We start from the raw sequence: 68,448 nt of genomic DNA, 5'->3' as shown, positions 1-68,448 counted from the left end.
GGGTTTTTGGGTTTTTTTTGGTTTTGTTTTTTTTTTTGCTATTGAAGTGTTAGTTTTTATTGAAAATTGTGTTTTGTGTAGCGGGGGTTTGCAGGGTGGGAGTTTTAACCCTCGGGGGAATGGAAGTGGTCCGAGACCTCTCATCCATCCCCTGGAGAAGGGCTTTCATCCGTCTCGGCTTTCCAGCTGCTGATTTTTCAATCTGGTTGTCCCGAGCTGAGAACTGGCTGCGCAGAGGCGGGTTGGGCTGCTGCCCGCCCAGGGCGGTCCAGGAGGATTTCCAGAGGATAATGGGGTAATGCAAACTGGCAGAGAGCAGCTAATGGGATATCGGAGTGGAAGCAACCAGGGTAAAGACAGAGGAATGGAGCTGGCACTGGCTGTCATGGGGAAGGACTGGTAAAAAGCAGTGGGGAGCAGAGTGGATAAAACCTTTGGAGGATTCAGCTGAGGACCAGGGCTCCAGGGGAGGATTATTTGCTCATGGAGATCGCAGAGGCTAAGGACCATCAGCTGGGGAAGGGCTCAGTACTTCTCCAGGTGGGGTGCTGAGGGGATGGATGCTGCTTTATCTCAGTGTGACTATCAAAGGGTTAAGAAACCTCTGGATGCAAGAGGAGGAGGGGGCTGGGTTTAAGCCAGGCCAGGGGTGGGTGTGCAGTGGTGGTGGGGGGTGAGAGATAGGGACACCCCCAGGATCCTCACAAGAGGCAGCAGGGTCTGAGATGTAAGAGCAGCTGCCATCGCTGCTGGTTGCAGGTGCTCGCTGCTGGGGAGGGACCGTCTCCAGAGGGAAGTCCCTGAAAGGAAGGTGATTTGTAACTGTTTAAAGCGCTGTCTTCTGGCATTTTCTGGTTCTCCTTTCACCCTGGCACCTGACCTTTTGTACACAGAAACACAGGAGATGAGGGGAAAAGCTATGCGTTACCAGGTTACCCAGGTTTCTGCAGCTTCTCTGTCCATTTCTCTGACTCTTCATCATCTTTGCTTCTTCTTCTTGTGTTTTTTGATCAAAGAGTTTTACTCCCCTCAGGACAATCTTCACATCCTACCAACTGGAGGAACTGGAAAAGGCCTTCAACGAGGCCCACTATCCTGACGTATACGCTAGAGAGATGTTGGCCATGAAAACAGAGTTGCCAGAAGACAGGATACAGGTAATCATATCTCTTGGACCCCCTTATCCTGCCCCCTCTCAGTCACGTTCATCCTCCCTGAAGAAAAGGTAGCGGCATGAGAAGGCTGACATTGCTCTGAATAAACCTCCCCAGGCTGCCCACTCCCCTACTCTGGATGGGTAGGCAGCCAGGTCAGCTGTTCTTGGCAGATTTGTATTCAGCGTTTGTATGTTGACATGTGCTGTACGTGGCATGTTGTACCGGTGATTCAAGGTGTGTGTAACAGAGGGAATCCAAAATCACTGAAGGGGCACTGGTGTGCAAGGAAAGACCGCAGGATTTCGAGGATTTGTTGGTACAGGCAAGAAGGGAGCCTCCCAGAGACCGTGTCCCTCCCCACACTGGGAGCGAAAGAGCTCATCCCTGCTCCTTTGGGCGCAGGAGGATGCGCAGGGATGTTGCAGGCAACTGGTACCGCTGTGGGTAGGACCGCAGTGTGGGGATGATGGGTGGGTTCCAGTGAGGCGTTTGCACCATCTCTGCACTTTCACTGCATTTTCATCCTCAAGTGAAGCTTCCCTGAAAGTTTCTGGAGATAATTTTTTTTTTTTAATGCTTTTTAATGCTTGGTGTTTAATTGCATGCCAGTCCTGTTGTGCCACTGTGAGGAGGTAGAAGGAGGTGGTGTGGAGTATCACCACTGTGTGGTCAATCCTCCGGTGGTAAGGAGCAGCCTGAGCCGCAGGATTGTGCCAGCACCAGCCTTTAATGTTCACGGCAGCCAGTATGCAAGCAGTCATTACAGCCCAAAAAGCTGCAGAAGACTTATCCCTGCTGTGTACAACATGGAAGGCGCAATGCACTTGGACAGACCAAACGTGATGTTCACAAGGGTGGGCTCCAGCAGCTTCTGCTGCCTCCCTTCTTCCCATGCCCTGCTCCCATCAGGTTGCTGCACAAGGCACAGGGCTGTAATGGTCAAGCCTTGAACCCATTTTTGCTGGTGCAGGTGATGTTTCTTGGCTGGCTGGGAGATAAACTGGCGTGGTCCCCCATGCAGCGGCAGTGGCTGCCTCTGTGGCTGGTGCGTACCAGTTTCTACACAAGGCATTAGCCTGAGTCCCACATGGTGTTGGGAGGGTCCTGGCTTCCCTGGGTCCTCCTTCTGCTCAGTCCCTCATGCATGCCCAGCACCTGCCGATCTGTTCCTTCAGCCCGTGCTCTTTCTTTGTTAAAGAGATGGCCCATGAGGCTGTTCCCCCATGGGTTTGGAAGGTAGTTCAGAGGGCACTTAGCAAGATAACGCTGATGCTGGAAAGATGCTGAGAATGACCCTGTGCAGGGACAGGGAGATCCTCCCAAACAAAAGTGCAGCCCTTTTTCCCTCAGTCCTGAGCCCCCTCACTGCCCTCATTCTTGTGCTCAATCAAGAGTGATGATTTTATAAAAGCAAGTTTTGCTTCTTATCCTGTTGTGCTGGCAGGACTCCTACTGACCTAACAGCTTGTAGATAACCTGCATGCTAACAGGGTTTCCACCGGTCTTCAAAAATAATGGCCCATCATCTGAAGTCCTACCTGACGCATTAGGATTTTGCTCTGAGCAACAGGCCATGATGCTTCGCCTCTAGAGAGAGTGAGCTGGATGGAGGGTCACTTCTCCACTTGCGACACTGTAGGACATCAAGACGGGAGAGACCTGCTGGGAGTTTAGTGCTGCCTACACCCAACATCTGATGCTGGGCTGGAAAGAAAATCCTTCGATTTTCCATAAAGGGCCTCTTCAAGGAAGAGGTTCATCTAGTGGCACAGTATATGTTGAACTGCAGAGGCACCGTTTCTCTCGCCAGAGCTGAGGGCCTCCCCTATGGGTGAGGCAGAGGGAGATGTTGTGGCAGACAGTGCAGAGCTGGACACTGCGTGTACTGCTTCAGCAACTGGAGCATCCTGCTAGTGCTTTACTCAGTGTTTTATCTGATTTGGAGGTGAAATCTCCAAATGGTGGCTAACATATCTTGGCTGTCACTGACTTGCTGCCAGCATGTCATTCTGCAGCTCGCTAATGAATAACTGCCTACTCTTCCTGTATTGCAGAGTTTTTAAACCTAGGAGTGCTCCTTACCACGACCTCTCTTCCCTAGAGATCAGGTTAGACTTGGACAGCAGAAGCACCGCGTGGTGTGGCTGTTCTGAACATCAAGTGTTGCTAATGGCCCACGTATTCCAGGAGAAAGTGCTTGTGAGTAACGCTTTTGCTCATCGTGAGAGGGGAAATCATGAGAAGCAGCAGAATTTCTGTGGCATCTGTTGCGTGAGAGGATGAGCACTCTGCCAGAGGGAGCATCGGGGTCACGTAGGAGTCCCAAGCACCACTGATCTTTCCAATGGGTCAGCACCCAGTTGTCCTTTATCACATATTCTATCCTTGTCCATACTTCTTTGTGTGTCACAAGCCATGACAAGATGATTCTCAACCCTGGTCATGCTTCTTGGTATTTCACTTCATGTTCCTTTTCAACTTTAGCCCCTTTTGTATGAGCCTAATTCTTTCCCCCGTGTTACAATGTTCACACTCTTTAAATAAATCTAAGCTATTTCTTCTCCTGGCTGTCACTTTTGGTTTTCATCATTGCTTAAGCAAGCTGTGAAGATCTTTTCTTAAATCATTCTTCATAAATCACACGCTAGTCTCTTAATCATGTGGTTGTTCTTCTGTGAAGCCCATGCTGCCTGTCAGCCTTCCTGGAGATAGGGGACCACATGCCTACAGCTGCACACCGGGTGTGTTCACACCAGTTCAGCTGGACTTCCGAGTCCTTGCAGAAACAGCCTCGGATTAGCACTGGTCTACTTGTTTCCACATTTCTTTCTTTCTATTTGTCTAATTCAGTCACTTCAAGCTTTTTTTAGACAGATTTTTTCTTTTTTATCCTCAGGATTTTCCCTTCAGTGTTCTGGGTTTCGTGTGGCATTTTATTAACTTTGTCTAACAAACATAATAATGGCCCTACCAGCTTTGACGCTGGCAGGAGGTGGATGTTAGAGAAGAGTATGAGAGCAGGGCAGCTATCTAGTGATACTTAACAGAGTACTTCAACAGCCTCCTGGGATTTTGAGCATATGTAAATATCTTAATGTCCCCCAGCAAGAAGTTCTGCAGCAGAACTGCATGAGTGAAGTAAATCTTGCTTTGAATCTATTAGCATCATTTAATGCCCCTTGGAAGGAACAGCTGACAATGAAGCTTTATTCCCTTCTTCATAATATTTATAATTTCATGTCATCATATTTTTTTCCCCCTGCATGTGTTTCTGACTGCTCAGGGGAGCTCTATATTTTTGCATTTTCATTGTAGCTTGCAGTTCCTCCCGTCTTTCAACATTGTTCTCTCCCTCTTGTAGGTTTTTAATGAAAGTGTTTTCTAAGATTGTTGTGAGCATCACATGCTGTGGACTTTCACAGCATTTCATGTGGGTTCCCACTGGATCCACACCTAAGAGTGATATCTACCCCTTATTTTCATTCATGGAATTATTTCTCAGGAGGTAGTAGTCAAAGAGAAAGTAAATCACCTATGAAATTCAATATGAAGGTGAAATTCAAAGAGTGCAATTGAGAAAATGATATATAGGAACTGCTTGCATGTAAAGCCTTCAGCAGAACACTACAAATAGCCATCAGAGGCCAAGAAAATTATTGGTTTGAGAGGACATTGAATTCAGGAAAAAATATTCAAATCCTCCAGTTAAAGAAAAGATGAACAAGTATTTTTTTTTTCAAGGCAGCGCTCATTCCCATTGCATGCATCTTCCTCCCGTATTGAGCTGGCTGCTCCTGGAGGGAACGTGAGCATCCTCCCATTGGGCAACGTGGGAAAAGAATTTAATTTTCCTAAGTGAGACACTTTGCACAAGTCAGACGAGATGTCGCTGTGGCCATTTTGCAAGATACTTGAGAAAGACTAGGTTAATCAATGTATTTGAAAGAACATTCAGAAGAGTTGAAGTGCCGCTATTAGAATAAACCCAGAGCATTCTGTAAAATCCAGGTGAGGTAAGTAGATTCCTGTGGGCAAGTATATCCTTAATAGACAACTTGAAGTATTCAAAATGGCCTCAAGCTGATAAATATTCTGACCCCTGACTTAAATCAGTGTGTTTCTCACAACAGATACTCTTAAGAGTAATGTGTAGATTTTAGATAAGCTACCCCTATTGAATTTATTAATATGTGACAGTTCCAAACTTTAAACACTAGTAACAACAATATTAAAGTTCAGTAACAGTTTGATTTGGGATTATTGAAATGACTGTGTATGTTTGTCCTTACAGTATGCCTCCTACTAATCGAACAAATCGATTAATCGGTTCAGTATTTCCAAAAAATAAGATCCTGACTGCCATTGTGGGGACACTAGGTTTGCCTTTTAAGGGAACTGATCAATTAAAAAAGAGAATAAATGTGCTAAAAATTGTCAATTCTTGTTGTTAAATGATTGTATGGTATTTATGTGGACGAAGAATTTGAGGACAAATAGAATTGCTCATGTAAGCAAGAGGAACCCCAAGGGGATGCTGGTGCCATGTGTGAGGAGTTGGGACTGTCTGTGTGTCCAGCAAGGTTTGTGAGGCAGCTAAGAGGTCAATTTTGGCTAAAAGCAAAACAAAGCCAACTAAACCTCTAATTGAAAATGTATTGGTTTAGTTGCTATTAGATTAACACATTTCAGTATCACTGTGTAGCCCTTTAGGAGCTGAATGGGGATGGAGGGAACAGGAGGGTGGTCATTTGGAGGGAAGCATTCCTACCGAGAGTATTTTTCCAGAACAAGAGACTTACCTTGCTTCAGTTTTGCAAAAACGTTCTGTATTTAGGGGTGAACATAATTTGGAAAGGCCTGAGGAACCTGTGTTGCACTTAGCAGGAGCTCAGGAGTGAGCCCACGGAGTCCCCTCAAGAAACATGATAGAAAGTGGGAAGGAAGAATTGGCTTTATGCAGCTTTAGAAGCCCTGGCTTCTACCCCGCCCACCAGCTTTTCCTGCTCGCTGCAGAGAGCTGAATTGTAGTCCTAACCCCATGGTGTAAGTGTGGAATGGGGATGATTGCTCCATGCAGTTGCTGACCTTTCCTGAATCCATGCTTGGATCTTAGTGCTGCAGAAAGTAGTGGCAGTGTTGTTTTTTCTAAGCTTATGCTTGTCACTGTTGCTCTCAATAAGTGAGGACCTGTCTATTCTTGCTAAAACTTTGGGTGATTCTCACACTTAGAAGAGAGGAAGGCCAGCATGAGGCACAGTGCCAGCAGGTTCCCACCTGTATCTCCATACAGCACATTCCTGGAGATCATGTTGCTGGAGGGAAATTACCAGAACGATTATTGTGACTGGAGGTAGATTACCAAGGTGATGGAGAATCTGAAAGTATCGCTGCTGTGTGAGCCAACCATTTCAGTATCTCAATATTTTTTAAGAACCCTGCAAACCCTGCGAGAAGTTAATAGCAAAATAGAGCTGAACTGTTTCAGTGCTGGCTACCTTTGCCAATAATTCCTGAGCACGGCAGAGTGATACCAGATAAGTGTCATTAACTTCCCCTATGCTTTTAGAAATGCAGGAAGTGTACAAGCGAGAGTAATAAAACTAATCAAACTTACTGGCTTGGTGAGAATATTATTATGAGTGTTTCTCGTGGCGTATGGTGCATCTCTGCCTCCATGTCTTTAATTGGTATGTGAGGAGTTCATCCACTTTGCTGCCTCTTCAATAACATGCTTGTTTAGTTGATCTAAATTCATATTCATTTCCATTTTTCAATTAAGAGTTGTTTAATTTGGCCCTTTCTGTAATGGAGTGTTTTCATTACCCTTTATCTATGGCCCATTTTCAGTCCATGTGCTAGAACTTCGTTTACAAGTTAATTACCAGAGCTGCAAACAGAGGGGCTGGGTGATGGGCAAGAGCAAGGGCCCAAGCAAGCCTTCCGAAAGGGCTTACTCTCTGAAAAATCTTATACCGTGTGCCTTTGGACAGAGGAAGAAAATGTGGCAGGAGACAGGAAGGGAAATGGAGAGCCGGGAACATCTCTTCAGCTTTCTGTGAAGTGGGGACCCTCCTGCAGGTTGCTAGACCATGCAGGTTACCTGCCCAGCTTGTGAGATTTACCCTGCTACAGCTGGGGCGGTAGGTGCAGTTTAAAAGGTGTTTTTTTTAGTGCAGAGATGAAGGTATAGAGCTATGAATATTTTGTATACCCAGGTTATGTTCAGTCCCTGAGTTGCTTCAGCCACTGATCCATTTTCTAAACGGGACAGAAAAACAAATAAAACCAAACTTGCTTGTCCTTACCTTCTGCTCTGTGCCTTGCAAGATGTTTATGGCTGTCACAGCATAAGGGACAGTGTGATTTTTGTGTGCTCCGCCACAGTACCAGGAGGGAAATGGGGCTTTGCAGTGACAGCTCCTTCCTCATTCTCTCCATGGTTTGGAGACACCACCACTGAGAGTCAGATACCTTCAAGTGTTGGGGCACTTCAGCTGCCTGCGAGAGAAAAGACAGGCAGGCAACAAAATAGGCCGTAGCCCGTTGCTGTGGAGTGCCTTGGCAAAGACTTTCCCCATCATGGCCAGCAGAATGAGGAATGGCTTTGCAGGTTTAATGCCAGGCTGTGACAACTCTTCCCTGCATTTATCCCCCTATTATATTAACAACAGCAGGTTAAGGGTAACACTTCTCAGAGTTAGCTTAGGCACTGCAGTTCCTCGATCACTGAAGCTCTTCTGGAAATGCTGCCCTAAATCCCTGTGCTGGTAACACTTGCATTCACTCCTTCTTTTAATGATGAACTTTCTTTTATCTCTTCTAATACCACTGTACTTTTTCACAACTGATTTTTTAAAAAATAATTGGTTAGCCCACCAAGTTCAATAGTTAATTCCCCTCCAGCCCTAGGATGCCTGGCAGAGGGATCAGCTGACGGTTGTATGTTCAGGTTTTCCTTTAATGACCCTTTATTATAAAGTTTTCCTCCTTTCCTGACTTTGAATAGAGATTTTTTTAACAGTTCAATAACACAAGCACTTTAGAGACGTGGTTAATTTACTCTCCCTTTTATTTCTTAATGGATCTATTTTTCTCTGTAGTGTTTATCTTTTACCCTGATAGATCTCAACAAGTTCTTCTGATTCTTCTCTGGCAGCACAAACCTCCTCTGCCTGCCTTTTCACTGCCCTTCTTTGTGGGTGTTCTGCGAGCCAGGTTTTGCACAGTCCTGCGCAGTGTTGAGAAGTCTAGTGCTCAACAGACATACAGATGACCCCGATCTCTGCATGCATGAAGGTGGCAGGTCCTTCTGTGGAGAAGAAAAGAGGAACTGAGTTGGAGAACAAACTATCACTACAATATCCTACAGCAAAGGTGGGTCCCAGAGACCACCTTCATCAGAGGCTGTGAGAAAGCATTAGGTGCTCTCCTGTCTACTCTGAGTGGCGTTGCTCTGGGAGCAGCAAGAGGTGTTCAGTTTAGGGCCTGCCTGGTGTGAGAAGCACAGTTTGCTCCCTGCTTTCTGTTTCAGTGGGTTTCTGCCCAAAGGCAGAGCTGAAACTTTGGCTGGTAGTTATTAGAGCTTTCAGCTACGGTTTTCTCTCCAAATTCACAGCAAGGGAACGCAAGCGAAACATTGCTTATATCTGGTCACCATCCTGTGACTTATATAAAGGCCCATGTTGCCCATTCATAAACATGGGTATTATGTCCCCTCCATGGTCTAGAAGTAACCTACTGACTGACTCCTGCCTGGCTGTTGGAGCTGTGGGTAGCAGCAGCACTTTGCCAGGCTGGGTTAGCCCATACCTGTGTTGTTCAGCCAGGCCAGTGCAGCCAGGCTGCCCAGCCACGTCTCTGGGAAGCTCTGTCTCACCTGCAGCTGCGGGGTCTGCCACTGGGGGAAATAATACCTTCTCATCCATGCCACCCTTTCCTCTCTAAAGGCACTGCTTGGCTTACCCAGAGGGAGGCAGAGCTGTGAGTGTTGTTGGGAAACAACCCCTTGGAAGAATCTAGCCAAGCCATCCATGTAAATGCATGTGATGAGTATTTGTGCTGGCCACTGCTCTTAGCCAGACGTGCCAGTGATGTCCGTTCCAAGACAACTTGTTTTATGTTCATCAGGTGTTTCTGATATCTCTAGGTCCCTTCATATCTTTGGCTTCACCATCCTTCCAACTCAGAGTCCCTCATGACTCACTACAGCACCCACCATTTGTTAGTTGATTGGATCAGCTTGAGTTTATATGATGACCATAACTGAGATCAAAGCTTCAGTGGCTAAGTGACAACTGAGGAAGGGTCCCTGCCTGGGAGATCTTGGCTTGGGTGGACTAGGCATGAAGGATATCTGGGAATATCCTGGTGAGCTCGTATGTGCTGCCCTGGTGCAAGCAGCATCCATGAGCAGGTTGTGTGTTGCCAGCTCTGCGGGTCACACCGTTAGCTGTGCTGTGCACTAGTTTGAGCTGACAACGTCAGCTGCAGGTGTCAGTGGCACAGCAGCAGCAAGTGCCTGGAGCATGAGTCTTCTGCAGTGGTAAGGTGTCACGTGAAAACTCCTGGAATTGTGAATTACCTAAAGAAGGTTAAGGGTACACAGAGCTGAGGAACACGTAGGGCCAATAGCAGGCACGTGGTAGGAGTAGAGCACTGAAGGGCCACCCCAGTGCAGCCAACGTAACTGCCAGCCCTGACCTCTTGAGTGGTGGTCAGCAGACAGACCACTGTTCTGGCCTGCTCTTTGGCTCTAGTGGTCCTTCTTCCCCAGATTCAAGAGAGCCTGGTGAAGGATTTACTGAGGTTGGGAGATTAGATATCTCTTATTACATGAGGCAAAGAATTGCAAACATCATCCTTAGTATGAGTCTTCCTAAGGGAAGATTGTAAAGGACTGCAACTTTCTGCTTTTGGTGCTAAGTCCAAGCTGCTGCATGGAAACTTATTACAACGTGTTACAGCGTTTTACAATACATGACATGTTTCTGTAGATATCTTCCAGCTAATGCTTTAACGCACCAAGAGTTCCCATGCATTGGTGAGCCCATGCTGTAGCCCTCAGGGGGGGGACTTTGCGGGCTGTCCCCATGCACGCGGGGATGGGCTTGAGCCTTATGTCAGGAAATGGTGGATACCAGGTCGTGGTGCAGACACCATCTCCTGCTGGTGCACAGCCTCTGGCTCCTACGTTTTTTCCTGGAGAAGGCCAGATCTCACTTTTGCCCTTTGCTCCGTGTCTACTGATAAAGGAAAGGACAACATGCAGCTGCTTCTGGCATGCAAGGAGCAGCCCCAGAGCAGCTCCACAGCCTCTGAGGAAGGCTGTCATCCCGAGCTCTGATTTTTGTGCCCACTGAAAGGCATTATGAAGGGGATGTGACATTTCCCCTCTGACTGCCCTGGCTCGCCTTGCTCTAACATGAAGGTGATCATACTGTGTTTCCCTGCATGTTCACAGAGTGCACTGCATATGGATGTTTACGAAGACCAATGCTAAGGTTTCCTCTGTGCCAGAGGACCTGCGGGGCAGTGTTAGTGGGGCAAAAGGAGGCAAAATGAAATTATACAGGCAGGATAGAAGCTTGGTTAACGGAGACAGGCATTGTAAGCACCCAAAGGATGGATGTCCAGTATCACCCTTTGTGACAATGACAAATGTCTCCCTGGGTTTGTGTGGACTGGGATGATGGGCGCACTCTTGCCAGCTTTCCCGTGACTATCATGCAGCCACGACCCTGATGCTTTTGCTGTTTTTCAATCAGCGGGTTAGAATTTGGGTGTTTATCTGCTGTGTCCCAGCATCTGGCGGCCTGTATGGAGCTGTAGCTCCAGCTAAGCTGCTGGTCAGCTGGCATCATGGCCTGGCCATGATGAAGTCAATGTTTCAGGGATGCATTTGCTGTGCAGATGTGTTGCACAGATTGAGTGTTTGCTGAGCCACTGATCTCACTATTCCTACCACGCACATCATGTACACTCTTGTTTTTCTTTGGGGAAGATGGGAGCCCTGCACCTTATGAAGTTCTCCACTTTTTGAAGGTTACGAGAAGTGAGAAAACATGTCGCCACCGCATGAGGTGGCAAGGCCAGATGAAAACCCCAGATTTGCCAAGGGGACACAGTTTGAGACGCTCCCTGGCCAACAGGGATTTTACAGCTTTGGCTGCATAAGTCAGATAAATTGCAACAAGTAGCTATACTCGGCCCACTTAGTGCTTTTTAAGAGCAGGATTCAGAGGCAGGTGTGGACAGCAGGACTGGTGGCATGGTTGTAATAGGATGTACATTTTTGCTGGGTGCCATATTGAGCCTGTATTTGATGTTTGCCCTGTGCTAGTTTAGCTTAAAGGAGACCCAAGCTTGGATGAAACACCATGTCTTTGCTCGAGGGGGATGAGTATTGTCTCACAGCCCGTCTCAGTATGTCTGGTTGGACTTGTTAGCCGAGTGGGTCAGACACGACTCCAGCTATTAGCAGGAAGGGCTTTTGCCATGTTGTGTATGGGAATTGCTCTTTCTAATGTGAGCTCAGAAAGCTCCTTCCCAGTGTTTAGTAAGAGGAGGGATGATGAGTCCTGTGATCAGCCATGCAGCCCATGTGCAACCTTTACTGCTCCCATTTAACTTCATACCCAGTTTATACCTGCCGTAGAAAGTGATATCACCATAAACAGTGCCAATAATTTTGACATTACATTTGAAAAGACAGCAATAAACCGTTTCCAGGCTTACACAAGCAGTGCAGTCTCCACCAGCAGCCTGAGGACAGGAAGCTTTCCTGGGGTGATGACTACAGGGGAGTGATTTGGAGAAGCCCCAGGACCCAGACAGACCTTACACTCTTGTGACAATTCATTATAAAGCCCCGGCGCCCATGAGTGTGGATGGCAACATGCTCTAAGGAAGATATGAGGCCGTTCTTTGCAGTGCTCACATGCTCAGATTGGGCCCAGCCAGGGCCACCAGCCCTGTCTGATAAGAGAGTAAGGATATTGCTACTTTTTCAGAGGAGATTTTCATTCTGACTGCTCTCATTGTAGAGTCTTGGGTTGGAAAGGAAGAAGGTAGAAGTGTAGTTGTCAGGAGGAACTGGGTGCTGAGATGTCAGCAGGGCTCCGGGCATGGAGGTGAGCTGGAGGTGTTCTCTGATCTGCAGCTGGACCCACCAAAGGGCTTCAGGTGGGAAACGACAGGTATGCCACTAGGCTTGATTTTAGGAGCAGTATTCTGCTGCGAGGGGGACAGCGGACCTGACCGGGTTTTTCTAGTCTGGGAGAGGGGTAACCAGTATGCAGGCAGAGTGTGAAGAGCTTGCGCTGAGATACAGAGCTTCTCGGTGCCAATGCTTTGCTGTGCATACAGTGAGGTGACAGGATCAGTCCAGGGCGGTGTGGTGGAGAAGCAGACATAAGCAACTACAGGGTATTGGTGTAGATGTTTAGATGTTTCCTGTGTCAGTAAATACCACAGAGGGAAGAGATCTGGTAGGTGAATGTAAGAAGTTCAGCTTCTGCATGGTTCAGCCTGAAATGTCTGGATCCCTAGAAGAAGAACATGGTGCTGGATGGACATGAATGTGTTGGGTCAGAAAGCCATCAGCACCATCATGTCAGGTGGGACCATGACAGCAGATTACAACCCAAGGCAATGTCACAGAAGTCCAGAAAGCTCCCAGGCTGCCTGGCTGGCCAGGACATGGTTTCTCTGCTGTGTCCTCTCTTGATGAGCTCAGTATCAGAAATGGCTTCTTCACAGGGATCATACAGAGCAACAGTTCAGCTCCCCGAAGCTGAAGGTTTGCGCCAGGGGAATTGTCAGAGAGCAAAGAAGATAAGCCTGTTAGCCCATGGGCAGAGGAGACAGTGTCAGTGTTGCTGCTGGGGGGACTTGAGATTTTGACCCTTGCTTTAGTTGCTGGTTTGCCAACAGCGTGTGCATCCACTCCCCACAGCCTGGCAAAGGCATGTGCTGGTGGGGCAAGCGCTGGTGTGTCTGGGTGTCTGTGCATGTGTGGACGAGCATTTGCTTGTGGCCATCTAGTGGACACTTCAGCATGCACTGCTTTGGGCTGGGACCATCTTGTGCTTCATAAACCTCGTTACTTGAAAGACCCCTTGCCGAAATGCTATGTGAAAGGCAGCATGTGAGATTTGGTGAAGCAAAAATTCCCCATTATCTACCCTGGAATTTTCCTTTAAGAGATGAGGAATGCTTGAGCAGGGAAAATAACATTTTTTTACTAGGAAGACAAAAAAAGGCCACTACCAATTCTGTCTGCATGCCCAAACTTAGAAAGCAGCAGCCAAGACAATGAGTGTAACCAGTGAAAATTTTAGGTTGAAACAATACGCAGTAGCACCCTAGGTGCCTTAAAATATCCCTTTGCTAATTCAGATTCCTGGCTCATGCCCAACCTCAGAGAGATTTCTCTCTTTAGCAGACAATGTTTCAGGAGCTGATTAGGTAAACAAACTAACTAATATGATGAATGTGGATAACAAGGACACATTGAGTCTCACGTCCCTTTGCAAAATGAGAGATTCCTCCTACTACAATTTGCTCTTCTGCATCATCAATAATCCGAAGAAGCATCGGTCATCATTTGTGATTCAGAGGAAGAAACTGGCAAGAATAACCTTGCCAGTCTTGACTCCGAAGTGCCGCAACCCTGCGGATGAGCACAGAGTGCCTCAAGTTTTACTGCTTTGGGCAGTGGGCACCGAGGGTGAGAATTAGATGATGATTAAGGCTAGAAACATCCCCCTTTATAAGGCTTTGGAATACTGCTGATGTTGGTAAGAGGGCCTCAGAAGAACAGGCATGTGGAAGAAGGATCCAGGAGATGACACTGAAGGTGCTGGCATGTGCTGCTATCTTGGTTCACAGGCTGTGGCTGCTCTTGGAGGAGGTGGTGTCAGTGTGATGTGCCCGGTGGGTTAGACAGATGAAAGCAAGTGAGAAGGAACATGTGTGGTCCAAAGCCACGCCAATAAAGCATTTCACAAAGCTGAGCCGATCCACATGATGGGAAGGGGCAAGAGGAAACACAGGCAAACCTAAATATTGCTTGAAGCAGACTGAATTTTACAGAGCCGGAGGAAGTTGTAGAATAGATATGTCCCAGCAAAGACAACAAGAAGCCAAAGAAGACAGAATACCAAAACTGCGAGTAAATGTAAGTGTAAGAGTGAAACCCTCTCCAGGAAAAGTAAGGTGCCAAAAATAAATAACTGCATATTTGGAAGCTGTGGCTGATGTACCAACACAGCTGAAAGTACCTCAGAATTACTAAAACTGGTGTGTAATTCAGCTCAGAATCAAGGCACGGGAAAATTTTGGTAACATGTCAAGAAATTTGAAGAAAGCGGTGAGATATTCTCCCAGAAGAAAGTCCCACTGATGGAGCCATCTGAATGAGGGCAAAATTCTGAGAACGCTCCACGGGGAATAATTCTGCTGACCTGAAATGGCATGGGGGCTGCTGGTGCCATGCTGGAGCAATTCCCTCTGTGTTCCTCAGGATGGGCTTGTGGCAGAGGTGCTGGGCTGCGGTCTGATCCCAGCAATATTCAGTATTGAGCACCACTGGTTTCACTCGACTTCATGCCTGAGATGAAGATATTGCTCCTGGTATGAAAGCAAGATGGTCAGTCCTCCAGGTTTCTGTTCTGCTAGAAATTCTGGGATTTCGAACTCTCCTTTTTCCTAGTCAAAACCAAGAGGAAATACCCATCAAATGACAAAAATTGGTTTGGGAAATTTCAGAGTGATCTTACTGAGGTGTTGATGTCATTTTGATTTTCCCATTTGGCTTTAAAGCATAGATTTTGCATGTCTTAGGTGGCCAAGATTAAAATACAGCATTCAGGAGAAATCCATAGATAATTTTGATTACACTTCCACTGGCCGGATGCAGTTTTTCCTGTGTGATTGAATCAGCATTTTTTGATTGAAAATTTTCCACCAGCTCTAGTCAAAATTGGGCTGCCAGCTGGCAAAGCTTCTGCTGGCTCCAGCGTTTGTGTGGCCCTGCCGTGGGAAAGGAGATGCTCCAGGGCAGCAGGTTTAGTGGCAGTGGGCAGCACTGGGGCAGGCTGAGACCTGGCCAGAGAGAAGGGCAGGGGAGCATGAGACAGGGGGTGGAGATATTTGGGGCATCAAGGCAGGAGGGAGGGAAAAGGGACCGGTGGTAAAAGCGTCGGTGAAGAGGCACCTGGATAAAAGAGGATAGAGGAGAATTTAAAAAGTTGCCCACTTGGTACTTGATGGAAAAACCTTTTCCTGGCTGAGATCCCAGGTGGCAACTGGTGACAAAACAGCTGTGCAGAGCAGAGCCCTGCAAGCCGCCCTGGGTACATGGAAAGGTGTCACTGCATCCCCAAACCAAGCCAGATTTGCAGGTGCTGGCCCTCGGGCTGTGCAGGAATTTCTCCCTGAAGCCAAGGGAGACAGAGAGGAACTTTGCGGTGAGAGAAATAACTGTACTGGTTTATCCAGGGCAGAGCAGGCAGGATCTCTCTCCTGGTTCCAGTGGGTCGAGCTGCCCCTTCACAGCATGGAGGTGTCGGGGGTGGGTGCCCCGCCACCTCAGTCTGGTGGGTGAGAAGGAACCACAGGGATTTGTGCTGAGGTTGGGGAGGGAAAGAGTCAGTTCTCTCCAGCTCTGCCCTCTGGGCTCTGGGAATGGGAGGAACATGTGGCCTGGAGTGAGAGACACTGCCAGCATCTTGCTGACTGCACCACCGAGCAAACCCGTGTGTCACACAGGCACACAGGACCTGCGGAGAGAGGAAACTGCGCACTCCTGAGGGTCCTCGCTCAGGCCCCAGTGGATTCACAGCCACCGGTGGGCCAGGGGTTACATATCGGCAGTATGAAAGTGTAAATGAGACTATTATGCAGAGGGGGTGGCAGTGTGGTGAAGCAGCCTGGCTGTAAAATCCCCTCTGACATGCACAGAGTGGCTTCTGCTGGGAGAAGCTGGGATCACAGCCACTGGGACCACCACCCCACCCACGCCACAGGGCTCCCTGCAGAGCCAGACTGGCCAGGCTCCCACGAATGGCCAAGGCAGGCTGTCACGAGCGCTAGCAAGCCACCCACCTACGCTGCAGCTCTGTCCCGGTCAGGATTCTGTGCTGGGCAGTTTCCCTCTGCACAGGTGGAAGAGGCGAGCTTGCCTTGCCAGCTGAAAGCAGGACATCACTCCACGGCATCAGTCTCGTGGTCCCCACAGTAGAGCTGGGGGTCTGCCCCAGTCCCCCAGTGCTCCCCACTGCAGCCTGAGCTCCCCCACGGCTACGGGTGGTGGGGACAAGAGGGGGTTAAGCTGTCAGCTCTGTAATGTTAAACAGGTGTCAAAGGCACCTCCATATATCTGCAGATTGAAATCAAATTCTTTGCAGTATAAAAAGATAAATTACCCAGGCGATTCCCGCCTCATCCCACTCATCAGGCCAGCGCCAGACGGCAAGCAATTTTTTTTTTTAATGTGCTAACGACCTAATCAAGCAATCAAGTCGGAGAAGATTGCGGAGTGACCCCGAGCATCCATCTGCCAGCGAGACCCCGCCATTCATTTCCATTCTGCCGTGTACTTTCCGGGAAAGGGAGGGGAAAAAATAGAAAAGAAAAAAAAAATCCTAAACAAATTAACACCCAATTTTCTGTGAGTCTAATTAGTTAAATGAGGAGGTGTTTGGGGTGTCCGCAGGGAGGGAGGGGCTGCCTCTCGGAGAGGGGCCTGGTAACTCCATGGCATTAATTAGCGCAGGTCAATGGCGTGGTTCCCTGGGGACCAGCTGCTTTAATTTCCCGTGATATTTCAGTGCCTGAGGCCCATCGATTCAAACTGAAATTAACTTATTTTTCAATCAGGCCTGGGCTGCCCCTGGGGCTGACTCTTCCTTTGCCTCCTTCTGAATAGACCTCGAGCAATTTTTCATCTAAAGCTGATGCCTCTGCTCGGCAGAAAGGGAGGGGAGCTGGGGAGGGAGGAGGGCGAGGGAGACAAGAGGAATGGAAATCGGAGAGAGAGCGCTAATAGATTTCTGTGAGCATCCCTCCCCCTCCGCCATTGCCGCCTGCCTCTCTGCTCGCTGCCCCCCAGGTCACAGCTCAGAGATTATTCTGCCAATTTTCTGAGAAGATGAGGGGCTTTTCAAACTGGGAATTCAGGACGAAGCGCACAGATCAGCTTCCCCCTTCTCCCTCCTCTCCCGAGCATCCACCCCCATCCCAGCCCTCCCTGCAGGCACCGCTGCCTGCAGCCCTGCGCCGCAGCTCAGACACCCAGTAAATAATGAAAGAAAATCCCAGGCACGAGAGCCAAAAGCCGCTAGAAAAAGATGCCGTGATGGCAAATTAATTACATCCTGCGGAGAGGGATGGGACCTGCTCTTACGCTTGGCCCTCGCTGCTCCTGCAAGGGAGGGAGGGAGAGATACCCAGCGGCTGCTGCATGGGGGAAGAGGTCACAGTGCTTTTGGGATGAGCATCTATGCGTCTGCCTTCATCCCGCTGCACAAGCACACGTGTGTTCCCATGCGGGAAGGGGACTGACACACCTGCCCCCCACCAAAACCCGTATTTCTCCTTGTTGCACCCCTCCCACAGGTTTGGTTCCAGAACCGCCGGGCCAAGTGGCGGAAGAGGGAGAAGTGCTGGGGCAGGAGCAGCGTGATGGCTGAGTATGGGCTCTACGGTGCCATGGTGCGTCACTCCATCCCTCTGCCCGAGTCCATCCTCAAGTCTGCCAAGGATGGCATCATGGAGTCCTGCGCCCCTTGGCTCCTGGGTAAGAGAGCAGCCACCTTCGTGGGGGATGGCGAGTGGGTTGAGACGAATTGGGTGGATGCGAGAAAGAAACCGAAGCCATGTCAAAAACATGGATGGAGGGTGGAGGGGCAAGGTCCCCCCACCCTGCTGCCCTCCACCCCCCCATCCCTCAATAGCCCTTGTCAATCGGGTCTGACCACTCATCCCAAATCCATGCTGGTCCTTGGATCCTGACCTGCAGGATTTGCCCGGGGCAGGAATTTGCCCCCCATGCTCAGGCTGATGTTAGCCTTTGCATCCCATCGCACGAGCCATCCCTCATGCCCAGCCCTGGAGCAGGGGCTCCAACCCTTGCCCAACGCAGGAGATCATCCCAGTCTGACTCTCCTGGCCTTGTGATGCTGTGTGGGGTGCCAGGACCCCCAGATACTCTCTCCTTGCCCCAGCTCGCGGGGGGAACATGCTACTGCCTCCTCCTGCTCTCAGCACCTGGAGGAGCTGCATTTCTGCCTGGTTTCGCTTGGTTTTCTGTGCAGACATGGAGGTAGCAGCTACCTTACCACGCTCCTGCTCTTTGCTTCCTGCTTTCTGACCTTTCAGACTGGTTCTGCCCCAAAACTAGTGTCTGGCATCTTGATGACAGGCTGTGCTGTCCTTCTGTCTGCGTGAAACTGAGAGAGGCAGAGGGGTGGGTTGTGTGAGGAGCGGGCTGATACAGGAATAGGCAATGGGGAATCTCCCTCCCCAGCCTTGGTGAGGCTCAGGCAATTGTACTGCTGTCTGAGACCCTTGTCCCTCTGTGGGGACAAGCAAGCTTTAGGTTCACAGAGAGAAACGAAGGGGAGAGTAATCATAGACCTTTGCGGGCAGCCCCAAGGTCACGGAGCTGCCTTGCCTGGGGCTGCCCTCGCGCGGGGGCCAGGGCGAGCGGCTCGCCGTGACTGCTGCGTGGAGCGAGGGTTTCTGCTTTTCCTTAATTCTGGCCTCTCTTTATCTTTGCTGTTTTCAGTTCAAGATGGCTTTCCCATGCCCAGGCGCTTTTCTAAACCCGAATACCAACAATTCTTTTTAGGGATGCACAAAAAGTCTCTGGAGGCAGCGGCTGAGGCGGGGAGGAAGACGGAGGTGGAGCGCCAGGCCCTGCCCAAGCTTGACAAGGGTGACAAGGAAGAGAGGGGCCCGGATCCCAAAACCGCCATTTCCCAGGAGGAACTGAGAGAAAACAGCATTGCCGCCCTCAGGGCCAAAGCTCAGGAGCACAGCACCAAAGTCCTGGGGACCATCGCCGGAGACACCCCGGCCCCGGGCAGGAAGCCGGAGACAGGGGAGGAGGCGGCGGCGGCAGAGGATGAGAGACAGACGGAGAAGTTGAACTCGTCGCAGAAGGAGGAGAAGCTGATCTAGGAGGGGGAAGAGGTGGCGGAAGCCAGCCCCAACAGACACTGTGTCCTCCGGGGACTGCGTTCCCCCTTGGACTGCCAGGCCCCCCCGGCCGCCCCTGCCCAGGGAGCGGGGCCCCAGTCTCTGCATTTGGGGCTGCCTGGCAGGGGTGCCCCCCACCTGCTCCCCTCGAGCATACCCCTGCCCCTCGGTCCTCCGCCCCGCCGGGCCTTCTTCACTCCCCCAACCCTTTCCTTTTTGGGGGACCGGGAAGTGTCCCATCATTGTTGCCACCCAAAAGGACACCAAGGCTCTGGGTTCCTCCGGCCTCGCAACCACCTCTGGGGCTCTCTCCTCCTGCTCCAGCCCTAGACCCCATCCGCCATCTTGGAGTGAGCCTGTCCCCTGCCACCATGCCCCTCCTTGGTGCACGTCTCTCCCCAGTGCTGCCTGGGCCCCTTCCCCTAGCGCCCCATCCCACCATGTCCCAGGCAGACCCGCCACCTTCCGCTGGCCATCACCTCTGCCTCTGGCCCAGGCCACAGTGGGATGAGGCCATGGCAGTGTTTGCATGGAATGGCGACTCTCCTTCCAGGGTGGTTTGCACCTTCCACCCATCTCTCCCTGCCTGGCACTGGGGTCTGCAGGGAAGGGGCTGCAGCTTTAGAGTGGTTGAGTTTTGCCTCTGTTTGGCAGGAAGAGGCAGGTTTAGCCCACGGATGTGATGCCCTGATCCCATCCAGCACCTGAAGGTGGCCCCAGCCCACATTGCTGGCTCCCCCAGCCTCGGCCACCACAGCCAGGTCTGACTGCCCCAAACGCCAAAGCCCTGCACCCCTGCGGAGGGGCTGAACAGTGAATTTGTTTACTGAATACATTATTCCAGGTGAGACAATAACATCCGCCCAATGTATTTATTGAATTAAATTTGTCCAGCTTGCCCTCTGAGTGTTAAAGGGAATGACAGCCATGCACATCCACCCCGATACACCCCATAACATGTACATATGTCTCCCAGCCAGCCCCATATGAGCACACGCAGACCCACGCAGCCGAACCCGCTCCGTGGTACCATCACCTTCCCACCCCAGTAACGCTCTATTCCCCTCCCAAAAAGCCGTAGGACAGTGACTTCCAGGCAACCCTTTCTGTCCTGCTTTCAGCTGTGAGCACCCTTTCCCCAGAGCTACTGTATTTTCTTCTGTCAAAGGCTCAGCCCCTCCATCCAGCCCCTGTTTGTCTTTGTCCCCCGGTCGTTTGACGTGTTAGATGATAGCCCATGGTGTGTAAATAATGTATATACAGTGAGAAAAGAATTCAGTATTGAGGTGTTTGAGATATGGAGCTGTAACAACTTCTAGTCATCCAGCATCTGTGATTTATGTGCCATTTTCTGTAAAGATATGAACAAGAATAAAACTAAACGGGAATACTGTGTATGAGTCTCGTCACCGATGTTCAAGGAGGGAGAATTCGGCCAAAGCTGAGAGGGGGTTGGACGTCAGGCCGTAGTCAGAGAGAGGTGGGAGCTCCAACGCAGCACAGAGAGAGGTCTGCACCTTCCTCCCCACCCTGACATGGGAGAAGATGGGACTTGGGTGCTGCTCTCCCTTTGCAGTGAAAGGCAAAGCTGAAAGGGGTGTGCTTGTACCTGGGGCAGAAGTTAGGCATCATGGCATGCAACTGATCAGAGAACAAGTCACTGCAGCATCCAGGACAGCCCTGGTCTTTGGGTCACTCCGTACCACAGGCACTCTGGCGCTAGAGAGCCAGGCAGACCTTCGGGCAGGTTCAGCCTCTCTGCCAGGAGCAGGATGCAGGGCCCAGCCGGCCTGAGGAGCGGAGTCACCAGCCAGATGCTGCAAGGGCAGGAGCTTGTTGAGAAGAAAGGGCACCAACAGGGATTTCCAGCAAGGTGAGGTCCAATTTGAGAGCAGTGGGAGCCCATACTGAGTCATCAGAGAAGGAACAGAGATTTGCCCACCCTGCTAAGGGCATCTGGGGATGGTCTGATGGAAAAACCCGATGTCTCACAGGGCAAAAAGTCTGAGGCAGAGCAGACGTGCAGAGGAAATGAGAGACTTTTCTTGTGGAACGACAAGGCTGCTTGAGCTTGACTTTGTGGAGGGGTTTTGAGCTCACAGGGCTGCGTTTTCCTGGAGGGACAGAGCCCTTGTAGGTCCTCATCTAGCTCTGGGGGCAGCTTTGATACAAACCAGGTGTGTGGTCTGGGATGAGTGCACCTGCTGACAAATAGTGCCTGGTTCCTATACTGGTGTTCAGCCTGTTCAACAAACGTATCAGACGTGCAGACCACAAGTGGTGTCACACTGTGAAGAGCAAAGAGGAGATCTACCAACTGTCTCCTGCTGTTGATTCCAGTGGTGAGCGTGGCTGAGAACAGTCCTGCTTGCAGGGGGACCCTTATTCTGCTTTTCGTTTGTAGCCTCTGGGAAGGGAGGAGAACCTCGTCAATCAATAGGCTCTGCCTTAAAAACCACTATCTATGTAATGGGCCAGAAGAAAAGGAAGGCAGAAAAAAAGCTGTTTAGAGGCAGCTTAGCTCTGCTACAGTGGGCGATGGGAGGTCTCAGCATGGGGAGATGGGCTGCAGTGTTTCATGGCAAGCCACTGCCTTCTGCTCCACCATGGCCTCATTTAGTGCTCCCAGTCCAGCCTGTGGTACAGAGTGGTCGGAAGCGTTTAGGAAGAGGCAGAGATCCCAGCCCAGCTTGCTGGAGGGGACAGCTCTGACAGCTGTCTGGCAGCGAGGTGGGCTGGGATGCGATATCCCCCTCGCAGCTGACAGCCGCAGGGGAAAAGTCTTCCTTGGCCCACCAGAGACACCACAGTCTAGTGCCTTGCAGGGAATAGGCCTTAATTCTGGGAAAGGGACGGTCCCATCACCCAAGTCTAGCACCGGGGAGGCCCTAACTTTCACAGGTGAGACGCCCCAGGCTGCCCTTGTGGGTGGCGGAGGACTTGGGGGCTGCAGTAGGGGACTGTGGGGACTGAGAGGATGGGGAAGAGTGAAGGGAGGCAAGCAGGGGTGAAGCAGAGGAGTCTGGGGGCACAGTGCAGCCCCAGGAGAGTGGGAGCAGGAACAGGCTGGTAGAGCCTGGCTTGGGCACCTCAGTCTCCACGGGGATCCCAGGCACCCGCTGAACCTGGCTCCCGTTCAAGAGCAGCTGTCAGGACGCAGATTAGCATGAAGGTTATTTTCAGTCAAATATTTCTACAGCCCACCCCTTTCCCCTCCCTTAAAGGGATTGAATTTCTTTTCCCTGGAGTGCTCTGGGAGAGAAGAGGAGAGGAGCGAGGTGGGGGAGAAGGGGCACCCTGGCTCCCTGTTTAGGGGAGTTTTGTGCCTGGTCCACCCAGGGTGATATAGCCCCGGCTCTCACAGGGGGACTTCTTCCCTGGACTGGGTGTCCCAAGCAGACACGCAGGCTCCAGGCACCCATCTCCTTGGTGAGAAGCAGCTGCCTCAAGATGATGGCCAGGCTGCTGGCCAGGGCTTGCTGCCCTAAAGCTCTTCCTCAGGCTCCCAGATGCTTCCCTGGGTCAGCGGCTGCCCGAGCCTGGAGCCATGGGCCCCTCACCGCCTACATGCCTGAAGCTGTCACCTTCCCTGGACCCAAGGACCACCAGGGCTTGTACAAGATGTCGGTGGAGCAGGGGGATGCCTTCTGGGGAGCGCTAGGGAGGAGCCGGCTCACCTGGATCACACCCTTCCACTCTGTCCAGGACTGCGACCTGCGCCAGGGCAAGGTCTCCTGGTTCTTAGGTGGGCAGCTGAACGTGGCAGGTAAGGAAAGGAGTGAGATTGACATGGGAACCCACCAAGTGCCTGGGGGTGCCTCTCTGTGAAGGGCTTCAGCCCCGGGAGCAGATTGGAGGAGCACAGAGTTAAAGGGCTGGAGCAAGGGGGTTCCCCGAAAGGTCCAGTTAGTCCTGCAGTGGCTGTAATGTAAGGATGTGGCTGGTCCTAAGGGAGCAACTGGGTCTTGCTGGAGGGGCTGCAGCTCGTTCAGGATGTGCTGTGATCCGGGCTGCTCTCCCTCAGCCTCCGTGGATCCCATAGCAGCACAGCAGCTCCGTTCTGCAGGACCACAGAAAACAGCACTGAACCTCATGTGTTCAGCAGGCAGCATTGCACTAGGTCATCCCTGCCCAGTAAAGGCAGTAAGTATCTACAGAAAGCAAAATCCGAGAGCAATGAGCAGTACTGGAAGTCCCCACAGCTGTGGGAGTTTCTCTTTCTGTGGGCTGGGGCTACTGTCTTAGTGGGGCTACCAGGGGAAGACATAGGGGCTAGTGACACTGTGTTCTGCTTGCTGCACTGTTAGTCCCAGTGTTCAAATTGTGAGACAAACCTCTCAGAAATCAAGTCTTACGTAGTCCATTTGGGCAGGACAGCGGGAGCTATTTGCCTTTGGGATTTGAGATCTCACTCTTCCCTGTTTGGTGTTTGGTTTTTTTTTTTTTTTTCTCCTGGAAAATTAGAAATGGTCAGGAGAAAAAGGCATTTTAGTATGCAAAGTGGGGCTGCTGCATCATTCTATGACTTCAGTAGCAGGTTTAAGGAAAACACAGTGTGGAACAAGGCTTCTGAGGAAACTGCAGCTGCCAGCAAAAGGGGAAACTTTTCTCAGAAGAATTACAGCCAGAGCCTCAGCCTGCCACATCCCTGGAAAGCCAGGGGCTGCACACTCCTGGCCCTGGCTGTCTTCTATCTTGGACAAATGCACCCTGCAGCCTTCCTGCGCAGAGCTTCACTTTGTCCTAGATTTGTTATTTAGGAGAACCACCACTACAAAACTGCCCCAATCCAACCCAGAGGCAGCTGCAAAGCAGTGCTGGGTGGAGTGATGGCTGAGTTAATGTTTGCCAGGTCCACAGAGGGCCCCAATGCCCTCCAAATGTGACCTCCAAAGGGACTTCAGGCAGTTTCTGCTCTGGACTGTGTTAGGTTGCAATTAAGGGGGAAGCTGATAGTGGGGACTGGTAGATATTGGAGTGGTGAGAAGTGTAATGGCTTGGGAAGGTGCTGGTGGTCTGCTGCTAGTATCTGCAAAGGTTGTTTCAGTGTCTGCACAAGGTTAATGCTGGGAAGGCTCACACACAGCCCTGACTCTGATCTGAAAATGGGACTACCAGTGCTGGCTTTATGAGAGACAAGAGGTACTGAGTGTTTCTCTGGCAATGAGACTGGGTCGTTTTTTCCAGTGAATTGTCTGGACCGACATGTCCATGTAGCCCCAGACAAAGTGGCCTTAATCTGGGAGAAGGATGAACCAGGAGAGGAGGTGCGGGTCACATACAGGTCAGTACTTACATCTGAGCATATGAGAGACACATTGCAGGGTTCATGAACACTGCACAGGGAAGATCTGCTGATGCGCGTCATGTGAGGGGATGCACCATCCCTTGACAAGGATAGATCAACAGTATGGTGGCTGCTGACTTGCTTGTGCTGATCTGAGACTTCAGCCTGATTCCTGATTAACCCTCTGGGCCCCGAGGGGTCCCTACCCAGCTGGGGAGGCAGATTTAAGCCCCTCATGACAGCACTGCAATGCTTGTAGGTAAGACCACATGGGAAGGTCACATGCGTGCCTTCCCAGCAAGGTTCCTGGTGTCTAAACTTGCAGGTAAATGGTCTGCAAGAGAAGCCAGATTCACAGCTGCATGGGTGTTGGGAAGTTCCATGCTCATCTGCACATCAGCAACACTGCTGGGTTTGACTCCCCGGGGGGACTGCCTGTCCAGCCCTACTAGGCTGGTCTGGGCTGCCCCACCTTCCAGCTCCATTTGTCATCTCTTTGAGTCTCTGACGCAGAGTCACTTAAATCCCTCTGCACACAGAACTCAGTCCTCTCTGGCTCCAGACCTCACGCGACAAACATGACCATTCACCCCTGCCAATCTCCCTGCATGGACAGCCCTTCCATGAAATGAGTCACTGACAGCCACGCCGTATTTTCTGGGAGGGAAAATTCTCAGGAGAGGCATCATTTTGCTCACTGTTTTCCTATGGTGGTTGTTCTCGCTGGTGGGCACAAGCTCTGGAGGACTTGACCTTCCCAGCTTTAGCTAAACATGAAGCCCTGTTTTCACGGGGGAAGATATCTAACTTCTCATGCGTAGCCTCCAGCATTGCAGGGTAGAGTATGTTGCTCATGAGAAATGTGCAGGTTGTCATTGGAAAGTCAGCTGAGGTGATGTGGGCTTGCTGAGCCACAGGAATTGCCAGTGGCCATTGCTGGCCCCATTTCTTGTTCCTTACATCGGCCAGTGAGAGTGTCAGGCTCTGCACAGAGGCCATTCTGATTTATTTCTTTTCCATAAATAACAGCCCATGTTAGTGACTGTCTTCTCCTTTCCTTCCCACTGGCATTTTACAGCTGTCCCATGGACCTCCAGCACGGGGGCTTAGGGATGTAAGCTGCGTACCCGTGACTCTGAGCGCCGCCCCCCCCCCCCCCATCTCTATGCATGTGGATAAGATCTGCAATAAAGTCTCTAACTGTGCCATTGTTTCTTTGGGCAGGGAACTGCTGGAGCTGACGTGCCGCCTGGGAAACACCTTGAAACGGCAAGGGGTGAAACGGGGTGACAGGGTGACAATCTACATGCCCCCGTGCCCGCTGGCGGTGGCTAGCATGCTGGCCTGTGCCCGCATCGGGGCTGTGCACGCCGTGGTGTTTGCCGGGTTCAGTGCAGAGTCCTTAGCAGATAGGATCCGAGATGGTAAGAGCCAGTGGGTAACAGGGACGTGTCCAGTGTTTCCCTCTAGGCACAGTGCTGAGCTTGTTGGTTTGGCAGCTGGGGGGGCCCAGGATTGTGTTGATGGCAAAGCTTTTCTGAGTCAGGCTCCCTGGGAGAACAGAGGGTGTCATGCCATGATATATACCCATGGAGCAGGGATTAGCACCCCAGGATATGGCATGGGCTCACTAAATATCTTTCAGCCCATGGTATGGACTGGTTCTCTCCTTCATCTAAGGGACTGAAGGGCTGAGGTACAGCGTCTCCTCTGAGGGGATGCAACACAGGCAGGAATGAATGGGAAACAAAGATGCAAAGCTGCTGGTTTTGTTAAACAGTGGACAGGCGTAACAGGGGCTAGGAGACAGAGGGAGAAGTGCACGGTCATGGTAGAGCCAGACTGCTGTGTGACTGATGGAGAGGGACAGAGCTGCTTATGCGACTCTTTTGCATTCTGCAGCCCAGTCGGAGACAGTGATCACAGTGAACCAGGGGCTGAGAGGTGGCAAGGTTATTGAGCTGAAGAAGACAGTGGACCAGGCTGTGAAGCAGTGCCCAGGAGTGAAACGGGTTCTGGTTTCCATGAGGACTGACAGCAAGGTTCCCATGACAGCCCTGGATGTGCCGCTGGAAGAGGTGAGAGGCTGCCCAGCACTACTGCCACTTCCCCTGCGCAATGTGTCCACTCTGGGAGCAGGGACCGGGGTGGAGAGAGGATCCTGGCTGGCCATGGCAGTTTTGCTGATGTTGAAACAATGTGGGGACATTGTCCTGCAGCAGCAGTGGCAGCTGGAGCTGCATACAAGTTAAGGAGAGTCCCAGGAGCCATCAGGAGGTGTTAAGTGGTGGCTCTTCCCATAGCACCATCCCTATACTGTCAGGGTAGGCAGCACAAATCAGGGCTTATAGCAGGGTGGACCAGGGACTAGACACAGGCTGACACACTGTCAGTGCAGCCCTGGACTGCCACTGCACTGTCACATACTGCTTTGCTGGCAGGCCTGGCGCCCTCTGTGAGCGCTGCTGGCAGCTGGTATCCAAGGAAGTAGGCAGTGAGGTTGCTCGTGTGCCTGTTATTTGTGGCATGCAGGATGGCCAGGCTGCCAGCATGCAGCAGTGTTTTTGAAGAGGTGAGCGCCTGTCGTGCATTTCTGTTAGCTCCCCGGAGCTGCACAGAGGTCTCCTTGCCTCTGCTCATCCCATCTGCAAGCAATTAGTGCTAGAAAGGCTTCCTGGAAGACTTCTGTGCTGGTCAGAGCAGCAGCAGCGTAAAAATAGCTGCCTCTTACTCAGCAGGTCTGCTCTGGCTGAGGAGAAGGTTCGCCAGCTCAGCAAGGCAAAAGAGAGTTCAGGCTGGCGAGCAAGGGGAGCGGAGGTGCAGAGGCGGGGAGGGTGGTATGGGGGGAGCAGGGTGGTGCAGGTGCTCAGAGGGAGGAGAGGTGTGCGAGCGGGTGTAAGGACAACACAGGGAATCCTGTGAGACCCCAAGAGACAACTGCTGTGCTCTCTCCTGCAGGAGATGATGAAGGAGGACGCATGCTGTGAGCCTGCTGCCATGGACAGTGAAGACATGTTGTTCCTTCTCTACACATCAGGCAGTACCGGCAAACCCAAGGGTCTGGTTCATTCCCAAGCTGGTTACTTGCTGTTTGCTGCTCTCACACACAAGGTAATAGATCCCAGCCACAGAGTGCTCATGAGCCAGCAGTTCATAGGCAATGCAGAGAATAGATGTGCTGTTTTGTTGCACCATGAGCTCATCTTTATCCAGAGCCAGGTCTCTGGAAAGCCCTCCTAGGGCATCAGCCCAGTAGAGCACATCGACAAACAGGTAGTGGGGAAGAGCAACACATACTCCAGAGCAGGGTCTCCCAAACACATACTACTCTGAGCTACCTTGGCTTTCTCAGCCTTGCAAGGGTAATTTTACATTACTGGGTGAGGAGGAAGAAGCCAATTTGCTCCTAAAACCTCTAGCTTGCTTTCCCTAAGTGTATCTACCCCAACTCAGGTGGGATGTGGAAGGCAGTATTTGTGGGATGGCCACATTTGAGGATATATATAAAAGCTGGTGAGTGCCCTCAAGATAAAGGGTCTACACCTGAAGAGTGTGGGAGGAAAGCCTTTAAGCCCTAGCACGCCCAAAGCAAACTCTAACAGAGCTGGATAAAAGGGCACTGAGCACAGCATAGAGCTGCACTTAGCTGCAGAAATTTTTTGAGGGACGTTTCCTAAGACGTTATATGGAGTCCTCTGGAATAAGGAGTTCCTCTCTGAACAGTCCCTTAGCTTTGGGTCTGCATCTCTCCCTGTCCGTGACTGAAGTTCCAGTAGTGCCTCAGACCATGCATCCTATGAGACAGCAAGCTCAGGGCTGGCTGGATCTTCTCTGTCAGCTGTGAGTGCTGGAGGCCAGACCTCCTGGGGTGTGTGCAGGGGGTGTGTGGAAGTTCTTGGTTTTCCTGTGAGCTAAGCTGTCCGTAAAGCTGTGCCCAGCTTGATATGTGACCCTCTTGGTTTGCGAGCCAGGGCTGCCATCCCAGAATGGCAATGCAGGGAGCGAGCAGCATGTGGCCATATTAGCACCCAGGAGCACTGGAAACTGCGACACAGGGCTGGCACACTTGCATCTCTCAGTGGGTTAGGGAAGACTGCTGCTACCATAATTCACTGCTTGGTTAAAAAGAGACGGAGCAAGCAGGGGAAGTTTCCATTACGAGCGCCCTGGAGCACTTGAGGCCCTGGAGCCCCCCTCTGGCAGCCTGCAGGCAAGGAGATACAGGAAGAGACAGGAAGGTCTGAAACAGCAAATGCTAGAGCAGAAGGTGAGAAGTGATGAGCTAGTGGGAGACCAGCCCCTAGTGAGCTTTACTGGTGCTAAGGAAATGAAGGACAGTGCCTGAGGAAGCTGGATGTGTTGCTGCCAGCCTGACGGTGCTCAGTTTGGCCCTGCACAGGGCAGGCATTGTTCCCTCATACTCCAGCCTTGCAGCCAAGGGCCTCCTGAGGAAGAAACGGGGCAGTGGGAAGAAAAGCTTGTTCTGCCTCTACCTGCCTGCAGGCACAGGGCTGCGCTCATCCAGCTGAGGCAGAGAGGTGTAAGCTGGGGTGACTCTGGGTGAAGGCATCTCATGGTCTCTCTGCTTGAGTGCTCCCTCAGTGCTCCTACGCTGGGCTTCTTGCTGAGCTCAGGGTTTTTTCTGAGTGTGTACTGTGCGCTTGGAGCACAACAGTGCCTGGGGGTGGCTCATGGAGTCCTCCACCTCACTGCCCTGGCCTACAACTCCTCTCCTTCCATGTGGTAGGTGTGGAGGGACCACCCTCACCTTGAAAGTTCTCCTGTTTTGATGCTACAGGATTCTTCTGTCAGCGGGCAGAAGGAAGGAAAGTCTGTAGCACAGCAAATTTGGCTGTGCTTTTTTTTTTTTTTTCTTTTTAAAGTGTCTCTCTCCTCCAGCACCTTTATAAAGCACCTGACATTTTATTATTTTTTTTTCTGACAATATTTTAAAAAACTCTTTGCAGGAACAAGGTGTCCTTGCAGAGGTGGTGGGAAGGCGGAAGGATGCAATAACTTTAGGGGTGAGAGAGGGTACACTGCTCCCGGTTGTCCGCTTTGCTGGGAGGGCAGGCCCAGGCTGTACCTCTCACTGCCTCTCCTGTCTTGTGCAGTACGTGTTCGACTACCAGGACAGGGACATCTTCGGCTGCGTGGCAGACATCGGCTGGATCACGGGGCACACCTATGTGGTCTACGGCCCCCTCTGCAATGGCGGCACCACAGTCCTTTTTGAGAGCACTCCCATCCATCCTAACCCTGGTGAGTGAGAAGGTGTCTCAGGGGAGCAGGGATATGCCACAGCCACCCTGAAAGGCACACGACAGGCAGGGAGCTGGCGGCTTGATGCTAGAACACGGGCAGCAGTGGTTCTGCTGCCGCAGGAGCAGACTGCAGGCTGTGCCCAGAGCAGAGGCTTTCCCTCTGGTTAGGAAGCCACTGCTGCTTCTCCAAGGGTAAAGCTGTTTCTCCCTGTCACTCCCGTCACCAGAGAGCTAGGTGACATGGAGGAAAAGGGGACACTGCTGCTCCTGGACTGCTTTAGTCCTTCTCAGGATGGTGTTAGCTCGGCTGAGGGGCCACAGCCCTTGCTCTCACCTCCTCTCCGTCTTGGTCTCAGGCTGGGAAAATCTGTGTAGATGGTTACTGGCCCTGTTTCCATTCCAGGCCGCTACTGGGAAACAGTGGAGAGGTTAAAAATTAACCAGTTCTATGGAGCACCCACGGCCATCCGCCTGCTCCTGAGATACGGCGATGAGTGGGTGAAGAAGTATGACCGCTCTTCTCTCAAAGTGCTCGGCTCAGGTAACTGCTGGTGGCATGAGCTGGCTGGAGCAGTAAATCCTTGGGCATTAGGTTGTGCCTCTTCCCATGAATTCCAAGAGCAGCAGCACGTGGGAGTGGAAAGAGGGGAGACTGTGCTATTTGGGGGTGGCTTGGGAGCAGGCCGTGGGAAACTAGGTCTTTGACCTAATCTTTCAGCTCTGTCCTCCTGTCTCTCCCCTTGCAGTGGGGGAACCCATCAACAAGGAGGCGTGGGAGTGGTACTTCCGTGTGGTCGGCGAGACTCGGTGCCCAATAGTGGACACATGGTGGCAAACGGGTGAGATGCATACAAGCCCTCGTTCAAGCTTCTGCTCTCCAAGCTTTAGGACTGACCTGCTGCTTTGTTGGCCAAGGAGGAACAGTTGTTAGTGACACTCCATATGAGCAATGCCATAAGGGGCCACAGGCACCAAAATGTTAGAGAGAAATGGCTTTTAAAGCTAACCCAGAGAAACACAGGGGAATTGACGGTAGGGATCAGATCTCTGCTGAACTACATGAACTAAATGATCATCCTTCCTCAAAGAGCCTTCCCCAGCTCTGGCAAAACCAGCCCCAGCCTGTGGTCTAGCAGGGTGCAGTGAGGGCCAGGGCAAAGGCTGTTGGCCAAGCAATGCTACCTGGCTTTCTTCTTGTCCCTGACTTTGATGAACATTACTGTTTCTTTTGCTCCAGAAACAGGAGGCATCTGTATCTCACCCCGTCCTTCTAATCCTGGAGCTGAAATCCTTCCGGGCATGGCTATGAGACCCTTTTTTGGGATCAGCCCCTCCCTCATGGATGACAAGGTACATTTATAACCTGCAGCCCAGGAGCTGGCTCAGCCTGTTTTCCCTCAGCTGCTTGCAGTGTGTACTTGCTGACAGGAGTGGAGATCTGTAAGTGTGTCTTTCCTGCCCACCTCTCCTGGATGGCAACCTTCTTTACTGGAAAAGGACTAACAGTGGAGCTGTTCTTCCAACTAGTGCAGAAGTTGTTTTCTAGCTTGCTCTGTCCTACAAGACGGGCTGTGCTTGGGCTCCCTGGCACATGTCTTTCCAAGGTGAGGTAGCTGGGCAGGGACATCCAGCCTCCCTGAAGGGACCTCACATCCCACCATGGTAGGCAGCTGGTTGCAGACATCTGCTGGGAGAGGCTAAGCCTGTCCCATTGGAGTTGAGGGCACAGGACTTTCCTCATTGCCTTCCCTGACATTTCCATCACACAGCTGATAAATAGGCAGTGACTAAACATCCCAACTACTGTCAGCTATGGTTACTAAAATGTAACTATTTTATAGGGAAATGTCCTTCTGGAAAACAACATTTCTGGAGCCCTTTGCATCTCACAAGCCTGGCCAGGTATGGCACGAACCATTTACAATGACCACAAGAGATTTCTGGAAACCTATCTGACTCCTTATCCAGGTAAGGAAAACACATGGCAGGTCACTGCAGGAGTGTTTGGATCTGTCTGCTGGTTTTCTGCACGAGTGCAGCACTCAGGAGAGCTGGTACTGCTGCTTCATTTTTCCACAGATTCCCCACAGTGCTGAGGCCCTGCATCTCCCCGTAGCCAATACCTCAACCCTGCCCTGGGAATGGGTTTCTCTCACCCTTCTTTCCCATTGGATCACATGGGGGCTTAGGGCAGTGGATTTGCCCTTCTGCCTCCAGTCCCCCTGAGCACAGAGAGGCCTCTTGGTGCATCTCTTGCAAAGCCTGTCAGCTTCTGTCACTCATCCAGAGGCACTGAGCAAGCCCGAAAGTGTGTGTGTCTTGACACGAAGCAAAGGGGAAAAGCAGCAGGACCACAGGCACCTGCACTGGAGCAAAGTGCTCCTGGCTTGTAGCAATGAGGCAGGCCAGCCATTAGCCAGCACACTGCAGAATGAGGGAAGGAGCCTGATGATGGAGCAGGTACCGAGAGGCAAAAGACTAACAAGGAAGGTAGACACCTTCACCCTGAGCAGTTGAGGACAGAGCACAGTACATGAGACCTGGCGCCAACAGAGAAAAGAAGTGGGCAAGGTGAGAGCGCGGCTGGCGAGCAGCCCACATGCTTACTGCAACAAGTGACCATGCCATGGTTCTGGCCACTGCAGGGTTTTTCTTCACCGGGGATGGCGTGTATCGTACCAGTGAGGGCTACTACCAGCTGACAGGACGACTGGACGACATCATTAACATCAGCGGGCACCGGCTCGGCACTGCAGAGGTGGAGGATGTTGTGGTAAGAGGTGGGAGTGGGAGGTAAAGCCATCTGAGGGGGCAGTGAATGCACACTGGTGCTGCTCAGGGAAGCCTCTTTGAAATACCCAGAAACGTGCTGCTGCTGTAGCAGCAGGGAACAGTGTTGGACCCGTGGCCTGCCCGTGGGAACAGCTTCCCACCCTCTCCCCTCCCTCCTCGCTCTCTGCAGCAAGGGAGGGACAAAGCCTGATAAGGTTGACGCTGTGTAAGTGGGTGAATCCCAAAGCAGCAGCCACGCATCTTAAGGAGGAGCATCTGTGGGCCAGTAAAGACTGTGTGTCCTGGTGGAGAAACCTAGAGGCACAGAACAGGGTCTAGAAGGTGCAAGCCTAAAGCAGCCGGGGCAGGGTGAAGACTTGTGTTTGCAGACAGACCTACTGAGGTAAGAAGAAAAAAGGGCAGAGGCCATGTGAGGCCCACCCTTATCTTTCTGCATTACCATGGACTGCAGCAGCCAAACGGGGTGAGGGCAGCTCCCAGGTGGCATCCAGCCTGCCAGAAGCACTGAGCCAAACCCCAGCCCTGTTCTCTTCCAGAATCACCACGTGGCAGTGGCAGAGTCTGCTGTCATCGGCTATCCGCATGAGATCAAGGGAGAAGGTAAGATGCCTGTTTTCCTGTCCCTGAAATGTCTCTCCTGGGGCTACCGCACTGCAGTGGGAAGTGTCACTATCACACCAACCCCTGGCAGCAACACTGTGCGCGAACACCATACAACATATTAGTGGGGAATCTCAGCACAACCATCACAATCTACCCGTGAGACAAGCTGGATTTTGCATAAGGCGGCAACAGCAGCAGCACCAGTAGCACCATGGCCAAAAGCACTTACAGCTCAGGCTACAGAGCACCCCCTGAGGCTACCAGCAGAGAGGGACCTCTCCCAACACTAGGTCCAGGCCGGCTCTCAGGAGCATGCTGTGCACAGTGCTCAGTAACCTGGTGGTCCTTCTGCCAGGAGCCTACGCATTTGTTGTGCTGAAGAAGGACAGTGGCTACACACAGGAGACTCTTGCTGCTGAGCTACGGGAGCTTATCTCAAAGAAGATCGCTAAGTACGCAGCTCCAGAATACGTTCAGGTAACATGTGCAGGCTGGTCCAACACCTACCGCAGCAGCCTGGACAACCCCTTTCCTTCAGCCTTAGCTCTGCTCCTCCCTGTCACAGGTCACACAGCGGCTGCCCAAGACACGCTCGGGGAAGATTATGCGTCGGGTGCTAAGGAAAATCGTGGAGGACAAGGCCAGCGAACTTGGGGACTTAACCACCCTGGATGACCATGAAGCTGTGCAGCAGATCATAGAGGGACGCAAGCGCCTGGTAGAGGGGCACAAGAGCTGCTAGCTTGGCTCTGCCAGCAGCCACCTCCTGCTCCTCCACTGCAGGACAGGGGCCATGTCCAGAAATGTCACTAACCAACTAGTGACCAGTAAGTGTTCAGAGACGATACCTCCACTGCAGTCTCAGAGTGACTTCTCTGCAGCACAGAGACCCTCAAAACCTGTCTCGATGCATCTATGGGAGGCAGGGGAGAGAATGTGACTCATCATAGGCAAAACAATAAGGGGAGGCGAGCTCCGTTTCCTCCCATATAAGGGCCAAAAGCCCGCTGGGGGTTCCTTGTGCCTTGCAGTAGCTGTGGAGGTAGAAGCAGGGCAGGATGCCCAGCTCTGGATAGGTATATTACTCCTACCCCTGCTCTGCTCTTCAGCAATAATCTAGTTCAGGACCACTGCCAATATACAAGCATCTACAAAGCAAACCCCAGTAGGAAAAGATGCAGCAATCTGGTTAACAAACACTGACTCTTCTGCATAAACATAGTTGGAAAACAGGCCCCAGATTTTAATACAAAAATGTTCCTTTGACTTGTAACCCTGTGTCATAAGGGGAGCAGAGACATGCCCCTTCTCTGTGCCAGCATTTTCTTCCCCTTACAGTGCATCCCTTGGCGCCTGCTTGGGAGCACAACCCTCAACAGAGCCACAGGTAGAGAAGTCTGTTCTGCAGGGCTGTGTATCAAAGAGACAGAGGTCCCAGCAAGGCACAGAGGGCAGAACAGGAGGCTGCATCCTAGCCTCACACCAGTGCATCCTGGACAAGTGGAGGTTCCTCTTGCCGTTGCTTCTACAAGCCCCATGAGGCAGTGTGTTCTCTTTGGACACCCTAGCAGCTCAGCCCTTTCCCCCATGAGAGACAGGGAAGCAAGAGAAAGGGGCTGGGAGAAGGACGGCATAGATGTGTCTGCTCCTGGCAGAAGCCCCCAGACTTGGCTCTGTGTCCATCAGCAAAATCCAGGACTGGTCTTGCACTGGATGAATCCCTTGTTGACAGCTGCTGGCTTGGCAGCTCCATGTCTGCTATTCAGAGCTCTCCCATGCGCATGCAGGTTCTGTGGCTGGACAGACAAGGGCTTGTTTTTCAGCATCCTTCCCTGGCTTCATCTTCTCGCATCGAGTGAGCTCCCATCTTCCCTCTCCATGAAGTTTCAAAATCCAGCTGTGGAACTGCAATTTAATAACACAATGACTGAGGGATATCTCTACAATGGCAAGTCCTCCCACAGTGAGGTTCTCCAGCCTCAGTCACTCCCTTCTGCTCACCAGGGACCCTTCTCTACCTCCCCTATCTTGCCACCACCAGGGAGCTGTGGGGTGCTGTCTCCCCATCTCACCTTTTCCAGGCTGGCCCTGTGTCCCACGCTGATCAGTGTCATGCCCAGCTGAAGGCACACACGGTACAGTTCATGCTCCACCTCTTCTGTCAACGCACTTGTGGCTTCATCTAGCACTGAGAGAAAAGTTGTAAAAGTCCCACAAATCCTCTCATGACCAGCCATCTCCCCCTAGGCAAAAAAGCAACAACCACCAAGAACATTTCACATATTAACTGGAGTTCACCAAGAGCATCTGCAGAAGGCAAGTGAGGAGAAGCCTAAGGACTCTGATTTTCCTCTGGCACAGCTGGTGTCAGTCAACTGGGAAAGCTACCCTTCCTCACAAGCTCTTGAATCCACCCAAACAGCAGCATTCACCTCATTCCTCTTCCTCAACAGCTGCTGGCCACTGCCTCATCACCCCTGTTGTGAAAGCCAAGACACGACCTTCTCAAGGCACGCTGTGTGCCAGAGCTCCAGGCTGCACAGCAGCCTGTGCACCCCTCTGGCACAGACCCCACCCGGAGCATCCAGCACAGCCAGAGGCACCTTCCTGTCAGTTAAGGGTAAATACTACAGATCTGGAGCAGATAAATTTGATTTGGTTTACACCATCTCTACAGCTTTTAATTTGCAATCCACAGATTCCTTCTGCCCACACAGCACCAAGCTCTGCCGCAGGCTTCAGGGGAAGAGAGGTACTTATGTGTGTCTATGTGCCACCGACACTGGCTCTGTTCAGGGACACCCACCCGGGCCCTCATGACAAGTCCTCCAACAGCTCCTCCAGCCCCAGCAGTCACTAGCAATCTAGGTGCACAAAGGAATTAGCCCCATCTGCTAATGGGAGCTGCTTCTGTGATCTTTCAGGAACATTTCTCCTTGTTTTCTTTTACTGCATTACAGCTAAATTCCCCACATTGCTTCCACAACCCTAGAAGCTTCAGATATGGCAGCTGACACTACGCTCCCTAGCTAACACGCTTCTTTATGTGACAACTGGTGAGCATGCTGAGAGGGGGCTTCTTCAGGTGCCATTGGACCTGGACCAAGAGCATTAATCACTAGTTCCCCAAGAAAAGAATGTCTTATATACAGCCTCTTGATTCACCACCTTCCACACAGATAATGAAATATTTTCACCCCTGAATCCTCTGCACGCTATGCTGCTAAAGTAACAGCCAAGATGAAGCATGTTCCTAGCAAAGAAGACATTTCATGAGCTGTCTCTGTACCAGCTTCTCTTTACACCAAAGCCCCTGCCTTTTCTTTTCTTTTTTCCCCCTTTTTTCTTTCACAATCACTCACCTGCATATTTTGGCTGGAGGTAGAAGAGCCGTGCAAATGACAGCCTCTGCATCTCCCCTGGAGACAGGATGTCATACCTGCAACAGGGTTGAGATTCAAAAATCTCCCTCAACAAAAAGAGCTCGTTTGCTGTAGAGCTTATGGTTGCTGATATTGGCGACCCCAGCAAGCAACTTTCCCTGTGTGTTCCCCATGCCCCGCTCCACGCTGGGACTGGTTCTGCGCCCCTGTGCACAGCTGCCTGCAGAGAAGCACGGCTGGTGATTGTTGGCATTGATGCTTGCGGCATGAAGGCTGTGCCCCCGTATGCTGCCCATCTCCCACAGGACACAGCTGGACACAGCTGTTCATCAGTCCAGCAGCAATGTGCATCTGCTTAGAAGTGTTCCCCACCCAGAGGGATCATCCAAATTCATGCAGATGGTGAGTTCCCTTACCAGTTCCAGTCCACCTGCTTGTCCAGTCCTCCAGCTCTTTCCAGCAAATCAGTCTGCAGAGAGCACAGCAGACCTGTAAACACGGCCCCCAGCCCTGTCAACCCCGAGCCCGGCGCGTAACCACCCCCTTCCTGCTACTCTCTCTTCTCCCTCTTGAGCTGCAGTTGCTCTTTATCCCTCCTCCTCTGCCTGTTCCATGGACAGTCCTGTCCCAGCTGCAGACAATGTCCCTGCGTGTGTCCAGCACACGGTCACGGAATCACGGAATCTTCAGAGTTGGAAGGGACCTCTAGAGATCATCTAGTCCAACTCCCCTGTGCTGTGCTACCACAAAACCTCATCCCTTCTTCCCTCACTGGCAGCACCAGGAAAGAAGGCAGCAGTACTACCAGGGACTCACCAGCCCGGCCAGCTCCAGGAATCGCACAATTCTCTCATCATCTGCAGACCCTAGGGGAGAAAGCAATAAAACATAAGCTTGTATGCTGATAAACATAAAACATAAAATGCGTGCTGAGACCACAGCTGCAAGGATGAAGTCGGTGGGACAGGAGGGAAGGTTTGGAGATCTCCTGAGGTCCAGTGTAGATGACTTGACCACTTAATTATACCAGGTCATGACCTTTGGCACAGAGAGCTCCCAAAGACTGACCTTCCTTAAAGGTCATGCCTGTGAGCAGCACACCAGGAGGTAGCTGGGCTCCACAGATACACCTGAGACTTGGCTCAGTTCATGGTCACAGAGAGACACAGCCAGAACACAAGGATCCAGGCTTCAGTTGCCAAGGCCCTGCCCACCAGCTGCTCTCTTATGGCTGACTGCCCACTGCAGGTATTGGAGTCCTGGGAGCAGGACTCGGGTAACAGCCAGCAAAAGGATCTTATGTGGGACGGGAAAAACCTCAGGGTGAACCAGCTCTGGAGCAGAAGATCCACTTGAGCTGGTACAGTCAGCAGCTATGGAAGCTGAGCAGAAGGACTGTGCATTTGCCATGGACTTCTCTGAAGCTGCTGAAGAGCCACAACAGTAGCTGATGGCTGCAGTTAGTCTCTGCAAGACTGTGACTCCCAAGTGTTTGAAAGCAGCACATAACACTGCTTCACTCAGACAGAAACTTAAACCTGGACATCTGCAAGCTGCAGTGGACCACATGTGGTCTGGCTTAGGAAGAGGGCAGGGGAGAGAAAGGATCCGTGTAGTCTGACCTCAACAGCATGCGAGGCCCTGGGGCATCATTTGAAAAAGAGGAACAGCGAAAGGCGGAGGTGTATGGAAAATGAGAGGAAGGAAAACATGGCTTGCCCAAAGACAGGTTGTACCACACAGGTCAGATGTATCGCAACAGCATGGTGCCTCAACATGTATCCTATGTCTAGCACAACGTGCAGAGCATGGCCAGCTTGTGCTCATTGCATCAAGAGAATATGTTCTTATCGAGATAATATGTTCCCTCCCAAAAGGGAGGGGACACAGAGCTAACCTTAACCTACACTAAGGTACATCTTCCAGGGAAAAGCAGAGAGCAAAAAAAGTGAAATAAACGAGTGCTCCTGATGGGGCATGGTATGAGAGAAGCTGCACTGGGTAAGGGACAGGGGGCTGACACTACAGCATTGGCTAATTGCTCTAATGAATTTCCACATACCTGAAACTGGATAGATCTCCTTCAGCGGATAGATCACCTGTTTAACAGAGCAAAAGATGCCATGTCAGAGGGAGCTGGACACAGTCTATCAGAGATGCAACGGCAGCAGCATGAACTCAGGCACAAGGGAAGGAGCAGACATAGGCATCCTCCCTCTTGCAGGCCTTTCTGCAGCACACCAGTTCGCAGGGCATGACCACAGCTGGGAGCACAGCTGGGGCCAGAGCTGAGACAGTCCCTGCGCTCACCTGCTCACGCAGGCTTCCATCAGTGAAGAAGGGCCGCTGCGGCAGGAACACCACTCCCCGGGGGCCAAAGCAGGTCAGCATCTTGATGCTCCCTGCACAGAGACACACTCATGCCAAGCTGGCAGTGCCAGCCAGCAACTCCCCACCACCCCCTGTGCAGTCCTGCCCCATGAAGTAGCCAACAAATCACAAAAAAAGTATATTTGCAACACAGGACAAAGCAATGAGAGCCAGAGCAGGTATGTAAGACAGATGGGTGGCTCCTACGCATTAGTGGAACATTCACCATCACAAGGTGGCACTGGCCTCACAACTCCACACTGCCCGCCCCTTCCAAACTCAGGGTAGCCATGGTTGAGAAAGAGAAGGCTGCGGCGAGCCGCAGTCCTTACCCCGTGTGCTTTCCCAGAGTCCCCCAAGGACCCTCAGGAGAGATGTCTTCCCTGTTCCAGTGTTCCCCACAATCATCACGCTGTTTCCTTGTGAGATCCTGAGGCTCAAGTCCTTGATGAGTAGCTTGCCAGAGGATGGCACTGAGAGTGTCACCCGCTCCAGAAGGAAAGCTGTGTCCCTTGGCACTGGGTTCTCCCCAGAACAGCTGCTGGGCCACCACCAAGACAAAGGAGGAGAGATCTGGGGGTAAGTAATCATGCTGAGACTGGCAAAGATCAGGCACCTTAGATGTCCTGTGCTACTGTGACAGCAGCCCTGCCCATCGTGCCCCGCGAATGACAAATCACTGTCAGCACTGCCTGCTCCCGCCAACTGCATGCAACAGGCTGTGACACCAAGGGCCACCTCCATCCCGTGACAACCCCACACTCTGGCACGTAAGCTGCAAGCCAGCCGGTTGCTGAGAGGAGACTCACCTGTCCAAATCCCAGCTGGCTTTGGCTTCTGAGTAGTTATCATTTTTTTTTCTGCCAAGGCTCAGCAAGGTCTCCTGCAATTCACCAATCCTAGATAAACAAGAGGTTGCATGAACGCCAGGGACAACTTCATCAGCCTTCTCACAATATCCAAACTTGTCTGTGCTTGCTCGCAAGCAAGTGTTTCTTATTTATTTCGCACAGACCTGGGCAGAGTCTTGTCCTGCCCTTCCCCTTCCTGTGGAGGAACTCACCTGTGTGTGTAGCCAGCTACATCGCTCACAGTGCTGGAGAGATCTATGAGTTGGCTGAAGCAGCCAATGAGGTAGATGGAAACAAAGGCATTCTGGGGAGAAATCACACGTCAAAACAAGGGTCAGCACTGAGTTGGGGCACTGCCCCTTCCTCTATGACTGCAAGGAGGCAGCCAAGGAGTCTAGACATTTAGATGTGTCAAGCAGTCCCAGCAACACGAAGGAGGGGTGGAAAAGTCACCCAGGGCAGTGGGAGTGAAGGAGATGACAACCATATTTGCATGGAGCACAGCTTTCCTGCTCCATACAGTAGTTTTTGCCAGGTGGACACATCTCCTGCCACCCAGGTATGGTGTTTGCAGAGTGCGTGCTGGCCAGCCTAGGGCCCAGCACACTCAGTCCATCTAAATTGTGCAGATCCATGCCACCAGCCCTGCCCCAGCACCATACATGGCTCGGAGCAGGGTGTCTCAGCCTGCAGTGCCCATTTAGTTATATTTAGCTCTGCATTCTCTATCACGAGCCAGTTTTGAGTACCTGGGAACAAGTCAAGTCAGGAAGGTGAATGCAAGCCAGCTCAGCCTCACAGGTGGCCAGGGTCACCATGGGCAGCAGCCCAGGGCATAATCCGGACTTGCAGCACTGCATGGACCCAATCCTCACCCACTCTACTGAAAGCCAGAGGCTTTCCTGACCTCCCAGCCTTTTTTTTTTTTTTTTTAGACACAGAGGTCTAAGCTAGGGAACACTTACATAGATGTGCCCTTGACAGCTCTCACCCTGAGGTTAATCATACACCAGCTGGTTCCAAGCTCCCATTTCCACGCCACCATGGTCAGGGACAGGCTAACCTGAAAGTCAGTTGCTGCAGGTTATCCAGCCCCAATGCCACCAGCCTGACACAAAACCTCCACCTTCAGTGACTGATCACCCTCCACAATGGGGTCTGGGAGATCACCCTTAGCTCACCTTGCTAACGAGGGCGCTGAGCTCTGTTGGACTCAAGTCACCGTAGACCCCAGAAAATATGGGAATGGCAATGACCACGTAGCTCAGGATGCTGCCCAGGTAGTCAAAGGTGTTGATCCCAACTGGGCAGAAGCACATTGAGAGAAGACAGTGAGTTAGGGTGGGAACTTCTGTCCCAGCCAGGCTCAAGTGCAGCCCATGAACCCGGTCAGAGGAAGACGCACAGTCTTGCCTCAGCCCTTCACAGTGCACCAGAGCAGAAGAACCCGTTTCACAGGACAGCACAAGCACCAGGGTGAAAATACATTTGTCAAGCAAAGAGCACTTTGGGGCAGGCCTCTGAGCAGAGAAACATCATCCAGACACATAGCTCAGGAACCACCATGGCGCAAAAGCCATTTTGCCTACTTGTTTCTACTCTTCAGGGGCCTGGCTGACTCACAAAAAAACAGGAGGGAGGGCAAAAAGGAAGCTCTGGGACAAGACGGCTGTGAAGTCTGTCTTGGAGCACAGGACAGGCACAAAGACTTAAGACCCCAAATTCCCACAGAGACACCTGCGTTCAGGGCTCTCCCTCCCCTACATTACTCAGAAGCTCACTATGCTGGTGAGACGAAGACGAGCTGTCTTGACAGTGGTCATTTAATGCCCAAATCTGGACCCAGTGCCAATGGGAGAAGGGAGATTTTCAGGGGTCAACTATGCTCAAGGGGCAGGCTCTATAGGAAAGAAGTTTCCACAGCTCCCAACCACATATACAGAGTCTTCTCCTTCCCCAAAGGTCAAGCCCTTCCCTCTCTTCCCAGCCATTGAAAACCTACCCAAAAAAAGCACAGATTCCTGCAGATTTACTTTCTGAGGCTTGTGTTCTCCGACTCTGACCTAGCTGGGTCCTCCACAACCTTGCTCTCTGCGAGGCTTTTTCACAACAGGATTCCCACTTAGGACTGCAGGAGGCACCCTTTGTCCACCCTCAGGGCTTCCATGCACTAGCAAGAGGCGGGAGAGGAAAACCCGGCACTGCTGCTCTAGCAGTAAGGTTCCCAAGCCTGTGGGCCACCACAATAGAGCCATCACATGCCCCACTTCACCCCCCAAACTCCTCACTCACTGTAGAGCCACAGCTCCTTGCCTATCAGCTCCCTCTGGGTCTGCAGCAGGCTCTGCAGCCTCCGGTTCGTGCGCATGTGCTCCACTCGCCCAGCCCTGTAAAATAAGATTGCAACATGCCACAGACATCCCAGAAGCGCCGCAATGAAGTCGAAGCACAGGCTTTAGGACTGAAACTTGGAAAGTGTCTGGCACCTTAGCCTTCAAACAACAAGCTCTCTGTTGAGTGGGAACTGAACAGCCAAGAGCGCCTTCCTGAAGAGCTTCACCAGGAAACAAGAAGCCCTGCAAATCTCTCCCGGAGGATGCTGCTGTTGCATACAGGAGGTGAGGCAAGGCCAGACACTGTCAGGGAGGCCTCAGCCTGGAGCAATGCACACCCAAGGTCGCACACATCTTCCAAGCAGAGCCTGGTTGGAAAAGAGGGATGGCACCGCTACACAGCTGTAGCCAGAAAGGAGAGGGCAGAGGCAAGGTGACAGCAAGCCAATACCACCTGCGCGGCCAGCAGCCCCAGTCTGCCCCTTCCCTTTCCCCACCACAGAGGAGTGGGACACAGACAAGTCCCAAGCAGTGCAGCCCCCAGCATGGGTGAGCCCAGCTCCACAGGCCCCTCCTTTCCCAGGGGTATCTCTGCAGGCATCAGCGGGTCCCCCACCACCCAAGCTAGTGGTGATGCTCCCACGGCCAGGCTGAGCCAGTAGCAAGGAGGCACATCTCGGCTCTAAACCACCACCTTCAGCAAGCGTGGCAGCTCCTTCTGCTCCTTCACAAGGGCTGGGCTGCCCTCAGGTGGCAAAATGCAGAGAGAGCTTCACATCTTGCTCCAGACTCCCACCTGCTGCAGCAGCTATTGCCCCTGCCACCCAACACACACTTGTGCCCAGCACACACCCACGCTCCCACCACGGTTCACGCAATGGGGGAGTCACTAGGGCCTGAGCAGATAGGGCCAGGAGCTGCACAAAAAATACAAATTAAGATTTTTCAAGAGTCTCAGCTCTAAAGATTCTCAGTTCTTAGAAAAATACATTTTCTTTCTCAAAAATACCTCCAGTTAGAATTCAATTTGGCATTACTGCCCTACAACTCATCTCAGATAACTACTGAGCTACAATCTTTGCTGCTGAGTATTTGGTAAGGACAAAGCCTTGGACACAAGGAATTAAAGGCGAGGAAGGCACTGGGGACCAGAGATATTATTTCTTTTGCAGATGAGAAGTAAAAAGGTGACAGTGCTCAGGTTTTGTTTCTTCCTTTACCAAAACAATGGTTAGGCAGGTGCAAGAGGACAAGATCTAACAGCTTCTACAAGCTAGAGAAGTCCGACAATCAAAACTAGACACTCACCATGTGCTCCTCCTCTTGCAGGATTCTAGGAACGCAATCTTTTTAAAAATTCCTTTATTTTTAATTAAGATTCATACCATGAAAATGCCTGGGTTTGTGCAATTAAATTAAATTCTAGTTTCCCACCAAGTAAAGCTTTTCTACTAGTGAGCTGTATTGAAGTAAGACACTCTGTCTTCTGGTGTAACAACTCACTTTCCATTTTCTACTTAGAATAAAAAACTTCAAAATTGCCTGGAAAAGTACTGTAGCTTAAATAAGGGCACGTAGTTAGAGTATCTTCTCCATTAAGAAAAATTATCATCAACCAGTCCACAAAGAAATAAACTTGCCAACGCAAACCAGGATTGATTTCAGTTATTTAAATCAGAGTTTCATGCCTGTCAATATAACTCTTTATGAAATCGGCGATTTTGAATCAAACCACTTTGGGGACAGCACGACGACACTTGAAATGCTCAGTCATTACAGCATGAAGGAGCCAAATACAGATCACAGGTAGGGACGACCAGAGACAGAACAGTTGCTGCTTGCTTAAATTCCTAGAAGTGGTGTGATTTCACAATGCACAGGGCAAAGGCAGACACGGGACAAGAAAGAAGCAATGACCTCCTGCCACCGACCAGGCACCCCAACACAAGCTACAGTAAAATCGTGGCCCTTTTGTGGGTTCCAGCCATTTCTGTGAAGCACCTTAAAGGCTTCAAGCAGAGGCTCAACAGACTTGAGGACATCACTAAGCAGGGAAGTGCTGCTGCACTCCTGACTGTGTGCTCAGCTCTGGAGTAAATGGCACTGAGCAAATTTGGAAAGTAGCTGTACAGCATTGGCAGGGTCAGGGCACAGACTGACCTAGAGGAGCACGCAGAGGGAAAGAGGCCAGGCAACAGCTAACATGCCCAGAGAAGACAGGCAGGTTAGCAGCAGCAGGATGGGGCCAGAAGCAACCTGTAACAAGTCAGCAGGGGAACATCCTGACAAGATGCAATGAGACCTCAAGCAATCTTCCAGGTAAGGACCTGGCAGAACATCAGCAATGGGCTCTAAGCCAGCACCGAATCTGTATCAGGCCTCTGGGGATGTTAGGAGGCAGAGAAAAAAATCGTTGTCTCCATCTGCTGTGGAGTATTTCTGCAGAAGATGTACAGAATGCAAAGGAGAACAGACTGTCAGGGCTGTATGACACTGCAGCAGGATGGAGAGGCCAGAAAGCTCCAGCTACAGCAACAGGACTTGGGACTCCTCTGGGATACATTAATACAACAAGGATGCCCCGAGCTGGGAGGACCTTTACGAGGGCATAAAGAAATGAACACTACTAACCTGTAGAAAGCAGCTGGTTCTGCGTTGACACGAATCTGCATGTGCTTGAACCTGGACAACCCAAAAAAACATCATCAGGACTGTGCACAAATGCCCAGTGAATTATGTAGCCAGCATCCTTGCTAGAGGAAACTTGTCTTGCATCTGTCAGAGCACTGACCTGAGGCATCTCTTGACAGAAATACTCAACAGGCTCAAAAAGGCACCACAGACCAAGGCTTAGCACAAGGTGACATCAATTCTGGGACAGCTCAGTGGCGTGTTTGGTATCCCACACTCTGTGCACACCTCCTCAGCCCTTGGGCCTCCTGTTTGCTAGCCCAGGATCTCCACCGTAGAATCCCCACAAGCAACTGCCCTTGTTTGGGCTCCCTGTGCCACACTAGCTTCTGCTGCTGTCCCTGGATGCCCTGAGCCCCAGGGAGAACTGTAAAGGCCCTGTCACACACCCAGCCAACCCTGCAGGGGAAGGGGAGGAGATGAGTTCCAGATTATACGGAAAGACTGTGCTGCTTTGGGCACTTCATGAAGGTGGTGGCGAAACAGTAACCTGATTTCTGTCAGTAGATGCAGTTCATTGAACTGCAGGAAGTTTCATGTGCGGTTTTCTTCTAAACATCTAATGCCCTAGCAGAGGCATCAGCAACAGCAATGACCAGGCAAGCAGCTTGGAGACTGAACATGAGACTGAACCAAGGGCACTGCCTGCCATGACACAGAGCAGTGAAAGGGGTGGTGGGGGCTCAGTACGCAGACTTTGGAGCAGCACTGCACAGGCAAGTTTCTCTGAGTGTGGGGAAAGTCACGGAAAAAAGAAGTAGCTGCCTACATAGCACTGAACATGGACAAAAACGCAGCTTTCACTGGAGCTGCCAAGAGGCAGTGAAAACGCTGCTCTGCTGGGACTCACCTGAAATCCCCTTCCAGTTTTTCCTGCTGCACAAGTTTAGACACAATTGGGCTCATCAATACCTTGTTGACAATTGTCCCAATGATGAAATACCCAAAGATGCTCACCGGGCCTAGCCAGCCTGTGCTACAGAGGAGGAGAGAGAGGTTAGCTGACAATCCAAGCAAAGGACACCCCAGCACCCACAGTCTCAAGCAGTCAGAGCCCTCAACTGTCACCTCTCCCAGCTTTCACAGAGGTTGGGGGCCAGCACTGCACACCCCAGCACCCACAAGGCAGAATTCCCTTTGGAGTGCAGAGATCAAGGGAGCTGTAACATGAGTGCCAAACTCCAAAAATAAGCATAGGAAAGAGGCATGAAAGCAGGGCCAGGGTGGGTCTTTACCTGTGGAAGCACTGGTATGTGTAGTAGGCCAGTGTGAAGGGCGAGATGACAATCTTGCTGGCCATGGAGCTGAGCTGCCTGCAGAACCTCTCCACATCCTGGCTGATACGCTGGTCCCTGCTCAACACAAAGAGACATTGACACTGTTAAAGCCCAGGAGCAAGAACCAGTACTAACTCCCTAACAGGGCACAAGCCAGACTGTTTCATTGCCTGAACTTTGGACAGGGTGCAGGAGAACAACCGTGCCTGGGAGGGACCTGCACCTGTCCCCCTGTACCCCCATAACTTCTGTTCCCCCATAAAAGAAAATTTCCATGGCACAGCAGGACCCACCCAAGGGCCTTCCTGGCACCCAGGAAGAACAGCTCCTGCTGTTACTTTCACCTTGTTCCTTGTATTAACCCCTTGTTCCACTTTCAACGACATTATCCAACTCTGTGCTAAAGGTCTCTGCATCATTGTCCTTTACTCCTCTCCTGGACCCACCCCTGTACTACCAAAAACTACTGACTCCCTCAGTACTGGTACTCTTCAGTACTGGTGCTGCATCTCAGGCATCAGAGCTACCAGGACTGGCTAGGGCACAAGCCAGGCCTTTGCCAGCTGCTGGATATTTGCAAATGCTTCCATCAACGCCAGTCTTCCACAATAGCTGGTCCCTTCGCTCTGCATGGAATGCCCTCTGGTCCCTTTGCTGCAAGGAAGAAAGTGCTTCCACCCACCCCCATCCCATAAGAGCAGGCAGCAGCGCACCAAGCCTTTTCACCCCATCGGCAGCAGGCACATGGGTGACAGACCCTCAAGTCCCATCCATCCCACTGCTGAGCAGGAGTTGCGCTTGGGTTAACTAGAAAGGATTTCTGCATATTTACTCTCTCAGCACCTCCTCTGTTCAGAGCACGTGGATGAGGGCTTCAGTCTGATGTGCTAAGCCCAGGTGGAAAGGCCATGACTGTGAATGCTGGAGTCCAGAATGAAGAGCAAGGCTGGACTCCAGCTTAGCCATCAGTGCAGGTACAACCAGACTCTCAACTCTTCTGCAGTCTTGGAACAGCAATGGCTTTAATTTCAGGGCAGCTCTCACCCTGACTGACCTTACAGCCATCACTTTCTCCTTTTCCTCAGACTGTAATTGTTCCCATAAAGTTATAATTTAAGTCATGCTATGGACTCATGGCAGGATATTGCTTTTTACGAGCTATTAAGCAACATGTAATGATAACACATAAACATCAGCTCAAATGCCCTTCTAGGAACTGCAAGTGTTTGTATGCCACTCAGAACCCACTCTTCATTCCTTCTGGATGGATGACACCATGCACCTAACACTCAGTTTGGTCTGCACTGCATAATGGGAGATCACTCTGTTGCTCTAGTTCACTCCTAGTACCTGAGGCAGGGAAAAAATTCTCATCAAGGAATCACTAGATAAAGAGATTTTTTGTAGTGACACCAAAAAAAGACACTGAACAATAAGACTGGATGTTTGAGCAGAAGCAAGGTGGTAATGAAAAATACTGCGCAGCAATCCCACACATTCGGTCTGCTAAGGTCAGGAGAGCTGGCTCTATTGCTGTGGAGCAGAGCAACCCAGTTATCTCATGCATTTCACTGCACAATGTGAACACATTCCCTGGTTAAAAATAAACCTGAGCAGGATAGTCATGTGGTGAGGGGGCTCTGTCCTCCCCTTCCCTGTGCCTCCCCCACCCCCTTCCAAAGGAAAAGACAGGCATGCAGGAGCTTCTGGCCGTGGCCCATGTGCTACGCTGCCTGGGAAGCACTGCATGCCCTGGTGACAGGCTTGGCTTTTTAACCTCTCCTTGCAACTCCATGCTGCTGCAAAACACTATCGGAAATGTACATTTAATGATGGTGAGAGTAACCCCAACAGCATCTGGAAAGTGCATCCACAACACGAAGCTGTGATTTCTTGTTTGGCAGTAGGGCTGTTTGATCCAAGCTACGCCTCCTCCTTGCTTGCTGCTCCCCCTGTGCACAGCTGGCTGCTCTTACTAGCTGTCTCCTAGCACTGGGCCTGTAGAAGCAGCCAGGGAACAGGTCTGGATGAAAAACAATACAGACAATAACATATCTGAGACACCCAGCACAATTTCACTGTGCAGCCACACAGACCACCATGCTGTGCAACAAAGGGGCAAGGACAGGCAACCAGGAGCACTGGGCAGCAGAAGTACAGAGGTTGCTTCGGTTCCTTGAGGTCACCACTACTACCAACAGTTAGGAGTCCCTGTAAGACAGCCATTCCTCACAGGGACCTCGGGCTTGGTCTCCTCTGGTGCCATCAACATGGGAGATCGCACTAGTGCAGTGACTAGACCAGGGGTGCCCCCTCCAGGGGAGAAGAGCTTGGAGTCTCAAAACAAGTGTATAAAGCCAGACAATTTGGAAAAAGTTAACCCCTGGTTTCTAGTTTTTCAGCAAGTAGTTAATAATAACTTCCTTAAACTCTGGAGGGAAAAAGAAAGGCTTCTACCTCTCATGTGATGTCTAATGTAGGATCTTTAACTCTTCAAAGAGTGTAACTAGAACAGCAGTTTCCTGTGCGCAAGGACAGGCCAGTGTCAGCAGGCAGTTGTGAGGAAGGGAGGCATTCAGTCTTTGCTGCACAGCCTGGGTAGATCAGCAGCTCTGCAGTAAGCAGGACAGTGCATGAAGCAAACTGGAAGGGAATCTCCGGGTGGGCTGAGATAAGCAAGGAGGGACTGAATGTTCCTCCTTCTCTCATATTTCAAGTCACCCCTGACATTTCCTTCCTGGGAACAGAAAAGGGAAAATGCAGCTCTCATACAGTGCAAAGCAAAGCCCTTCCTGGATGTGGCTCCCATGAGTTATCTAAACCACTAAAAACCCAACTAAACAAAACTGTGTTCAGCTGGAGACTCCGATGGCTAAAGTTCAAACAGAAAAACAGGAATCATCCTCATGCGCTGCTGCATGAAGGCAAGGAGAGGCAGCGCTCTCTGACTCCAGCCAGGTCCTTTGCAACATCACACTGAGTGTCAAGGGTTGAGTTTGCCAACAGCACGTTTTATAGCAGCACTAGATCCCTGTTCTGCCGGCCTCCATTTTCCTCGCAAGAGAAACAGCCTACCCCTAAAACCATCATGACCAGCAGTCATGGGAGCTCCCAGCAACAGGTACCACCTCCCACCCAGGGCAGATGAGGATATTTGTGCCTAGATGGCAAAAGCTTCTAGGGCTCAAGCCCCTACCCAGAGACACAGAGAAGCTGGAAAAAGGCACTGAGTAGCCCACGAGAAGCCAAGCAAGAGGCCGAGAGAAGCTGCAGGCAGCCTACGGGTTATCGATGTCCTCACGCAGCACGTGCAGGCTGTAGTAGACCTGGCCCTGGAAGTAGCAGCTGTGGAGGTATTCGGTGAGGGATTTTCTCCAGTTCACGTACATCATGTTGCAGATAAACTGGTCGAAGCTTTTTAGCTGGAATGAGGGCAAGGAGACAGACAGGAAGAGATGAGTGAGAAGAACAAGCATTTCCCAAAATGAAACAAAACCTAACAGTTTGTACCAGCGATCCGTCCCACACGTAACTATCTAACAGGGCAAGGGCAGATCTAGACCCTTTGTCACCAGGATCACGCCAGGAGCCACGGGCAGCCTTCCCCTCCTCTCCCAAGACATGGAAGCCTGTGGCTGTGTCCTCCTTACCGTGGAATTCACTACGATGAGAGTCAGGGCCACGGCAGTCAGTGTTTTGAACCCGGAGAAGTCCTTGTTCCCCAGGACCTCGTAGTACTGGCTGGGGATGACACCGACCTGGTAGATAACCAGCTGCTCTGGAGGAAAGAGGCAAGCACGGGAAGGAAATGAAGGACAGCGGTGGCACGGCAAAGGGCGGGGGGGGGAAGGGAACGGGGAGCAGAGGAGGGGATGCAGCCCCCCCACCTCCTCCCCACCACCCCAGGCTCACCCAGCAAGGCGACGCAGAGCAGCGTCAGGAACATCAGGGCGGCCGGGGAGGGCCAGCCGGGGAAGAGGACGGCCTGCAGCCGCAGGAAGCGCCGCAGGAACAGCCCGTCCAGCCGCGGCCCAGGCCTGCAACGGAGGGAGACGCGGGGGCCGGCGGTGAGCCCTCGGGGGTGCCCACATCCCCGCCGGGACCCCGGCCGCGGGGGTGCTCCCGAGCCCGCCCCTCACGCACCCCCGGCCCGCCCCCTCCTCACCGGCCGCCGGCCCCACCGCCCCTCGCACCGGCGCTGCCTCCCGCCATCAGCTCACGACCGATCCTCGCCCGGGCGAGGTCCCGTCCCGTCGGTCGCTACGGCATGAATATTCATCACCCCTCCTCGCCCTGCATCAGCCCCGCCGCCCGCCCGCCGCCGCTTCCGGGTGCGGCGTCACCATAGAGATCCCGCCCGCCAGCGCCGCCTCTCCCCGCGGGCGCCGACCCGAGCGGCAGCGCCCCCCGCGGGGCACAGCGCCCCCCGCCGGCTCGGGGAGGGTGTGTGTGGCGGGGGGGGGAGAGGCCGGCGCCGCCCGACCCCGCGGCCGCCCCGCGGGGTGTTACCGCGTCCCCTCGTCGCCTCCTCACCGCCTGGCTGCTCACGCAGCCGGCCGGCTGGCTGAGCTGCCGTGTCCCGGCCGCCCCCGCTCGGCGCCAGCCGCGGCAGAGACCCGGAGGGTGCGGTCTGGCAGAGCCATGGCCTCCGGGCCGGCTCCAGCGTCGAGCCGCCTCCCAGCAGGAGAAATAGGGCACTGCCGCCTCTTCTCCTGAGGAAGGAGCTGGACAGGCGTGAGCTGCTCCCTCTGGGGACGCCAGAGGCTGAGGGACGGTCCCCGTGGGCAGCCGGCATTGCCCACTTGTCGCAGGGGAGGCGGGAAAGGAGGAGCAGCGCCGATTCCTGCACGTTTGGGTTATTTAGGGGTGGGCAGTGAAGTTTCAGGTTGCTTCGAAAGGGAGCACAACTTGGGGTGGCCACTGTCTGCGGGGTGTTTCTCAAGCTGGGGATCTCGGGGTAAGACATCGATGCCCAGCGTGATGGTGAATGGCAGCGTGTGCTCGCTGCTGTGCTGCGTGAAAGGGAGCGGGGCAGAGCGAAACCCCGGGCTGAGGGTAGGGAGGGACTTCAAGAAAGCAGCAATGGGCTGTGTCAGTGAGTTGACCCTCTCTGCCTTCTCAGTGATCTCAAGTTTAATACAGAAACCACCTTTTTTTTTTTCTTTTCCCCAGGTTTGGATAGTCACCCAGACTCTGGGTTACGAAATGTTTCAGCACAATTAAGTTTCTGGATGAGTCTGATGATAAGAGATTCTACAATCTGGAGCTGGAGTGCCTGCTTTCCTCAGGCACCTCCCACACCTACCGTACTGTTTATGCTGCTGCTGCTTCTGTAGAGTCTTTGGGCTTCTGCGCATGCATCATGGGTCCCTCTTCCCATACACCAAGGAGCTTCGTTCTCCTGCCAGTTCCACACCTCTCTTTCTTCACCCTCATCACTGCTCTGCTGCTACCTGCTCACGGGTCCAGGCACGTCAAAACACAAAATTGGAGTATAGACACGCAGGGACGAAAGCAGGCGCATCAGTCTGTTTCCTCAGCAAATGGCCCTGTCCCTAAGCAGTGTCCCTTTCTCCTTGCCCTCATCTCCCTTCTCTCAGCTCTTTTACTGCTGGAATTCACAATGCTATCAGTCATACCTAAAGGTTAAGCTCCAAAGGGCAGAGATCAGCCCTCTGAAAACCTGACCTCAGCGATGACTAATTTTTATGTTAAAAGGATCGGGTTTTTTTCTCAGCTCTTGCATCAGACCTGGGTGACGGTTGCTCCTAGGCAGTCACATCCTCTCACGGTGCGGTATTGCAGCTGTTGCAATTGTGTGTGTCACCTTGTCAGTGGTTACCAGGACTGAACTGACTCCTTTGCTCCCTCGCTCACCTTATGGCGAGGGGATATTCCTCCCCTTCCCTCCCCTGCTGATGAAATGGCTTCCCAGCACCAAGGGAGCCAGGGGATCTGACACAGAGATGAGATGGCCACAACTGTCTTTCGCAAATCATTGCTCCTACTGCCTCCTTGCCCTTTGTCCTGTCCCTGTCACCCCACGACCACCACCTGATAAAGCACGTGCTGTGAGTTCCCTTTCGTGAATCAGCCGCAGGATTTTTCCTGGGACCCCTCCTAAGGCAGCCAAGATCACGAACAAAAGAGAAGTGCCTTCTCGATGTCTCTCCATCCCCCTACTGACGCTGTACCCTAGACACTCAGAGCTGCTCTCAGCACCCGAAACGAAACATTTACATCTTTTACAGCACCCTGGCTCTACTTCTCACGTTTCTCCCCCAGCAAACACCATGGCCATTTCAGAGTGTGCCTGGGGGCAGGGTTTGGGAAAGGACTGGGGAATCACAACTTGAGCAGGGTTGTATGGCTCTGTTTACACTGCAGGGCCATATCTCCGCTCCCTGACTAGCTACAGACCCAAGAGAAACCCCCTCCACATTGCTAACCCGTCACTAAACAGTCTGCCGTGGACCCCGGGAAGGGAGAGCCGGGCACGGCTTGCTAAATCCTGGGCTCCTTGTGGCAGTGCAAGTTAATCCCTTGTGGTGTTTAACCCCAGCCCCATCTGCTCCTGCTTGCTAGGTGTGAAACATTCCACCCCCCCTTCTCCCCTGCCTGCCGTCCGACGCATTTTCCCCCTGCCTGGGACTGGTGGGGGAAGACCCAGTCCAGACCCTCCCGCACCCCGGCTTCCCAGCCCCTGCCTCCCCGCGGTCCCCACTGTCCCCCGGAGGGGCTGCTGCTTCCCTCGGGTCCCTCTCTGCCTGCAGGGCTGGGATGTTGGGAGCAGCCTGACAAACCCATCTTTCATTGCTTTTGCCGGGTGAGTGGCCCTGGGCCCTCTCTGAAACAAGCAGCAGCTGCCGTGACCACGGAAAAAAACACACAAAACTGCAGCCTTGACTCTGCAGCTTGCTTTCCCTCGGGTTTCCCATCCCAGGTCTTTCTTAATGCTGCCGGGTTTGTGCAATGTTGCATAATGAAGCACTGCCAGAGGAATATCACCTTCCTGGGCTTTCCAAAATTGATTCTGTGGTTTCCTGCCCATGTTTCCAGTCTCCAGCCTCTTGGTATGTGCCTGTCCTCACTGGAGCTTGCAGCTTCTTCAGTCTAGGATCACCTACAAGCTTTAGCCCTCTCTATGATCCTTAGTAAGGAAGGGGTAATGGCGACTCCCGTCCTGAATTTCAGCTCTGTCTGTACTAGAGTATGAACCAAACCAACTAATTTTCAGCTGGATCAGCAACCACAGAGTCCCCCACACTCCTGTGCCACCCAAAAGCAGAGGGTGGGAATGGAGAACTGAGGGGGCACGAACAGCAGAGGCCAGGCTCGGTGTGGCTTAAACCTCCATGGAGCCAGCCCCACCACTGGCTCCTGCTGTGATATCTTAATGATTCTGCCTTTTCCTCCTCCACGCTCTGTGCCTTAATTAGCCTTTCCCCCTCCTGTGGGCCAAACTGCTCTGCTTTCTTTTCAATCCCTCTTCCTTGTGCTTTGCCTCTAACAGTGTCTTTCTACTGTACACTTCAAAGGCTTTGCTCACCACATCTCCCCTGTGCCAGCACCAGCTGGTAACACCCCACAGCAGGCCAGGTCTGCCATGAACTCACAGCCATTGGAACGGCTTCAGGCCCTTTGGGTCCGGGCAAGAAGCAGGCATGGGGGAGGAGGGGTGGAAGGATTTTCACCATTTCACCTCTGGGAAGAGTTATTAGTAACACAGGAAAAGCAAGGGGGAGAGCAGCCCCCTCCTTCACCCACCCTCCCCCAGGAGAGCCTGCTGAGGGCAGAGTGCTTTTATGTGCAAGTGGGAGGGAAGGAGAGTGTTAGGGCTTCAGAGGGAAATGCTTTGATCTTGACTTTGAATCTCCTGCAGTTCCCAGCTCTCCCCCACCCCTCCCACCTATGGCAGGGATCCCAGCATGTGGCCAAGATTCCCAGTCCTCACCCGGCGCTGTGGTACTGTGCTTGGTGCTTCATGCTGAATTCCCTCCCGTGTGCCTGGGAACCTCAGGGAGCAAGGTTAGCTCCTCGGGGAGCAGCACCAGCACCAAGTTCAAACCTTCCCTCCCATCTCCCCGAGTGGGAAGGAAGAGGGAGCTCAGCTGGAGAGAAGCCAGAAGGGAAAACAGCCCTGAGTCAAGCAGAGGAGAATTAGAGATGGGACCTACTGTCAGGGCTCTACCACCCCAGGACAGGGTATGGGCAGACCTGGCTCTCCTGTGCACTCCTGGTGCATTAGACTGGACAGTCCTGAACATCACCCAGAAGATGAACTGGGAGGCAGCCACCATTAGGAGAGGGATAGGGTGCTCTGGGTGACTCTCAGGGGACGGAACTGAAGTCCCCTGGTCCCACAAGGAGGGATCTTAAGTCAGAGAGAGGAGAAGAGCAATGGGGGCCCTGCGTGTTTTCTACAGGACGGGAAGGAGGCAGCACTGAGGGGTGCTGGAGGAAGGGGGACCACCCCAAGCTCTGAGACACTGAAGAGGAAGAGGGTGACAAGGTGTGGGAGAGCCTTAAAGGTCTCTGATCTCTTGTCTAAGATGGGACCTAGTGCCCAGGCCAGGTCCTCAGTTCCCTTGGGGAGTAAAACTCCTGTCTGGGCCTTGCTGCCAAGCTGTCCTAAAGTTCAGGCCCTCTGTCCTTGGTCACACAGGGGAAGTCACCCCTGTTAACTGCTCTTGCTCGTTGTGGTTGATGCACTCAGCTGTCCCTGCCCGCCAGTTCTCACTTCAGCACCACTGAATAGATTTTGCTCCTCGCATCGTCTCCTATAATTCAATCACTCCAGCGCCGTTGCTCCTGGCTGAAAACTCCCTATAGTTTGTCACTCTCCCTCTCGTGTGATGTAAGCAGAACTGAACAAAATTGTAATTGTCTGTCTGCTGGCACCCAGCATTGTCCCGGGGCATGCACAGGCATGAGGGTGCCTCACAGCACCTCTCTGCAGAGCCCAGCAGCCTGTCTATCTCAGCATCCCTTTACAGGCTCCAGCACAGGTGCGAGGCAGTGGGTTCAGAGATGGGTTCAGAGATGGTTTCAGGGCTGGGAATCAGAAGTACCAGACAACGTGAACCCCCTTTGGAACTTCTGTCATTCAGTTTGAAGAAGTTATTACAAAAATTGGGACAGATTCCATGTTTTCCAGGTCCCCGTTGGGCATAGTTACACCACAACCGCTTGCCCTTCCTTGCCCCTAAAACTGGTGGGCAGACTGCAGCTGCAGCAACCCCTTTTCTGTCGCCATCTCAGGCTGCGAGCTCTGCTCTTTCCTCCTGGAGCAATGCTGGGCACAGGGGAGAAACCCAACCAAGACAGGAGATGCTTAGGACTCTCCTGGAAGCCCCCATGCTCTCGGTCCTGCCACCCCCTCAGCAGTCCCAGCTCCCCCAACTTCCCAGAAGGAAGATTATGACTTCGAAGTTCTCTGGAGGGAGAAAGATGCTGGGGCACCAACAATGGCTTTGAGGGGACGGACATGTCAATTTAGCCCATTTAGGTCAACCTGTTCCAATTCCAGATGTGATTTTGGCAACTGGTCCACAGTCTGACCTGTCCTGAATGGCATTTGGCTGCCCCAGGTGTTTCAGCCATACCCCATCCTATCTGAATGGTCTCCTTTGGTCCAGCCATGGACAGCACTGCAGTAGGTAGGATGGTCCGACTTCCTCCACTCCTAGATGTCCCTAGGTGGGAGTGGAGGTGGGACTGGGCAGCTTTCTTGCTTGGGGGGATAACCGAGTGTTTGAATCTTGTCCCCACATGTGTGGCACAGTCGGGATTGTCACATTGCAGTGACAGAGCCAGAGGAAACCCTACCTTGTACAACAACCCAGCACCAAGTCCTTGGGACACCCTTCCTCATCAAATTCAAACCAATGAGAATTTTATCTGCTGAACATGGAGGTTGCTCTTGACCTGGGAGAAGACTCTGTGCCCAAACTTGGAGCAGTAAAACCTGCTTTCCAGCGTGGCTGGAAGCATGGTGCCCTGAGACCCACGTGCAGCTGGCCATCTCTGAGCCTTTGCTCTGGGACTCTTCTGAGAGCGGATGGGCTGCAGCAGGCAGGTTAAAGCACAACAGGCAGAAAAGCTTCTGGCAGCCAGAGCTAAACTGCAAAGGTCTCCACAGACTACTGTCACGCTGAAGCATCCTGCACTAAATCAGGGAGCGCTCTGGTCCCCAACTGAACTCCTCCAAGGAACAGAAAAATGCTAACTACTTGTTTATATGCTGGAAGCCGGTGTGTGCAGTCATCTGCATAACAGAACTGCCCAGGCTGTCTCTTTGTGTGTTTTCCAGCTCCTATGTTAATCACTGACCCTGCTGACTCCGGCATTTACCAGTGTCTCACTGCCCTGTGAGCACCGCTTTACATTTGCAACCAAAGAAGTTAAAAGGATGAAGCATGAGAAGGGGAGCTCAGCAGCTGTGGATATGAACACCAGCCTGCTGGGGAAAAGACCCAGGACTGGCCAGGTTGATAGCAAGAGTGGAGCTGGCTTTGGAGATATGAAGTCTGCCTGAGGGGGAAAAGAAGCTCACCAGGGGATGGTTTAGGTCTCATTTCCTTGCACTGTAGCTTTTCTGTGTCCAGTAAGAGTGACTTCTGTGAGCACCGAAGGCTGGGGTTTGGTGTCAGCTGGGGTGGTGGCTCCTAGCTGAGGCTGGGACGACTCACCAGCAGCCAGTCCACAGCTTCCAGGGAGCCCGTTCCCCCATCAAACCCTCTGCACCCAGCCTCCCCCTGTGCTACTGGGCTCAGACATGAGCCAAGAGAAGTGGGAAAAAATGCTCTGGGGTATGTGCTTCTGGGGACAGTAGGACACAGGGTAGCGAAGGTGTGCCTTGATGTGTGCTGTGATGCTTGCTCCTGGACTACCATAGAAGGGAGGGTGACAGGAGAGGGCGCTGGGCACATTTCCCCTGTTTGAAAGGTCCATGTTTAGTTTTTCTGCCCAAATTGCACAAGAATCCCATACGTGGTGTCTCCATGAGCCCTCCTACCCTCTCCTTGCCAAACACTGCAGCAGAAATGAGAGACAACTGTGAGGTTCCCTGCAGGTGGTGGTACACGGGGAAGGAAGCTCTTGCCATGTCTGACATCGAGAGTTATTTTTGTCCCTCACTATGTGAGGGGGTTGTGGTGGGGCCTGGGCTAGTCCCCGAGGGTAGGCTGGGGAGAAGAAACCAGATGCTGCCTGCAACTGGAGCTACACAAACCAGGGGACATGAAGCACGAAGACCAGTTGGTGAAGAGCCCACCTCTTCCCTGTTGTCCAAGCTGTGACCCCCTCATTAAAAGACACCCAGCCTTCACACCCAAGAGCAGACGGCCTCCTCAAGGACCCATTTTGGGATGGTGTAGCTTGGGATGAGGCAGGTCCTGGAGGAAGCTCTAGGGGTTCTGGTCTTGTGAAGAGGACGTGAGGAAGAGCTGGTGTTGGCAGCTCAACGATGCCGGAGCGAGGTGCCTGGCATGCAAGCTGTTTGCACAGCCTCACGTGATGTCCTGAGGGACGGGATGAACCTATTGTGCGAGCGGGAGTTCAGGAGGGGGATCTCGGCCCTGAGATTAAGCTGGGGAGGCAGTGGGGGCAGAGATAGCAGGGAGGAAGGCTGCTCCACCGAAGACCCAGGCATGGCTGGGCAGGCAGGCAGATGCAAGCCTGTTCAGGAGGCTGCCCAGAGCCGAGGGCAGGGAAAAAGCTGCCGTCATTTGGGTGCTTCCTGCAGATGAGAAGGTTTTGAAGGGCAGCACGGCTGAGCTTGTCAGCCCTACGAGCCCGGGGATCCCCCCAACACGTCCTTGCCAGGGGGAGGATGTGCACCGCTGAGGGAGGGGAGAGGAAAGGGTAACTGTCTCCTAGCTAGCAGCACTGAGGAAGGACCATGGCCTTGGCAGGGGCGAGTGGGGAGAGGGCACAGACAGCACACGGGCAGCGCCAACCCCGTGGGCTGCAGTGACACCCACTCGGGACCTGCCCGCTCCCCGTGGGACACGAGGGGTTGCCCCACGCAGGCACCCAGCTCCCACCCCACAGCCGCAGCGGGCTCTGTCGCCCGCCGTGGGGCTGCAGGCCTGGCTGGGGTACGGGGCAGGAGAAAGCTGCGGGGCGGCAGGGTGCCGGGCAGCACCGGGTGGCGGCGGGCCCTTTAAGCGCGGCGGCGGCGGGACAATGGCCATTATCACTTTAGCTTTGGAAGTGACCCCCGGCCCGCTCCGCTTTCATCTGGGCCGGGGCCGCGGGGATGGCCCGCTTCCTGGCGGGGGAGGGGATGGAAGGGAGGGGGCAGGCGGGGAGGGGCGGCCCGGCCCGGCTCGGCCCGGCCCGGCGCCGCACGCTGCAGTCCGCTCCCGGGGGTCACTGCTGGGGCTGGCACCGGGGCGGCGGCGGCGGCAGCGGGTCCGCGCCGCTTCCTGCCGCCGCCCTTAAAGGTGCGGGGGCGGCCGAGGGGCCGGGTGGGGCGCGACCCGACCCGCGGAGCCAGGTGAGTGAGTGCGGAGCGGGGCCGGGGCGCGCCGTCGGGGCCGCGGCTCCCCGCTCGTCCATCCCTCCCTTCCCCCCTCCCCCTGACCCCGCGGGCTGCCCCGCCGCGGCGGGCACCTTCCCTCCGGCGACCGGGCGCCCCGTCCCGCCCTGCCTTGGGTGGCTGCCCGGGCACCGGTCACCTCAACCCTGCCCCGGGGCTGTTCGTCCCTTTGTCTGCCGGGCCGAGGGGAGAGGCCGCCCGCGGTCCCGCCGGGGCGCGGGGCTGTCCCCGTCCCGGGGGTGGCCGCAGGGAGCCGCCTTCGGGAGAGGCGTGAGCGGCCGTGGGGGCGGCGCGGGTGGGCGCTCACGGGTGGACGGGGCGGGAGGCGGCTGTCAGGCTGCTCGCACTCGAGCAGGCAGTGCCCCCGAAGCCGGGCTTAGCTGCGGCGCTTCGGCCTGGGTTAAATGCGGGTCTGTGGCTTTTCTCTCTCCAGGGGAGCGTTGCCCCGTTTCTGGGCTTTGGTGGAGATGCGGGTGTGGGCAGATAGAGCAGACTTCTCCCGCTGCCAGTGCTGCTCACCCACGGGAGCCCCCCCGGGATTTCTAGTGTGGTGATATTTCTAGCCTAGACAACTCCTTGAGACTACCACTTCAGCGCTTCTGTTGTGCAGTCACAGCGTTTAAACCTTCTCTCAAACGAGAGCCTTTACAGCTAGGGTGGCCTGAGCCCACAGCTGGGGCTGGGAGGTGAGCCACCTAACCCAGCTGGGCTGGGGTGCATGGGCACCCCTGCTCCTGCAAGGCGCCAGCAGCCCTGATGAGCCGGGGCTGCAGGGGCTGAGGTCTCCTGGATTCCTGCTGGTGGGAGCGTTTTGGGGGCTGGCTCCGGGAACTTGCACTACTGGATGCCACGAGCCCATCAGTTCAGGTGAGGGAACGTGATCTGCAAGTGCTTGCTTATCTGTTACAATGCAAAAGCGGCTAGGTTAGGTAAAGCCTCCTTTATCAGTGGGGAAAAACTCCCTTGGTTGACTCCTGGTGCTGAGGCGGTTTAGGGAACACTTGTCTGTCGTGTTCAGCTGGCTTCGCTGGGGGTGTGCGGGGAAAAATGCTCCCTTTGTGGCAGATCCTCTGTGTTGAGAGCTGCTGGGTTTGATCAAGTGACGAACCCAAGCCCCCAGCTTGGCTGCTTCTGCTTCTGGCTTACCTGAGACCCTCTCCACCCTGCCCTGGGAGCTCATCTGTGCTGCTTTAGCTGTGGGTTTTGCCTTGGGATTGCGTTCAATGTCCTGTTGCTCTGGGTGGCAGGAGCTAGCAGTGACATTGAAGCTGTGGGGTTAATGCTGAAGGAAAGAATTAAATCCTGTGCCTCCAGCTCTGCCTCTCCCCGCAAGCTATAAGGGAGTGGGAAATGCCCACCAGGCCATAAAGACCAGGGTTGTTGCTGATGCTCCCTAGCCTGTGTCAGCTCCTCAACCCCTCCAGCGAAAAAGCTTGTCTTACCTTTCCTGGCTCTGCTGGGAGGTGAGCTCTCAGCTGGGCTGTGGGGGCTGAAAGGGCAGGCAGTGGCTGCTGCAGGGGGCAGTGGCCAGCCCTGAAATGGCTTGGCAGCCAGGGAGAAGGAGGACTTAGGCTCTGCCAGCCCTGCAGCTCTCCTGAGGGATGCCTTTACTTCAGTTCCTTGAGCACATGTTATTCACCATGGGCTTAGTCAAAATTTCTATAAACTTCTATGAACTTCCAGGAGAACAACAATACAGAACCAACAACCCCATACTTGCTCAGACCAGGATTTTAGGACAAGTTTATTTCCCCTGCTTCGCAGCTGTGTGTGTTCTTCTGTGCTTGTTGTCTCTGATACCTGATGCCCCACAGCTGTGGGAACAGCTGTAAGAGGGCCCTGGCCTCTGACATGCAGGAGACCATGGGCGAGTTTGGAGCAGGGGAAGGGAGCTGATTTGGTGACTGTGGCCTGATTAAAGGCAAGGGGTGACAGCAGCAGCACGGAGGCTCCCTGCAGTGAAGTAGTCTGGATGTGGCCGTGTGATTCTGTGGCACCTCATTTCGTTTGCTGTTTGGTCATGGCCAGGGACTGTAGATGCTATGGCAAGAATAACCTTATCTGCAGCAGGGCTGAGAATTGGGAGAGGTCAGGCAGGACATCTGCATTACTGCAGAGCTGCTGCTTTTCCTGCCTGGCTCTGCTATTTCCCCTTCTCCCCACAGAGCTGTGAGGACATAGTGATACCTGTGGAGTGTTGTGAGAAAGTGGGCTCTGGCTGGGATGTGAATTCAGTAGACTGCAAACTGATGCCCTACATGTTGGGGGTGGCATGTGAATGAGCCTTGGGAGAAAATGGAAGAGACTGGGTTCCCTAGTTGAGTGAAATGTGGTGGTCCCATGGAGAAAACTGGTTCGAGACGGGGAGAGACTGGGCTGGCTGGGGTGAGAGGCAGAAGAGGGTTGCACTGATGGAGCTGGACCATGGGGTAAGGACTGTGCAGTTGTCATGAAAGCTCCTGGAGTGGTGTGGCTGGAGCCACACAGGTCTCAAAGCTGACAAAGTCTGGGGATGCAGGTTTGACCCTTTGGATTGCCTGAATGGGAACTGGCATGTGGAGGGAGGCAGGACAGAACTGGGATGGGTTCAGGCATGGAAGAGGGGTCCGTACAGCCCCAGAACTACCCACCCAGTGCTCATGCTCTGTCTGCACTTTTGGGTTGCCTCCTGCGTGGTAGCTCCTCTAGGAGGAACCTTCCTTTTACGGCTTCTCCTTGGCTGGTGGTGTGTGTCCGCTGAGCAGCAAGTGACATCTAGTGTCAGCTCAGGCAACAGTAACTGTGGCTTGGGCTGGCTCTGTCTCTTCCTCCCACCCCAGGTTCTGTGACAGCGGTTTTCAGCACATGTAGTGGGTGCGGCTGCAGTGCCCTGCTCTGAGGGAGGGGACAAGCTCCTTGCCCCTTCCCCTGTTGGACTTGAACACCTTGACCCAGGTCCCTCCATGCCCCGGCTCAGTGTTGCTCTGTCACAGGTCCCTTCCTGCGGAGATGACAAACGTTTCCCCTTCGAGGTTCTCTTCTCTCCGAGCCCTGGTTACGGGGTGGTAAAATGAAAGGGGTGGAGCTACTGGTGGGAGATGGGTATCGGGGTGAGGCTGGGTGCAAAGGCAGAGCATGCAGGGGTAGGAGGTGACCTGGCTTCCCACCCCGGTGGATGCAGTCGCTCCTTGGTTTCACCTAGGCAAGTGTGTCTGGAGGCTGTGTGCCGTGTGTGTTGCCCACAGGAGGTCACTGGAGAGCAAGCTGAGCCCATGTCCCTGTCCCAGGTCTGCCTGTGGAGGCTCAGGCTTCTTCCTTTGTCCTTGGGAACGTGGGTGGAGGGGTAAGCAGTGGCCTTTCCTCTACACTTTTCCCCTATCCTGTCCTTTGGGTAAGAGTTGGACCTGGAGGCCAGGGCCCTGTCAGTCTGGAGCGTGCGCTGCCTTCATCTCCAGTGACTTCTTTTTTTTTTGCCGTCCTTCAGGATGATCCAGCGGCACCAGCTGGTGCAGTCTGTGCTGCAGGAGCTGCAGGAAGCCACCGAATGCTTTGGTCTTGAGGGCCTCACCAGTGCCGCGCTGGAGGCGGAGAGGACCCTGTCATCTTTTTCCCTGCCTGGCTATTGTGGGAGGCAGTTCCAAGAGGAGCTGGAGGTTGACCGGGTAGCCAGGAGCCTCTATCCTGAGGATGCCCCGAGTAACATGCTGCCTCTGGTTTGCAAAGGTGAGGGGAACCGCCTCTTTGAGGCTGCCAGTGTGCTGCTCTGGGGCAACCCCAGCCTCAGCCTGGAGCTGCAGGTGCGTACGGTGGTAGAGATGCTGCTGCACAAGCAATACTACTTGAATGGCATGATCGACTCCAAGGTGATGCTGCAGGCTGCCCGTTACTCCCTCTGCACTGAGGAGACCCCAGAGATGACCAGCCTCCCCATGGCTATCCTGGAGGCCATCTTTGATGCTGATATCAAAGCTACCTGTTTTCCTGGCACCTTTGCCAACATGTGGCATGTCTATGCTCTTGCCTCAGTACTACAGTGTAACATCTACTCCATCTACCCCATGAGCAACTTGAAGATCCGGCCCTATTTCAACCGGCTCATCCGGCCCAGGAAGTGTGGTCCACGAACCTCCACGCTCCACATCATGTGGTCAGGGCAGCAGCTCTCCCGGCAGGTCTTCAAAGCGCAGTACTTTGTGGCTGTGGTTGGCCTGGAGGAGCTAGAACCCACAATGCCTTCACCAGAGCCTCCTGTCCAGCCCATGAAGACCCTTGAGCTGCTGAACAGTGACCCTCAGCTCACCTACTCCAACCTGCGTGACCGGTACAGCATTACCAAGAGCACCTTCTACCGCTGGAAGCGCCAATCTCGTGAACACCGGCAGAAAGCGGCTGCCAGGTTTGCAGCTAAACACTTCCTCCAGTCCTGCTTTCAGGAGGGCAATATAATCCCCCTGCAGCACTTCCGGCAAATGTTTCCAGAAATCTCCCGATCCACGTACTACGCCTGGAAACATGAGATGCAGAGCATGGTCAATGGTGATGCCTCTGCTCTGGCTGAGGCCCACGGGTTGCAGGAGCTTCACAGGGATGTCCCAAAAAAGGCTGATGTGGATGAGCCAGCAAATTCACAGGGGAGCTTAAGATCCCCGAGTCCTTCCTTAGACCCTATCCAAGCAGGAATCTTCATGCAAGGAGCCAAATCCTACCTTGAGAAATGCATTTCCATGAACACTCTGGTGCCTTACAGGTGCTTCAAGCGCAGCTTCCCTGGCATCTCCAGGTCCACTTACTACAACTGGCGAAGAAAAGCAATCAAGGAGAACCCCAACTTCAAACCTCCCCAGTCTCCCTTGGATAATCAGAAACCTCTAGTGATAGGAAAGCCATTCCTGCAGTTGAAGCCAAGCAGCGTGCCTGTTAGGAAGAGGCTGAATGGAGACCGGCCAGCACCTAGGAGTCTCCTGCAGCTCAAGCCCTCTCTGTGCTGGAGAAAGCAGCTGCGAGATGTGGCCAGGAGGCAGGTCCAGCAATGGCGGCTGCCGTTCTGCAAGTACCGCCTGCGCTACCCATCGCTCTCTTCCACAGCCTACTGGTTTTGGAAGGGCAGTGGCCTGGCCATCGGGCAGCATCGCCTGTCCTGGACCAGCTCTGGCCGGCTGTTGAACCGGGTGGCTTCCCAGGTGCCTCCAAGAGTGGAGCCAGGCCTCAAGCCCCAGTGCCATGTGGAGGTAGCCACCAAGCGTCTAGATAAGCCAGTGCCCACCATGCCATATCACACCACCATTTCGGGCTACGCCATGTCAGAGAGAGCCAACAGCCGGATGTTTGTGATGGATGTGATTGCCACCGCCCAGTTCAAGGCACAGGCCAAGCTGTTCCTGCAGCAGCGCTTCGAGTCGAAGACCTTCCCCACCTATAAGGAGTTCAGTGCCCGTTTCCCACTCACAGCTCGTTCCACCTATTACATGTGGAAGCGTGCCCTGCACGATGGGCTGACACTCGTGGATGCCTGAGTGCCGGTTGCCAGCTGGCTTGGCCGCAGCTCCTTCACTGACATGCCCTTTGGTGGGGTGCCCAGGCTGGGGCCCTGCTCTAACTTTTGTTCCGGTTTTGTTTTGTTCCTAGTCTCTGGCTTTTTCTGTGTGGTTCGATCAGGTATGGGAGCATCCTTGCAGTGCCCATTCCCGGAGATGGGAGGAGTGGAAGGAGAAGGCACTGAGCTACCCGAAAGGAGAGGGGCTGGGGGTTGCCCTCTCTTTGTGCTTGGAGGGTGAGCAAGGGAGACAGTACTGTGCCAGTGTCAGGGGATGCTGCCGGGCCTCTTGGGATGGAGGATGTGAAGGTGTCTCTGCTGCAGACACTCACTTGCTTGAATGAGTAATGTGGATGTGCAGGATGAGCGTGGAGGTGGCCAGCATCCCCTCGGTGAGCAGATCTGGCTCAGCTGTGGGTGAGGAGGGGTTTGGGGAGCGCTGAGCTTTATGGGAGGAGCATCTTTGATCTGGGTTCTTCCCCACTAAGGAGAATAAAAGCTTCAATTGGGGTCAGCACTGATGCCACCTTGGCTTTCTGGCTCTTAATACCTGCCTCTGGCTACCCTTGGTCTTCCCTAGAGGGAGCAGAGGCTGGTAGAGGAGGGGTTTGTGTCCTCACTGTAGTCTATCTGCTGGGAATGCTAAGCTAGGAGCTGGTGTCCTTTGCAGACTCCAGTGAAGCTGTCCCTGACCTTTCTGGTCTCGTAGCAATAACCTTTCACCCAATCCTTTACTCTCTCACAGCTGGTAGCTGCCTTACTTTCCTAGGGTCTCTCTTCCCTCATGCTTGGGAGAAGGCGGAGAGACCAGATCTTGTGTGCCCAGTGTCCCTGCATCCCCTGTGCCATGCTGCAAGCTGAACGCAACGTGGGAGTCTCCTTGCAGCAAGCCAAGGTGCATATATCTCACTTGTAAGGAACCAAAGTAATAAAGTCTCTTCCACTCCTAGTCCTGTGTGGTTTCTTGCTCTTTCTTGTGCCATTTCTGGGCAGCAAGACTTTTCCCTCCATGGCAGCTTCTAAAACGAGCTTGTGGTTGGGAAGAGCCTGTGCATACCTCAAACTCTGCTCCTGTGAAGGTCCTCTTCCGCTTCCTGGGACCTGGTGGGGACCATCTGCTTGGTGGTGCTCTTTCTGGAGGCCTGGCAGGAGCTGTGCTCTGCCACGACTTGCCCCCCAGATTGGATACAAGACTGGGGCTAATGCTGCTGTTTGCACCTCTGCCCTGCCAGTATCTTATGCTGCACAGCTGTGGAGGTCCCTGCCTGCCCAGGCTTTGCTGGGCATCTCCAAAAAGCCTTGTCTCCTTAGTGTGTGCGCTTCCCCTGTGGTGTCTGCCAGCATGACTGAGCTGTAAGGGGTCTGGGGCTGGCTGCTGCCACTGAGGATGGTGATGACAATGGCAGTATTTGCTCTTATTTCCCACAAAGCTGCTGGGGAACCTTACAACTGTGAGGAGAGAACCTCTTGAGCCTTGCACCTACACGATCAGCCCCTCAGACTGGGTCTAACAGCAGGGGCTGAGTCTTGTCTTTCTTACCCTCAGGCCTTTGCAGCGTGATTAGGAGCTTTGGTGACATTAAGAGTTGAGATGCAATAATGCATGTTGTGCTATTATGTGTCCCACCTTCCCCCACCCTCAGTCTTGCTTGCAAATAATTTTGTTTTTCCTTCTTCAGCATGTCTGGGGCCTCTCCCTGGCTGCTGCAGCGCAGTCCTGCTCTGGATGCAGTCTGCCTGCATTTGTCATGAGCTTCCTAGGTGGAGGGGGACCTAGGCTAGGAAGCCCTGCTGAGCTTTTCTGGGCATCACCCTGCAGGAGAAAGGGGTGCTCAAGGTTGTCCTGTGGCATACTTGGGTCTGAGCTTTGTGGTGGGGCAGCCGTGGAGGAGCAGTGCTGAGCCAGTGGGGCATCTCTTCAGATACCACTTAGCTCCACATCCTTGGTGCCAGGGGGTTCTCACCACCATCCATCCACTCCTGTGCAGTTCCAGAGGAAGCGGGTGCCCTGGGGAGGGAGGCACATGGAGAGCTGGGAGCTGCCGAGCGGTGGTGTGTGCTGCTGCAGAGAGCCCTGGGCGCCCGGGCTCTGTGTGTCAGGAAGTAATTGGAGTAATTAGCTGCCAGCGACTTCTCACCAGCGAACTCCTCCAAGGGACTAAGCTGGTAATTACTCCAGAATGATTACCCATGTCTCCAAGCTGCCGGAGGCTGGAGATAGCTGCTTTCAGCAGCAGTGGTAGCTGCAGCAGCATCTGTGAAAGTGGAGGTGAGACCCCCCGAAGCATGGCCTTCCTCAGATGAGCCAAGGGAAGGCGCAGGGAGTATGCGTCTTCTGACCATGGGTGCCAACACAGGCCCCTTTCTGGTGGCCCTGAGGCTGGGGCAGACCAGCTGGCAGCAGGGCAGTGGCTGAGGCATCCATCGGCACGGCACAGCGTGGTGGGTGGCTGCCAGCTGCTGCTGGGGACAGGTGGGTGTCAGGGGAGCCTCCGTGGCGGGAGGTACCCGGTGCTCTGCAGGGCAGAGGGATGGCTTCTCCTGCTTCCCATCACCTGACTCTCAACAAACTGGGAGCGTTGCATGCCTCACACCGGGGTGCGGTTGCAGGATGAAGCTCCCGGGTGTTGGCCTTGGGCGCTCTTCCTCCATCCTCCACCATCCCCTTGCAAGACATTTTTGAGGAGCCCCGGTGAAGAGATGCAGGTGTGATGGCTTTTCTGCCCTTAGGAGGATGGCACGGTGGGAAAATAATACTCATCCCTCTGAGAGGTTTTACAAACCTTATTTCCAACAAACGAAAATTCCCTTACATTTCTCCCTGCCCCTGCCTTGATGGCAGCAGGGTCGTGGCGAGTCTCTGCCAGTTGTCACCACCTAAATGGTGGGAGTTCATTATTTACTGATGTAGTTTGTGGATGAGCGGAGTTTAAATGGGGGGGGCAGGGGAGAAGGTAGCGCTCAATTCATACCTGTCATGCTGCTCTTACCTTGAGCTGGTGGTGGGAGATGAATTTGAGGCGGCCTCAGCTGCTCCACACCGCAGTGCCGGGCACCGGCTGATAAACCTCTCCCTTTGCATTCGTGGAGTGAGGTTTAGCTGAGGTGCCACCCGAGCTCCCTCACAGGCGGGTGCTTAAAAGCACCGACCCCAGCAAAGATGGAAATTAACAGGTAAGTGAAACATAGAGGCTGTAAAGCCCATGGGGAGCAGCCCCCCGCTCACCTGCAATTTAGGGCTCTGTTCTGCCACTAACGCACCCCATCCGTGTGTGTGAGAGGGGGTTTGCAGGTGCCGGAGGTGGGCAATGCATCCCAGCGGAGCCTGCCTGGGCTCTGTGCCGTGGGAGTAGTTGATTATGCCCAAGCAAAGCTTTGGGGCACTTAGCTGGTACGTGTTAGCTCAAGCGCTGCTTTGCCTCCAGATTTCGCACAGGCAGGCAGCTGGTTTGTTGGTGCAAAGAGCAATAGTGTTGGCCTTAAAAGCATCTCAATAGCAAAAGAGTTAAAGAGCTGGAGTTTGCAAGACAGCTCCTGTGCTTTGCTGGGATCGTCAGAGTGTAGATGTAGCAGCGGCAGGAGGACAGAAAAGTCAGTGCCGCCATTCAAAACTGCCCCTGAGCTGACAAGCACAAAAGAAATTCATTATCAAGAATATCGATGTGGGGAGGGAAGGAAAGAAGATGAGGAGAAAAAGGAAAAAAAGGGATCTTCTGTATCAATGCCCCATGTAATTTGCTCCATAGGTCCGGGCTACAAGCAACCAGTGTTGCTGAGCCAATCCAGCTTTTGAGATAAGAGTCCTTTTCCACCTGTGTCCCCAGGGTATTTGTGGGGAACCATCTGTCTCTGTCCTGGCAGGTTACACCAGCCACGACTAGGTCCCTGTTCCATGTTCTCCTACCACCCTGTCTGCGTCCTTCCCATTAAAACCCATTTCATCCCTTCTTCACCCCTCCTGCCTTCAAGGTAGCCCAGTTTCTTCACTCTTCTCTGTTTCCAGACCCTCCTGATTTTGTCTCATTAGCAAAGGTCACCAAGGCACCCCTCCTTCCTATGCCAACTTGCTAGTGAAAATATGGACCATCAGTCCTCATATGGATCTTCAAGGATTTTGCCCTCTGTCCCAACAGGTCATCTTCTAAAATATTAATAACCTGTTAATACCCATCTTAGCTCTCT

At 53.0% G+C, this 68,448-nt stretch overlaps 4 protein-coding genes across 13 annotated transcripts in view; 3 read left to right on the top strand and 1 right to left on the bottom strand.

Annotated features, from left to right (window-relative positions):
• VSX2 (visual system homeobox 2) overlaps positions 1-19,340 on the top strand; it is a 23,012-nt gene extending 3,672 nt beyond the window's left edge. The window contains exons 3-5 of the mRNA XM_054200893.1: positions 1,034-1,157; positions 17,775-17,955; positions 19,009-19,340. Of these exons, the coding sequence (XP_054056868.1) occupies positions 1,034-1,157; positions 17,775-17,955; positions 19,009-19,340 (637 nt within the window). The remainder of the gene's footprint in view (positions 1-1,033; positions 1,158-17,774; positions 17,956-19,008) is intronic.
• A 3,305-nt stretch (positions 19,341-22,645) lies between these two features.
• LOC128909082 (acetyl-coenzyme A synthetase 2-like, mitochondrial) lies at positions 22,646-34,327 on the top strand. 3 transcript variants are annotated; one of them, XM_054200273.1, is made up of 15 exons: positions 22,646-22,787; positions 22,860-23,124; positions 24,546-24,642; positions 25,870-26,069; positions 26,548-26,723; positions 27,604-27,756; positions 29,760-29,907; positions 30,313-30,450; positions 30,656-30,748; positions 31,147-31,259; positions 31,751-31,877; positions 32,555-32,682; positions 33,239-33,302; positions 33,661-33,782; positions 33,871-34,327. In XM_054200273.1, exons 2-15 carry the CDS (start codon positions 22,926-22,928, stop codon positions 34,045-34,047), a joined length of 1,935 nt encoding a protein of 644 aa, XP_054056248.1. In that variant the 5' UTR covers positions 22,646-22,787; positions 22,860-22,925; the 3' UTR covers positions 34,048-34,327. The 3 variants fall into 3 exon arrangements, 2 of the variants coding, with proteins under 2 accessions (XP_054056248.1, XP_054056247.1); XM_054200272.1 differs by having other exon boundaries at positions 22,646-23,124; XR_008466219.1 differs by lacking the exons at positions 33,239-33,302; positions 33,661-33,782; positions 33,871-34,327 and adding an exon at positions 31,989-32,480 and having other exon boundaries at positions 22,646-23,124; positions 32,555-32,620.
• A 193-nt stretch (positions 34,328-34,520) lies between these two features.
• ABCD4 (ATP binding cassette subfamily D member 4) lies at positions 34,521-50,521 on the bottom strand. Of its 8 annotated transcripts, none has more exons than XM_054200276.1 (19): positions 50,493-50,521; positions 50,123-50,247; positions 49,861-49,988; positions 49,493-49,632; positions 46,169-46,285; positions 45,784-45,909; positions 44,874-44,924; positions 42,202-42,296; positions 41,091-41,212; positions 40,122-40,213; positions 39,868-39,957; positions 39,391-39,599; positions 38,999-39,090; positions 38,751-38,787; positions 37,505-37,554; positions 37,105-37,157; positions 36,668-36,744; positions 35,378-35,493; positions 34,523-35,210 (listed from the first exon to the last, which is right to left on the bottom strand). In XM_054200276.1, the coding sequence occupies exons 1-19, from the start codon at positions 50,507-50,509 to the stop codon at positions 35,064-35,066; spliced, it is 1,884 nt and encodes a 627-aa protein (XP_054056251.1). In that variant the 5' UTR covers positions 50,510-50,521; the 3' UTR covers positions 34,523-35,063. The 8 variants fall into 8 exon arrangements, with proteins under 8 accessions (XP_054056256.1, XP_054056255.1, XP_054056254.1 ...); XM_054200277.1 differs by having other exon boundaries at positions 50,404-50,514; XM_054200274.1 differs by having other exon boundaries at positions 50,376-50,512.
• An 11,697-nt stretch (positions 50,522-62,218) lies between these two features.
• Positions 62,219-64,282, top strand: VRTN (vertebrae development associated). The gene has a single exon (XM_054200556.1). It carries the CDS (start codon positions 62,219-62,221, stop codon positions 64,244-64,246), a length of 2,028 nt encoding a protein of 675 aa, XP_054056531.1. The 3' UTR covers positions 64,247-64,282.
• The last annotated feature ends 4,166 nt before the right edge of the window (positions 64,283-68,448 follow it).

This window comes from Rissa tridactyla, chromosome 4 (genome assembly GCF_028500815.1).
Source record: "Rissa tridactyla isolate bRisTri1 chromosome 4, bRisTri1.patW.cur.20221130, whole genome shotgun sequence".
In the NCBI taxonomy this organism is placed as follows: Eukaryota; Metazoa; Chordata; class Aves; order Charadriiformes; family Laridae; genus Rissa; species Rissa tridactyla.
Note: the sequence above shows the minus strand (reverse complement) of the source record. Positions and strands in the feature narration are given on the sequence as shown.

Coding starts and splice junctions, on each gene's coding strand:
- VRTN (XM_054200556.1), top strand. CDS start 62,219: ATGATCCAGCGGCACCAGCTGGTGCAGTCTGTGCTGCAGGAGCTGCAG.
- ABCD4 (XM_054200274.1), bottom strand. CDS start 50,422: ATGGCGGGAGGCAGCGCCGGTGCGAGGGGCGGTGGGGCCGGCGGCCG. Junction 39,958..40,121: donor GTAGCTGGCTACACACACAG/GTGAGTTCCTCC, acceptor TTGTTTATCTAG/GATTGGTGAATTGCAGGAGA. Junction 37,158..37,504: donor TCCTGGAGCTGGCCGGGCTG/GTGAGTCCCTGG, acceptor TGCTCTCTGCAG/ACTGATTTGCTGGAAAGAGC.
- LOC128909082 (XM_054200272.1), top strand. CDS start 22,809: ATGATGGCCAGGCTGCTGGCCAGGGCTTGCTGCCCTAAAGCTCTTCCT. Junction 30,749..31,146: donor GGACACATGGTGGCAAACGG/GTGAGATGCATA, acceptor CTTTTGCTCCAG/AAACAGGAGGCATCTGTATC. Junction 33,783..33,870: donor CAGCTCCAGAATACGTTCAG/GTAACATGTGCA, acceptor TCCCTGTCACAG/GTCACACAGCGGCTGCCCAA.